The sequence below is a fragment of the Miscanthus floridulus genome, chromosome 18, assembly GCF_019320115.1.
Source record: "Miscanthus floridulus cultivar M001 chromosome 18, ASM1932011v1, whole genome shotgun sequence".
In the NCBI taxonomy this organism is placed as follows: Eukaryota; Viridiplantae; Streptophyta; class Magnoliopsida; order Poales; family Poaceae; genus Miscanthus; species Miscanthus floridulus.
This window is the reverse complement of record NC_089597.1, coordinates 117823414-117895502: the sequence shown is the minus strand read 5'-3', so window position 1 is coordinate 117895502 and position 72089 is coordinate 117823414. Positions and strand designations below refer to the sequence as shown.

The 72089-nt window shown below is 44.1% G+C and overlaps 1 protein-coding gene and 1 long non-coding RNA gene across 8 annotated transcripts; one reads left to right on the top strand and one right to left on the bottom strand.

Annotated features, from left to right (window-relative positions):
• Positions 1 to 35642: 35642 nt before the first annotated feature.
• LOC136520427 (glutamate receptor 3.5-like) lies at positions 35643 to 44615 on the bottom strand. 7 transcript variants are annotated; one of them, XM_066513934.1, is made up of 10 exons: positions 43667 to 44615; positions 40675 to 42020; positions 40322 to 40599; positions 40167 to 40198; positions 39663 to 40069; positions 38887 to 39520; positions 37125 to 37231; positions 36373 to 36532; positions 35973 to 36016; positions 35643 to 35869 (listed from the first exon to the last, which is right to left on the bottom strand). In XM_066513934.1, the coding sequence occupies exons 1-6, from the start codon at positions 43923 to 43925 to the stop codon at positions 38984 to 38986; spliced, it is 2859 nt and encodes a 952-aa protein (XP_066370031.1). In that variant the 5' UTR covers positions 43926 to 44615; the 3' UTR covers positions 35643 to 35869; positions 35973 to 36016; positions 36373 to 36532; positions 37125 to 37231; positions 38887 to 38983. The 7 variants fall into 7 exon arrangements, with proteins under 7 accessions (XP_066370031.1, XP_066370035.1, XP_066370032.1 ...); XM_066513938.1 differs by having other exon boundaries at positions 36459 to 36532; XM_066513935.1 differs by having other exon boundaries at positions 36373 to 36515.
• A 3194-nt stretch (positions 44616 to 47809) lies between these two features.
• On the top strand, positions 47810 to 52036 carry LOC136519486 (uncharacterized). The gene is made up of 3 exons (XR_010774936.1): positions 47810 to 48326; positions 48446 to 48624; positions 51733 to 52036. It is a non-coding gene; the product is annotated as an uncharacterized lncRNA (long non-coding RNA).
• Positions 52037 to 72089: the final 20053 nt, after the last annotated feature.

Below are 72089 nucleotides of genomic sequence, written 5' to 3'. Positions count from 1 at the left end.
GGGGCGCGGGGCAGGCCGACGGTGCCGCACGGCGTACTCGCCGGCGCATGGCGGCCACGCGGCGTGCGTGCTCTGTCGCGGTCGGGCGAGTGCGCGGCGAACGGGCACAACGCATGGGAGCAGGAGCGCGGCGTGGAGGTAGGCCGGGCTGGCCTGTGCGGCTGGGCCGAAAGCGAGGCGGCGGCCCATTCATGGTGAAAATGATTTTTTTCCATTTCTTTTCTCTCCCAAATTCATTCAAATGAATTTTTGAACTTTTTCAAAGCAGTTTCAAACTTTGGCCCAAAAATAAAAGTTGCTTAGAATTTAATTCTCTACAACTTTGCTTTAGGGACCAATTAAAAATTTTGCATATATTTTGAATTGGGAAGTAAAAGCTAAATAGGGAGGATTTTTGACCATTTTCAATAATAATTTCAAAAACATATTTTGTCAAAAGTTTGAATACAAACTTTGCTCCAAAAATTGTGCTAAATAATTCTAGATTATTAACAATTATAGCCAAACATGTTTTATTAGCCTAGCAAGCATAATTAGGGCAAAAATAACTCTAAACAAGTGTATGCAACATTCATGTTTCATGAGCATGTTTCATTTGTTTCAAAGCACTGTTTCAGTTATTATTTACATGATTAGGCATGCATGATTAGGATGCTTGATGATTGCATAATATGCATGATTTGTAGTGCCTAAATGCTTGCATAACACTGGGGTGTTACAGCCCTCCCCCCTTATAAAAATCTTGTCACGAGATTTGGGTTACGAACCATTTGTTGTAAAAATCTTCATAAGCTTTTTGTAGATGTTCTCCCGTTTCCCAAGTTATATCCCCCTCATCATGATGATTCCACTGTATCTTGTATGTTTTCACCACACGATTCTGAGTAGCATGTTCTTTAGTGTCTAAAACACGGACCGGTTGCTCACGATACACCAAATCTGATTTGAGTTTGATGCCCCGAGGTTCTATTCTTTCCTCCAGAACACGCAAACACTTCTTGAGTTGCGATACATGGAAAACTAGGAAGACGGTACTCATTGTCTCAGGTAACTCTAACTTATAAGCTACTGGACCTCTTCTTTCCAAGATCTTGTATGGTCCTATGAATCTAGCGGCAAGCTTTCTTTGGACTCCAAACCGTTTCTTCTTCATTGGCGTGACCTTCAGATAAACATAGTCACCAACTTCAAACACAAGGGGTCTCCTTCTTCTATATGCATAACTTTTTTGACGTGATTGGGCCGCCTTCATATTTTGTTGAATAATATGAACTTTCTTCTCGGCCTCTTCTAAAAAGTCAATACCATAATACCTTCTTTCTCCTGGCTCGACCCAATTCAGTGGTGTTCTATATTTTCTGCCATACAAAGCTTCGAATGGAGCCATCTTGATGCTTTCTTGATAACTGTTATTGTAAGCAAACTTAGCTAAAGGTAACCATGACTCCCATGAACCCCTAGAAGACAACACATAGGCTCTTAACAGATCCTCTAGAATAGCATTAACTCGTTCAGTCTGACCATCTGTCTGAGGATGATAAGCGGTACTACAAATCAAACTAGTTCCCAAGCCTTTGTGCAAATGTTCCCAAAAGTAGCCATGAACTGTGGCCCTCTATCAGATACTATAGTCTTTGGTATACCATGCAACCTCACAATTTCTGCAATATACTTCTCGGCATATTGAGGTGGTCGATAATCTGTCTTGATAGGTAAGAAATGAGCGGTCTTGGTAAGACGATCCACAATCACCCAAATCGAATCATGTCCCTTTTGAGTAATGGGCAAACCCGAGATAAAATCCATACTTATATCATCCGACTTCCAACTAGGTACGGACAAAGGTTGCAACAAACCGGCATGTTTCATATGAATAGCTTCCACTCTACAACACGTGTCACATCTAGCAACATAGGCTGCAACTTCTTTCTTCATCTTGGTCCACCAATAATGAGGTCTCAGTTCTTGATACATCTTACTATTTCCCGGATGGATAGATAGCTTAGAAAGGTGAGCTTCATCCATGAGTTTATTCTTAAGCTCTCGATCCTTAGGAACCACAAGATGGTCGTCAAACCACAACACGCCCTGTTCATCCACTCTAAAGTGCTTAGACGGCTCTTCTTTTATTTTCTCTTTGATGTGAAATATTCCCTTGTCTGTTTTCTGGCCTTCTATTATCTTACTCTCCAAAGAGCAACTAATTTGAATACTATGTAACACAGCAGGATGCATCAGATCAAACCCATCTTCAAGTAATGGCTGCACATTCAAGCAATGTGACTTTCTACTCAAAGCATCTGCCACTACATTGGCCTTTCCAGGATGATACTGCACATTCAAGTTGTAATCTTTGATCAATTCTAACCACCTTCGCTGTCTCATGTTCAGCTTTGGTTGGGTAAAGATGTACTTAAGACTCTTGTGATCTGTGAAAATATTGCACACATTACCAAGTAGATAATGTCTCCAAATTTTTAGGGCATGCACAACTGTAGCAAGTTCAAGATCATGTGTTGGATAGTTGACCTCGTGCTTTCTCAACTGACATGAGGCATAAGTAATGACTCTTCCTTCTTGCAAAAGAACATAGCCCAATCCAGTTTTCGATGCGTCACAAAACACATCAAATGGTTTCTCAATGTCCGGTTGTGCTAGAACAGGAGCAGTGGTCAACAGTTTCCGCAAGGTGTGGAAAGCTGCTTCACATTCCTCTGTCCACACGAACTTGTGATCTTTCTGTAGCAGACTTGTCATTGGCTTGGCAATCTTTGAGAAATCTGGTATGAAACGGCGATAGTAACCAGCTAATCCTAAGAAACTTCTAACCTCCAGAACTGTGGTTGGTGCCTTCCAATCCATAACCTCTTGCACCTTACTTGGATCGACTGAAACTCCATTTTCTGACAGAATGTGACCACGGAAAGGAACTTTCTTCAACCAAAATTCGCACTTGCTAAACTTAGCATACAGCTTATGATCTCTAAGTCTGGTCAAGACAATTCTCAGATGCTCTTCATGATCCTTCTCGTTCTCGGAGTATACCAGAATGTCATCAATGAACACAACCATAAACTTATCCAATTCTGGCATGAAAACTATATTCATCAAAAACATAAAGTATGCAGGAGCATTTGTCAAGCCAAAGGACATGACAAGATACTCATACAACCCATATCTGGTGGAAAATGCGGTTTTCGGTATATCTTGTGGCCTAATCTTGATCTGATGGTAACCGGATCTCAAATCTATCTTGGAGAACACTTTAGCCTTGGCTAACTGGTCAAATAGAACATCAATATGAGGCAAGGGATACTTATTCTTGATGGTTATAGCGTTAAGTGGCCTATAATCCACGCACATTCTCAACGTGCCCTCTTTCTTCTTCTTCACAAACAAGGCGGGATATCCCCATTCAGACTTGCTTGGCTAGATAAACCCCTTTTTTGATAACTCTTCTAGTTGCTTCTTCAACTCAACTAATTCATCCGAAGGCATCCGATAGGGTCTCCTTGAAATCGGAGCTATTCCAGGGATTAACTCAATTCCAAACTCAATATCCCTATCTGGCGGAAGACCAGGTAACTCATCTGGAAATATATCCAAAAACTCACACACTACCAGAATCTGATGAATAGGAATAACTTCAGTAGCACATGTCACACTTATAAGGTCCGTTCTCCGAGGCAATGGTACTTGGAAAGTACCCTCACCCTAGGGATCCTTAAGGGTAAGTACCCGACTTCCTGTATCTATAACTGCTCCCCAATCCTTCATCCAATTCATCCCTATAATGACATCCAGAACTAGTCCAGGCATAACTATCAAGTTTACTCGAAACTTTCTGCTACCTAATTCAAGGGTTGCCCCTCGAACCATCTGATTGGTCAAAACATCAGCCCCCGCTGAACTTATACGGTAACCATAACCCAATTCTGTGCATAGTTGTTCATGTTTCCATGCAAATGCTTGACTCATAAAAGAATGTGATGATCCAGAATCAAATAGAACAACTGCAGGGTGTTGGTTGACAGGAAACTTACCAGCGGTTATGGGCTCTCCCTCAGGAATCTCATGCACAGTCGTACTATGCACCCGAGCAGTATAGGTCTGCTGCTTCTTCTTGGGCGGATAAGGACAGAACCTTGAGAAGTGGCCGGGTTGATCACAATTATAGCAGGGTCCCCTTACTATACCAGCAGATCCCACAACTCCCTTGGAACTACCCTGTACCGCAGTTGCGGCTACCTTGTTGGACTGCACTGCCATCTTGTAAGGCTTCTGTGGTCCCCTAAAATTCTAACCTCTCTGTTGTGGTGGCCTGAACCTAGCGCCAGGTGCAGATGGACGATAGGGAGGACAACCTCCCGTAGGTGCTCTTGCTTGGGACGGACCACCTTCTAGTGCTCTCTTGCGAGTCTTGGCTGCGGTACTGGCGTTGTTGTTCTTTTCCTGCTTCAGACAATCACTGATAAAGTCGTTGAATCTGGCACGGGTGTTGGTACCCACATGCTTCATCATCTTTGGATTGAGTCCTCTCTTGAAACTGGCGATTCTGTTAGCATTGGTGTCAACCATGTCGGGAGCATAACGGCAGAAGTTGTTGAAAGCATGCAAATATTGCGTCACGGTTTTGGTGCCCTGATTCAACGCCAAGAACTCTCCCAACTTCATCTCGGTCAGCCCGGGTGGAATATAAACTCCACGGAAGGCCTCAGTGAACTCTCTCCATGTAATCTGAGCATTTGGAGGGAAGGTGGTGTGATGGTGCTTCCACCACATTCCCGCTGGCCCTTGCAACTGATGTGCATCATACTCAATTTTTAGTACCTCAGTCATCCTCAACACACGGAATTTATCTTCCATAGTGTTGATCCATTCTTCAGCATCGAGTGGTTCTGTTACTTCCTTGAATATTGGCGGCCTGGTGTCTATAAAATCCTTGAAGTTGCTGTACTGATTCACCCCATTGCCACCACCCTGATTGTTACTGCGCTAAACATTATTGGTAATGGTACGCAGAAAATCCCCCATGTTCTTCTGGGATTATTCCGTGTTGCGCTGACTCCCGAGCAACTGTGCGAAGAACACCTCTGGGGTGAGCAGGGGAGGAGGTGGCAAATGCGGTTCATGGGGGGCTCATTGTTGTTGACGTTGTTTCCACCTCTTCCACCTATCCCAGCACCATTACCACCTGTCTCAGCGGCCTCATAAGTGGTACGGCGAGTATTTGTCATCTGCATATTTCAGTAACAAGTAATGATTGAGTGAAGCTGTAATAATTATGAGTGAATGAAAAATTATACCGTACTGAATTTACTGAAGAGAATAAATTCATACAATAAAACAGAGGCACAATAATCGCATCCCAATTAAAACAACATCACTAATTAAATTACTTCAAATGCAAACATCGCGTCCATACAACCGAAGTGCTAGCATACCTACACTGGACTTTTATGCGTTCAGATATCGCATTACTAGCCAAGTTCCAATCACATGCCAAGTCTCATAAGTTCGACACAAGTTACATTAGGTTACATGCCGACAAAAGAAAGGTCATCACGACAGGACCTAAACACTAGCGCAAGGCAATTAGCCTACTCCTTAGGGCCGTCGTCGGGGTCGGAGACGTCACCATCGCCCCCAGGTGAAACTACAGGCTCGTCCTCGTCGCCATCGTCGATGTCCATGCCAGCGATGTCTGGAGGAGCATATGGGCCAACCCCATTGTAGAGCGCGTGAAACTCCTCGTGCAGGTTGACGTTGTACTCCTCTAGCTCATCGACCCTCTGCAGTAGAAGGTCCCTCTCGTTCCAGGCTTCATTCCTTTCCTGAACCAACTGTCCAATCATGCGGTCTGCATTGTTGTTGGCCTGAGTCAACGTATGCACCCGCTGCATAGCTCTATCACCTCTCTCTACCGCCTGGTCCCGCTGTAAGCTCATATCAGCCAACTGCTCCTGCAAACTAGCTATAGCATGCGCCTGCTTCTTCTTCTGCTTTCTTACCTTGAGCTTATCATCACCACGCAAGCCAGTCAAAGTCTAGTAGGTACACTCAAGACCCTGATACGCTCTGATAGTGGCAAACATAGCACTCATAGCATGGTTGTCGCTAGCCTGTCCCTCAGCTGGACCTCTGACCAAAGCACTTCCCTGAGGCTGAACCCAAATAGCATCACGAGGATCATCCCTAGGAAAGATGCTAGCTAGAGCTGCTGCAAGCTCACTAGGAAATCTGCCCATGATGTCCCTGATGACACGAAAAGCTGCTCCCTCTTCACCCTCAACAGGAGTGCGACCCTCAAACTCCAAGTGCCAACCATCCCATTCTGGAGCATCACCAAGAGCAGGAACTATGATCTCTACCACTGCAAGTCCATCCTCTGCTAACTGGCTCTCATTCCAAGAGTACACCGGCTCTTGACCCTCTGGGTACCCCACATCATGGAGCACTCTCCAAAGCAAGGTCGGCATGCCAAACTCGCTCAAGAAGGTGTCCGTGGTGCGGTGCTCCCTCAGGGCCAACTGACGTTGAGGTGCTCTTCCTCCGGTGGACTTACGGGCGGTCTGCTTCGTGCGGGCCATCTGTAGCAAATTTTTTTTATTACCCCGTGAGAACATATTTTAGGTGATACAACTTTTATCAAAATGAGAAAATCAATTTATAAGGGGAGGAATGCATGACATGAATGAAATGCACAAGTAATATGATGTATGTACGTGCCGTACGTTCTCATAAACTTATGAAATAAATAATTTCTAGCGATGAATTCGGTGGCATACAAACGATCTCTCAAACACGTATCTAATATGTTCTACACGATAACGTTGTTATTTACCTGCAGAAGATTCATTTCAGCCTAATTCCCAATGAATGCATAAAAGCAGTAAATTTTATCTACATGCTCTACACGAATCCCCAGATACGCGTACAATGGTAGTAACTACCCGAACCATCGTCCTATTGATGGCATCGCCTCAACGGACGGAATACCCACACATGAGATACCTTTGTAAAACATGCGTAGAACATATAATTACTCCAGCATCATATAAGTATTCACCCTAGATCGGTGGTGTATCCAATCATGCTCTCACAACTCATACTTACCGAGGCGTAGAGGCAAATGATCCATACACTACCACTCAAACAAGTGGCACTCATACAATAGCACGCCATATGAGCAACGAAAGAGAAATATGATGCAAGAACCCCAAGTCAGTACTTAATTAAGCCACCTAGAGTCCTTAACTGGGCATAATGGATATGACCACTGGTACACTTTTTAGTTTGGAACTCATGTTTTTCAAACGCCTTTTTGTTTTAAATACACTTGTGAACAATAACACGCTAAACCATGCTCTGATGCCAGCTGTAATAGAACCGACCAATTATACGAAATTAAGTAAGAAAATCACCCGCCAGAGTAGATGATTTAGCAAACTTAAGCCCGTATAACCCGGTAGTCCGTGGAATCACGAAGGATTTCAAATCAACTCACATACCAGCCAAGATCGTAATAAGTTTAGCGGTCACCATCACATATTACATAAAAGTTTGCATCACAGGTACATCAGAGTTTAAACATAGTTATTACAACCCAAGTTCAAATAGAAGTAGCAGAAGCCAATTGTTCAAAACCACACACACTCACACGGAGTTCAAATACAGTGCCAGCTGATGATCATCTCCAACAAAAGCATTAGACGAGACGTAAGGAATGACCATGCCCATGGTCCTAAGCATCACCCATCGCAGGATAAAGGCAGTTGATATAGTAGCCGTAATACATCTGCCCATCTGCAACAAGTGGGAACAAAACCCTGAGTACGAGAAGGTACTCAGCTAGACTTACCCGATATAACCGAAAATAAAGTGACACTAAGGATTATGAAGGGCTTTATAGTAGGGTAGCTGACTCATTTGCAAAAAGGCATTTTTAGCATTTCAAGAACCTTTCCAAAAGTATTATTGTCAAGTAAATTATTATTAACCTGTCGACTACATTTGCACCTATACTAGAGCAAGCATGTGATTAAGCAAATAATGATAACCAATGATCATTAACAACTTCCATAATGTCATATCCATTATAACTGTCCAAGTGTTCCATCAACATTACTACGATGAAGTAACTCAAGTCAAGTGTTCACTATCCAGTGAACGATGGCGATTCGAATCGATTATTAACCAACTGGTAATTTATTCCTTACACAAACCTCACTCACCCGCTAAAGTGAGGTATCGATCACCGAGTCAACTATCCAGGAAAAATCTCGAGTTTGCCAGGAACCACATGTACCCGGGGGCCGACCGACTGCCTTTCGGTCTTATCATCGCGCCCCCATGTCCTACCACACCTGCTCTAGTACAGTGCACTACGGGCAATCCACTCGGCCCGAATACTCTCCCAGCTTCGCGGTCAAAAGGTACGTTATTCGGCCAGCTAAATGTAAGGCATGCGTTCAACATGACCCGAGGCCCAACAACGGTCGATCCTTAATCGACACAGACGGAAAGCACTACAATCCAAAACCCTGTAAGTCTCCGTCCGGTCTCAACTTCAAATTAACACTTAGTTATACCATGACTACATAGTTATCCGAGCAGATCTAGGTAACCACCTATAGCTCACAGGTGATAGGAAATCACCTGACTTCTACCGGTCTAAGCCAGCTAAGCATTGACTCGACTGCAGATACCAGGGTAATAAGGATATAGTATAACAAAGGTAAACAAGGTATAATGCAGCAACGGTTGCAAACAACTCCTGAACGTAATGCATCAATCAAAGTAAATCATTAATTAATAATCGCAAACCGGGGAGAAAAATGCTCCGGGGCTTGCCTCTCTCGAAGGAGCTTGGGCGATGATCGAGGCACTCTAGAAGTTCCTCAACGTCCTCCTCGTCTACTTTGGTCACTTCTTGTGGCTGCACCTCGAGCTGCTCCTCGGGCTCCTTGGGTATGATGACTGGGCTCTTGGTTTGCGATCCTATATGATGCAGGTGCGTAAGTGCTTATGCAAAAGGTGCATCGGATGAAATGAACACAATGAATATGCTTGCATTCAAGGTAGTCAACATCATCCAAGAACATGTACTACAAGCACATGTCATCTACTGCATTCTCTTCTACTATTAATATGCTAAGTCAACACATCTCATTAAATGCTTCAAAGATACACCAAAGCTTCACTAATTTCTTAATCATGCATAAAGCAACATTTGATTAAACCCTAATTAATAATAGGTTTGAATAGCAACATCTATTTTTATAGCATAGAAAAATCTTAGAAAATTACCATAGCACAGTACTACCCTAAGTAGTCTACCATCAAATTTTTATGGCATTTGTATAAGTGGAATAGCCTACACAAAAATGACAAGCTTAGACCTAAATATGAGCATGAAAATACTTTGTATTATGAAAAGTGTCAAACAACAGATTTAGTATTTTTCCTATGATCTTCATAGCATACAATCACTGTACAAAAATTATCACATGCATGTTTTATACAAATTTTGCTCTCTAGCAAAAATAACAAAAATAAGCCATTAAAGGCACTTGAACTACACCTCATAATTTTTCTACAGGACATGCATAGCATACATTTTTCACAGAAAGTACATCTCAAGAATAGATCAACCAAATTGGAATCATAATTTTCTGATACATATAGGATTTACTAAACCTTTCACAAGATATCAGCAATATCAAGAATTAAATAAAGCCCTAAATTAAAGTATCTCAAAAATGACATGCAATATTTTTACCATGTAGATCTGGTGACAAGAAACACAACAAAATTTGTTTCATCAATTTTGGAGCAATATAACTCGAGATATATATTTTACAAGCTTTTTAAATCAATTTTTGATTAGGCATGTATGATTAGGATGCTTGATGATGCATAATATGCATGATTTGCTGTGCCTAAATGCTTGCATAACACCGGGGTGTTACAGAACCCAACATGAAGGTAAGGACAATTATTAGGACCGTTGAGGCGTTGTATGGAGGATATGCGATAACTTATGGTAAAGCATGGAGGGCTAAGCAGCGAGCGTGGAAGATGATATATGGGGACTAGGAGGATGGGTTTGAGTAACTGCCAGTTCTTTTCAATGCAATCAAAGCGGTGAATCCAGAATGCATTATGAGTACATTCCAAAACCTAATGCATGGAAGGATGGGAGACAGATATTCTTCCATGCCTTCTAGTGCTTCGCTCAGTGTGTCAAGGCCTTTAGGCACTGTCGTCCCATCTTCTCCATTGATGGTACGTTCTTAATTAGCAAATACCAGGGCACACTTCTTATAGCCATATCCTGTGACGCGAATAACAAGTTGGTTGCTTTGGCATTTGCTTTGGTTGAGAAGGAGAACAATGACAGTTGGGGATGGTTCTTGAGGCTAGTCCGGACACATGTGGCTGGGCCTGGTAGGGAGGTTGGCGTCATATCTGATAGGCATCAGGGCATACTTAATGCTGCATGAGAGCAGATAGAGGGGTATGCACCTTTGCACCATCGTTGGTGTACTCGACACCTTGCCGAGAATCTACTCCGGAAGGATGGTGTCAAGGGTAACTTTGATCTATTCTAGGAGGCTACTCGATAGCTTGAGGACAAGTACTTTAAGGAAAAGTTAGAGCAGGTCCGAACCACATCAAATGCAGAAGGCAGACAATGGCTCACAGGTTTGATGAGGGATTTGGAGAAATGGATGAGAGCTCACAACACCGGTGGATGGAGGTACGAGTTTTAGTGTAGCAACATGGCAGAGTCATTCAATAAGTTGCTATTGGGGATACGTGGTATGCCTGTGAATGCAATCGTTCAATTCACCTTCTATAAGCTTGTTGCGGAGTGATGGAGAGATATGGCTCCGAAACCAAAGGCACACCTAGAGAAAGGGCTGGCACACATGAGGTTGCATGCTTTGACCACACCACAAGGACTTATTAGGTCGAGCATAGGGGTGGTACAACGTTCGACGACAAGGTCCGAGAGTCGAGGATACATGTGGTTGTCCTCTAAGATTTCAAGTGCACTTGTGGTAAACCAAGGCAGTATCACTTTCTATGTTCTCATTTGGTGGCAGCAGCTAGGCATCGCAACTATAATATCGAGAGGAGGATACCTCACGAGTTCAGTATCGACATGCTTGTGCACACATGGAGCCCCTGCTTCGTGCCTTTTTGGGACCCTAGAGAGTGGCCTCCATATGATGGGCCGAAGTACATTGCAGATCCACCTTACCGTTGGAATAAGCGTGGATCAAGGCAGAGGACGAGGCACAAGATGGTTATGGATCAGATACCCGGAAGAACGAGGCGTGGGAGAGGAACTCCATTTGTTACTGATCCCGAGCAGTATGAGTGCGGCAAGTGTGGTAGACTTGGCCACAATTCATGAAGTTGCCATTGGCAGATTAGTGAGGTGCGACTATTGGTTCATTTTATTATTTTATATTTGTTGTCTTCATTTAATTAATTATGCATGTCTCTTTTTGTACTTGTATTTGTGTCAAATACTTATACATTTGTAAGTTCATGTTTCATTGTATATTGAAATTCTAATTCATTCACTTTTTTGTAGGATGGAGCAATTCCACCTGCTCGACCCAACGTACGAGGCGACCCACCGAGGACGTCTCATAGTGCTGGGGCAGGTAATAATCTATAAGTTTTGTTCAAAATTTGGTGAACGTACATGTGTTCGTGAAGTAACAGGAGACTATGTTTTATTTGATGCAGGACCTTCTGCTCCTTCGTCCTAGAACCCACAGTGTGTTCTTGGACATGTGGTACAATGACAGGTACACTCCTTTCCTGCAAAGAGCTAGCCTTGATGTCATCTCTTTTCAGGTCCATCGTGGGTTGCCCAAGTTCAACTCAGCGGCCATAACTACACTGGTTGACAGGTATTAAATTGAATCATTGCCTCCATTCATGGCCATTTGTTCATGTGTTTGACTTTTTAACAATTAATATTGCTTTGTCTTAAATATAGGTGGCGACCGGAGACTCACAGCTTCCACCTACCTTTCGGGGAGATGACAGTCACACTCCAAGACTGTCAGAAGATGCTAGGCCTAAGGATTCATGGCAACCCAGTCACCGGGCAGTGCAGGTTAGAGGGCTGGAGTGCACGAAGGCCTTCCTTGGGCATGAGCTTGGCGAGCAAGTGGCTTGCACTTCTGGAGTTCCCATCTCCTGGCTTTTTGACAATTAATATTGCTTTTTCAGATGACTTTATCTTTTTCACATACCACATCTATGTATTTGTTGTTTGGTTTAATTACCTAAGGCATGTTAGGTTTAGTCAAAGGAAACTCTGTACCCAGGTTCGGTACATGTAGTCACATGCCATTTCATGTGTTTTGTGTGTTGATTTATATAATATCGTACGTCGTTAGTTTTTTTTAGCAAGTGTTCACATTTCAATACGTCTGTATCATTAAGCGGAATATTAAGACCATAAATAATGAAAACAACCACATAATGAAAAGTTCAATACTATGCCACATTACACAACATATTAATACTAGAAGTACGTGCCGATAGTAGACATAGGGGCAAATGCACTTTTAAATCCTCAGTCTGAAACGTACTGAGTAAGCAACTCATCATCCGAGTACCAGTCCTCTACCACAACCCTGTTGCTGTGGCTAGGATCACCTGCGTTGCTCTGACCTGCATGTCGCCTATAGTAAGAGGCCTCTGCTTCATCTGCGGCCACTGCGGCCTGAGTGAAGAACGCGTCGTCATCCTCCTCCGCCTGTAAGCCCGCCTCTACTAGAGCGATGAGCTCGCTCAGTCTGCCAGTGTCGTCCTTAGCCTCCTTCGCCTGCATGCTAATCTCTGCTAGAGCGATGAGCTCGCTCAGTCTGCCAGTGTCGTCCTCAGCCTCCTGCGTCTGCATGCCTGCCTCTGCTAGAGCAATGAGCTCACTCAGTCTGCCAGTGTCGTCCTCATGCCCGTCCCCCTCATCAGACAACACAATCGGTGATTGAACGGTGCGACCAGCTCACGATCTATGCTCATCTAACTTCTTCTCCTCATACCTTGCATGAGCCACCTCTACAACATGTTTCTCGCTGCAACCAATCCCTTCATGTATACAATGCAATCAGTTAGCAACGTAATTATATTACATTTAAAATCAGGCAACGAAAAAAAGGCTTTCAAATACTCACTGGCACATAATGTAGCAACATGCTCGTTCAAGACCTGCATCTGTACTCTTGTCTCCTCCCTTGCCTCATTCCTTGCCCTCTCCTCCTCTAACATCATCCGCCTCTCCAATCTCCATTTGTTAAGCCCAACATCGATCGGGTTGCAAATACCGCGTTGTCTAGCAAACTCACGCATCTTTTCTTTGTGATGTTTAACGAATAGGTTGACGTAGTTAGGTCCATATCCCTCTTCCGTGCAATTAGTTGCCTCTTCTTCAGTTCATCCAAGAACTTAGCTTGACCATCATAACATTCCCACCTGCATTTTCTAGTGCTCTGTTCAAAAGAAATATTATATCATATATGTCTTAGCAAAAGAAACAAAATACGATCCCATGTTTACCATAAAAATAATGAACCTCATCATATGCAATCATATGGCCACAATAAAGCCTATTTCAAGCTCCGAAGGGACTAGGCCATAGTTGAATTTAACACCACATTCGCACATGATAGGAGGTGTTTTGTAGATTACCCTTTCTTTCTTCTTTTCCTTAACCCTCCGTGGTTCTTCCGGCCATTGGTTCTTAGGACCATACAACCATTCCTTGAAACGACACTTCGCCATTAAAAACACCTAAATAATGAGACATTAGTACATAAACACATATAGCTCAAGATTTGAACACATACACTTTGCACTTACTTCATGCTTGTTCAACGTATTCTCAGGATTTACCATAGCTCGATCTCTGCAATCGCACAGAGAAGGTTCCTCGAGTCGTCTAACTGCGGCTAGGTGCTTCTCCTTAGCCGTCATTGGTGGAGGGTTAGGGGGGGTGGAACCCACCGCTTGAAGTGCTCACGTGGATATCTCCCTCTAAACCAATCATCGAAAAGGAGGTACCTAGGATCAAACTTGTCTGCACCGTTGATCCACTGAAAGAAAAAGCACCTCTCATAGTTCTACACAACGAGATTCCAACAAAATATTAGTAGCATACTTACACAAATAAAGAAAAAGGATAGTGGAAACAATTTCTTACATTAAAACAACTGCATGTGTAGAAGCAAAGCGCCGCTGTGTCCGGATGTTTCGATTGAAAAACATGGGCCGGGAAACCACAGTCATAGTTAGGGACAGGGAGGTCAGGAGGGACGGGGGCATCTTTGCTAGACACGTTAGGGTATAATTCTCGAGGACGACCCCGTTTTCGCCAAAACTCCTCCCGAAACATTTCTTGCATCTAACAAAACAGATGTAATTTAACAAACATAAATCAAAACATCACAAATAAATGTCAATGAGAACCATAACTACAATACAATCAATTTTGTTCTAAGAAACGAAAGCAGTTAACATTAAACCCTAAACCTAGGGTTTCCCATTTGATGCACAACAATGAACCCATAACATAACTACATACGCCTAGGTTTGCTAGCTTTTTCCACGCCTTGGCATCATCCAACGGTTGTATAATATATATATATATATATATATATATATATATATATATATATATATATATATATATATATATATATATATATATATATATATATATATATATATATATATTGAGGGATACAATGAAACCCTAAGTGATGACGATTCTTAGATTGAAAAATCCGACTAATATATACCGAATCGATGCGAAAAAAACTAGGAGAGGAGCGAGGATACCTTGCTCTCGAAGATCTACGGATCAAATCAAGGTTTTCAAGGTCCAATATGCCGATTCGTGAGGTAGGATGAAGTGGGGAGAGAAAAAACCTGAGAGGGAGGAGAAAAAAGAGGAAGAACGCTCGGGCAGGAAGGTTGGACCAGGGTTAAATGCAGGGAGCTCGGCGTCAGTCACTATGGCGCCGAGCTCAGCGCCGTAGATCTTGGCGCCGAGCTCGGCGCCAGAGTGACTGGTGCCGAGCTCCCTGCCATGTCATCTACCGTGCCCAGGAGCTCAGCGCCAGAGACGCTGGCGCCTACCTCGGCGCTAGCATCAATGCCGCCGAGCTAAGGGTCCATTTTCTAAATTCTTTCCGTCAGGAGTCTGTTTGTGAGAAACTTTCAAAAAGAGCTAAATTGTAAAAAATTCGGTGACTTGGGCTTGGCCTGTTACTTGTTGGATCCACTAGGCGATGGCCCAAGCTGTTATTCGCCGGCTCGCCCAACAGGCCTTAGTGCTCGCTCATATGGACGCCCACTGCCGTGCTCGATCCCCCTCCTCTCTGTCTCGCGGTTCCGCTCGGTCACTCGGCGATGGCAGCAGCAGTGCAAGATGACGGCAACCTGCGCCAACTGGCCCCTGTGGATGTGCAAGAGGGAGGTGGCAACTGCAACTTGCCTCCTGTGGCCATGGAGGAACGGGAAGCGAGGGGCTGCAGGGAATGGAGTTCAATTCGAGGAGCGCCGGTGCCAGCGCTAGCGGCCAGGATGTAGCAAGAGCAACAAAAAGACAGATACGAGAGGTAAAAAATTGGTTCAGTTGTTCATGTTCTGGACATATAGACCTGCTAGACGCCTTGATTGAAGATTTGGAGGAGTGAGGTGATGTTTGGGATTTTTTTTTCTGTACTTTATAATTTGGATATAAATAAATATGGCATATTAGTGCAAAATATTTTTATTATTATTTAGTTTGCTCTCCGTCTCACTTATAATTTTCAGCTGAGTCCGCCATTGCTCATTCTGACTTGGCGTATGTAGTTCAACAGCTAGCAGGATCCTTGGGAGCCCCATTGCACATTGATCAAGCGCATCATTCGCTTTGTGAAGGGCATCCTGTCTACTAGGCTTTATATTGGCAATGGTCCCGTATAGTCTCTAACCAGTAACCACATTCTCTGATACGGACTAGGCAGGCTGTGCCAACTCTCGCCTCTCGGCACTACATGTCTGGTAACTGTGTCTTTGTCGACGATAATCTGCTGCCATGGTGCATGGCCTTTCAAGTGTCAGAGTACAATCTCCTGTTCTAGTGCAGAGGCAGAATAACATGTTGTGGAACATGCCGTTGTGGAGGACAACTCTTTCTGTAGGAACTTCATGTACCGCATGCTTTTCTGACGGTGGTCTACCAGGACAAAGTCAGTGCTATCTATATGACAGGAAACCCCGTTCATCATCGTCACACGAAGCATATCAACATCGACATTTGAACACATCTAGGCCCGAATTTGGTGATTTGAGGTTTTGATGATTGATGAGCATAAGCTTTAGACTAATGTGTGTTTTGCAACAGTATTCATACATTGGAGTTAGTCACAGGTTGAATGGCCACAACCCACAAGTGTCTTAGCCCCAAAGATTCGGATCGTTAATTATTGTATGGCGCAAAGAATACTCATAAAGACTAAAAACACAATAGAGCGAATGTCAGCTTGGTGCTTGAAGAATATCGTTGTAGTGTGTATTAGGGCTCTGTTTTTTCTGTTGGCCGTAGTATTAGGTGGTTGGGGGGTCCAAGGCATCATCTTGAGGGAGTTCAATGCACAAGAGGATACCTCTTGGTCAAGATCGTGGCATTAAGTGGCCCCATTAAAGTGGTTTTAAGCCAAAGATCTCAAAAAAGTTAAATTTTACGAGATTGAACTTAAAACGGACTTGAAAAATTACGCCTGAACGTGCACCAAATGATAGGCTTGAAACCTAGCGGATCATCTGGTGGAACTATGCCCAAGGTAGTTTTACTTAGCCCCAGTGACACACACTGCCTTGACACTTTTGATTAGTACTACTAGCATGTTGGCTATATACAATGTTAAACATAATGGGAAATAATGGATCCTTCATTCGTCGAAGACCTTTCTTCATTTAAAAATAAGGCTCGACCTCATCATTAACATTGACTGCCATGCTCCTATCTGATATAAAACCTTGTGTCCAAGAGATGATCCACTTAGGAGAAAACATTTATTCTACAATATTTGCGGTAAGAAAGGCCATCTCATTTTGTCCTATGTCTTTTTGAAGTCTATTTTAAATATAATCCAATTTTGCTTCTTATGATACTAATTCATGAACTATCTCATGCAAGATTAATGACTCCCTCAAGGATATTGTGCCCTCACATGAAGGCGATTTGAGTTGGAACAACTATATGATCTACAACCAAGTTAATCTAACAGTGACCACTTTAGTAAAAATTTTAAAACTAACATTTAACAAGCATATTGGCATATACTGATGAATTATATTTGCTTCTTAGACTTTCATGTCAGGTCATAGCAGTTTACTATTGATTGATCAGGCAATATGGCAAGAAAGTTCTCATGGACTATACTTAACATCCTAACTTAATCTCACCCATTAGATCATCTCCAACCATCTTTTTTCAACCCACTCTCTAAATCCTCATTTTGAGGGCTATTCTAAGAAAAAACTGCTCTTTAATATTTATATCTCTCCACTCTCCAACTTCTTCTCTAAATCTTGTTTGGCATTTTGGAGAGCCAGCTCCGCCCTCTATCTTTAACGAGCGAGAAACTAGGAATAGAGGATGGTAATATATAGTGATCTAGTTGAAGAAGCTGAAAGACTTTTTTTCATCAAAATCTCTATTCTTATCAATTCGAAAGGAAATAAAGAGACCCTTAAAGTTACTCTTAGATTTAAGTTGTTAGAGGGCACTGTAAAAGAGCTCGTATTGGTTAAAACCCATTCAAAAAGATGTTTGTTAGAGATGCAAATGGAAAAAGGGGCTCTTGCATTTATACCCCTATTTTGTATCAAAATTGTGATTTTGTCCTTGTTATTTTTTACTTTGTGAATTTACCCTTATGTTTTCAAAATGTAACACCCCTAGTGTTACGATCTCGTTTAGCACCGCGTTTTAGGCCTAAGAAAAATTTCGAAACGATTTTCTCGGATCTTGAAATTTGACTTATATTTAAAAGTATCACTCGTGGCGAGTTATATTGAACTAACTAGTTGAGTAGTTCTAGAATGTAGTCCAAAACTAGAAGTTATAATTTTCTAAGTCAGAAGCGATAGACAATGACGCGTTAGCATTTAAATTCTAGATAAATTTCTTAAACACTAACTTGATATTCTTGTATTGCTAGTGGCATCCTGATGAGTACTTTGGCGTGGAGTGGTTCGTAGAATGGTCTGACGTAGCGGGGTTATCTCTAGATTGCTCGAAACTCTTTAGAACGCAGGAAGAACTACGTTCGGTGCTCTGTTCGTGAACCGGCGCGCTGTGCGACGAACCCATCTTGGCCTTCTCATAACTTTTTCCCTAGTCGCTCTTTGGTCGCGCCGAGTGCTTCCCTAGCTAGCTGGTGGCATGGACTTTGGGTTAGTGAAGTTGGCCAAACTTTAACCGCGCTGGTTGGCGGCCTTGGCATTGCTTTAAAAAGCGTGCACGACATAGGTTTCGGCCCTTCGGTCTTTGGCCGCAGTCACCACGCGCTTCTGCGCGATCTGCCGTTTTTGGACGATTCGTTGCCTGGCTACCGGCTGGTCGCCTAGCCGAGCCAGCCGTCGTCGCCACGTGGCCCGTCACCGAGCGTCTGCTCGCGCTCCTGCCGTGCCTTGCCCTGCTGCCGTGCCACGTCCATCGCCTTGCTGCTGCCCGTCGCATCATGGTCGTCCGGTCCGAGTCACAGTGGCAAAGTGACATGTCCCTGCCTCGCTTGCCCCCGCTTGGGTTTTGGCTGCTTTGAGTTCAAGTGCGTCGCGCCATCCGTTCGCTGCGCCTGGCCCCGCGCTGCTGCCGGCCGCGTGGTGCCGTGCTTCCCTGTCCCCTCCCTCGTCGCGCCTATGAAGCTGGGGACGAGCCACGCACGGCACCTAGCTCCTCCTCGCACCCGAGCGTGTCCCGCAGCCCCACGCCACCTCCTCCGAACGTTGTTGCTCCACGGCGACTCGCCGCCGACGCCCTACCTCCGCGCAAGTACCAGCTGTAACACCCCTGGTGTTAGGCTTGCATGATTGCACTTGCATTTCATGAACATGAGCATCATTCATCCATTCATAAGCTTATTTTACATGAAACATGTTATCGAAACATTGCAACATATTGTATATTTCATGAGTGTTGTTTTTGTTTATGAAATGATTAGTGTGCAACACTCAAGTGTAACATGTGCAACTTACTTTAGTGGAACCTAGCTAGTTAGTATGATACAACAAGATCATGAAACATGTGAAACAGGACTATGAAACATAAGTAACATTTCAATTGTTTTCATCGTTTCAATACATTCAGTGCTTGATTTTTTTGTGTGACCAATGTGTGGTATGACTAAATATAATTTTAAACACCTTAGCTATGCTTAGAAAGTCATTAGGAACAATGTTCATGTTGATCATTTTGCCTAATTAAGTTTTTGAGTCATGGTTTGACTAGTTTTGATGCCTAAACTTTTTGATTTGACTGTTTAAAAAGTACAGCTTTGAATGTTTGCATGTCTGAGCAACCTAAAGCAAAGTTGTAGAAAATTTTATAAGGAACAAAAGTTGTTTTATGACCAACTCATGAAAATGTGCACAACATGCTCAAAAGGGTCCCACAAGTCAGAAATTGGGTTGGGTTCAACACTTAGAAATTTTCTAAGTACAAAAACCGAGTTTTCAGTTTTAGGAACTCGACTTTGTCTTGACATAACTTGTGATACTTTGAGAATTAGGTCTTGGTCCTTTAACATGAATTGTAGCTGGTACTTAGGGCTACAACTTGTATCTTGACTGTTTTCACTGATAACCAACGGTTTAGGAGTTATGGATCAACGAAAACACGCTGTCAGACCGGTTGTTTGCTCTGCTGATTGAACTGAATCACTGCTACAGTGCCGACCGTTTTAGTGTTTCACCGCCGCGTGTCCGCCACCCATCGCCGGCCTTCTGCTCGCGCTGGCCATGCGCCACGGGCTTCCTGACGCTGCTGGCCGAGTCTTGAGCACCCCACGCGCCTGCCAGACCAGCTCGCCCGCCCATTTTTCTTTTCCTTTGCCTTCTTCGCTCACCCGCAGCTCCGCAGCAGCAGCCACAGCAACTCCGGTGAGCCCGCGCTTGCTCGCCACTGCAAAAACATGAACTACATCTTCATCACCGCTCCGCCGTGTTCTCCTCTACCTCCTCCACCCCGTGGCTGCACCGATTGGGTCTTGGTAAGGGCATTGGCCGTTTCTTCGCCGCCGCCTCCATGGCTGCGCCTTGTCGGAGCGGAGCTCACCGCGGCCAACCACCACCTATCCCTTCTCGTCATCCGTTCTCTGCTTGGTTAGCACCGTAGTAGCCTCGTGAAGCTCGTACCGAGCTTGGTTGGAGCAATGCGAGCTTCACCGTCACCGGAGTGCTGCAACAACCTCGCCGCCGTCCGCTATTGCCGACGCCGTCGTAGCTAGGGTTTGGTAGCGATTGTGGGAAGGGCATAGATCGACGCGGTTCATCACATAGAGCATGCCGGTGCCGCCGGTTTCGTCAGGGGAGCCACCGTCGGCGAGCTCGACCATCGCCGCGCCGTCGCATGTCGTCTCCCATGTTCTATGTCGATGACAGGCGGGCCCGACTAACACGCGGGTCCCGCACGTCAGTCACCGAGCCGAAGGAGGGAGCCAGACTTGGGCTGCGCTGTGTCGTGGGCCGTCGGATCCCTTCAGGCCGGCCCAGCCGTAGATTTAGGTTTTCCTTTTTGTTTTGTTTATTTGTTTTTCATAGCTTTGTGTATAGATTCAAAAATGTGTAACTCAAGTTTGGTAGATCCAAATGTTATGGTTCCAATTTTGTTGAGTTCCCGGTAATGTCTAGTATTTAATAAAAATATTATATGAGCACATGTTTTAGAAAATTTGGATGAATTAAATAGGACTTTGAAATGTGTTTATAGATGCATGCAAACTTGTTTGAATTTTATCTTGAGTTGCTGTGCTCCAAAAATTATGAAATTTTGTGGGTAATCTATTTTTGCTAAGTACAAGCTCTAGTAAAAATTTGAGAGTCATTGCAAGTATGGTTTTTGAGTTATAGATTTTTCTTTTATCATTGAGTAATGCTTGTGTGAATTTTCATAATTTTTCTATAGATCCAGTAAAGGTAAAATTTGGTGAGTGCTATTCTTATGCTAGAATGATACTAGGAAAAATGTGAAATCTGTTGCTTGACACTTTTAACTAAGGTTTCCTATTTATGCCTTTTTAAGCAATTATGCCTTGTCATTTTTGTGTAGGCTATTTTACTTATCTAAATGCCATGAAAATTCTATGGTAGTCTACTTAGAGTATGACTATGCTACTGTAATTTTCTCAGATTTTTATGAGCACTAGAAATACATGTTGCTATGTAGCCCTAGTTAAAATGAAATAAAATAATCTTCTTTAATGCGAGTTTAGTTGATAATGTTCGCTTTGGTGTATCCTTGAAGCATCTTAAATTGCTATGGCGAATTGGCATGTTAGTACAGTGGTTGTCATAGTAGATAATAGTACATGTTCTTGGATGATGTTGACTACCTTGTAGAAGAGCTTTGCTACGACCTATACATGCTCCTCTACATTTCATGCATCATAATCATTACATGTCATCTCTCCGATGCACCTCTACATTAGCACTTATGTATCTGCATCATACAGGATCGCAGGAGGAATTACAAGTAGCAGTTTAGGAAGAGCAGACCGAGACCGATCCACAAGAAGTCCAAGCACCGGAGTTGCCAGAGGAAGAGGATCAAGGAGAGGACTTGTCGGAGTGTGTGGATCACCAACCTAGTTCGTTCGAACGAGGCAAGCCCCGGAGCATTCTAAGTCTCCTACTTTACGAAAGCAAATTCTTTCTATATATATATATATGAGTTTATATATTGTTGCATTAAGTTGTAGGAGTTGATTGAAACCGTTGATGCATTCCTTACTATCCTTGCCCACCTTATTACCCTTTCCCTGTTAGGTCAGGATCGAATAACTGCATAGCCTTGCTTAGACCGGTAGCGATCGGTGATACCCGATCACCTACATTATAGGTGGTTACTGGAGGAAATTGGCTATGGAAAGAATGATATCCTGGAATTAACCATCTGTGATGGAAAACTAGAGACTGGACGGAAAAAGTTGGAGGCAACCAGACAGAGTTCTAGGGTGCTGTTAGTTTCCGTCTGTGTCGATTAAGGACCGATCGTTGCTCGTCTCTCTTGTCATGTTGAATGCATGCCTCACATTTAGCTGGCTGAATAAAGTACCTTTCGACCGCGAAGCTAGTGGCACATTTCGGGCCGGGATCTACACGAGTGCGCGTATTGGTGCTGATGGGGGTATGACAGGGGCGCGAAGAGTGAGCCCAAGGGCAGGTGCGACCTGATTCCTGGCAGTCAGGCGGTCCCTGGGTACTGCGGCTCTAGATTGTCCTGCGGCTACCTGGAAAGTGTCATTGGTGATCTGTAGCTCACTTGATCGGTGAGTGTGGTTTGTGTGAGGAATAAATCACCAGCTGGTTAGGAATCGATTCGAATCACCATCGCTTCTAGATAGTGAGCACTTGACTCGAGCTACGGCATCGTAGTAATTATTATGGAACAATGATGGTTATCTAGATGGTATGGACAGGCTAAAGCTAATTTGGTAACTGGATGTTAATGGCTAATCATGTGATTGCTATAGTACAAGTGTTTACCTAGATGAATAGGTTATTATAAAGAGGATGCAAAGTATTTAAAATGATGTTTTCAGGATAGCTTATGCTTTTTGCAAACAGGTCAGCTAGCCCACTAAAGAAAGCCTTGCATAATCCTTAGTGTCGCTTTATTTTGGTTTAAGACGGGTAAGTCTGGCTGAGTACCTTCTCGTACTCAGGGCGTTGTTCCCATTGTTGTTGCAGATGGTCAAATGTACTACGGCTATTGCATTAACTGCCTGTACCCGGCGATGGGTGACAACTAGGACCAAGGGCAAATGGTCACTCCGTATCTCTCATCTTATGCTTTTGTTGGAGATGACTACCTACTGGCACTGTGTCTGAACTAAAAGTGTGTGTATGGCTTTAAAACTATTTACTTCCGCTATTTTAGTTGAACTCGGTTTGTAATAACTTTATGTTCTAAACTCTGATGTATCTCCTGTCGTTGTGAACTTTATGTAACGTGTGATGGTATTTGCTAAACTTGTATGATCTTGGTTTGTATGTCGATTGGTTTGAAATCCTTCGTGGTTTCACGGACTACCAGGTTATACGGGCTTAAGTTTGCTAAATTATCTGCTTCGGCGGAAGAATTTCTTATTTAATCTCATATAATTGGTCGGTTCTGTTATAAGCGCCTCCTTGCTCCTCCTCGCTCCTCCACGCTGTCGTGGCTGTTTCCACCACCGCCACAGCGTGCCCAAGCCACAACCCCGCTGCATGGTCCTGTGCCGCACCCGCGCCTCGCCGGTCCATCCGTGCCGGGCCGACTTCTCTAACGCCACTGCAGGGCTCTGTCCCCACGTTGCCCCACACCGCGTTTCTGTCCGCACTGAGTCTGACGTGCTCTGCCTTGGCGTCTGCGCCACCATCGCACCGCACGTGGGACCCATAGTGTTGCTCTCCCTGCTCCTCCGCATGCGCACACGCCGCTCCTAACTCACCCTGTTCTCGATGTTGTCATGTTCCCACCGCTGTTGCTCTTGACCGCGCGCATGCACATCTTCTTGGCGCTGTCCGTGCTAACCGACGCACCATGCTAGCCGCACTGTGCTGCGTGCGTCCCTACCCCCATGCCTTGATTACTCGACCAGTTAGCTCGCCTACCCGCCCAACTTAGAGCTTTTTAATCGTTTCGTTGTCGCTAGCCACCATGACCGCCCTCCCTCTCCTCCTAAATTCGTCGTGCATGAAGTGCCTCCCTTCAATTCCTTGCACTCGCTGGTGACCAAGGTCCATAGCTTGCCACTGCAGCCAACCGTGGTGGGAATCATCCACTAGAGTGAATGTGCGTAGCATCACCGTTGCCGCTGGTCTGTCTGCCGCTGTTACAGAGCAGGTTTGGGGGTATGGCCCAAAGCATCAGTAGCAGTTTGATCGAAGGCGATTTCTAACTCGCCTTAACCTGCTTTACCTGATGCTCGTCTTGGCTTGGTCAGGACCTTCACCGACGACGTGCTGACACGGCCGTGCCACGCTCAGAGCATCGCCGCCCTTCACCGCGCACGTGGCCAGCCCCTTCTGTGGCTTCACCGCACCAACCAACCGTTGCAATGGGACCTAGGTGAGGCCTGGTATCTTCGCTACCCCTTCGCTCTCCCTGTTTCGTAGCCATATCACCGGAACACGCGCGCCTTAGTCGCCATTCGCGTCGGCACGTGGGTAGACATGCCCTTGCACGCCGTTGCCCTAACCATGGGCCGTTGCGGTCCTGCGTGGCCACGCGGACCCTGTGCTGGCTCTGCTTCGCTCACAGCTGGCGTCCCACTGCCTTGGAGCCTCTCCCGGTCGGGTCTGGCCACCGGTCGCCTAGCTCTGTGCCGTGCTCTGTTCCAGGGGTGGTCGGGGACCATGGTAATGCCAAGACGAGTAACTTCGGGGTCCTAAATGCAAAACGTGTGACTGAAGTCAATAGTGTCAACAGTCGTAAGGAAAAATTAGAAAGACTACGAGGTCTCTTCTGCTAAACAGACGTCCCGCCCTAGGCTTTTCCAGCTGGACCGGCCTATCGACGCCGTGCCTGGGCCATTCATGCTGCGTGGGCCGCTGGACTCACTGGTCCACTGCCCTGCTGCCATCGCGCGTCGGTCCGGCCTGTCCGGGCCGCTCGCTTCCGCGCGGTGGGCCTGTTGGTTGTCGACGCGTTGGGCCGCGCCTGCCCCGCCTGGGCTGCCGTGGCTGCTGGTCCAGGCAAGCTGGGCTGCTTCGGGCCCAGGGGTCTTTTCTTATTTCTTTGGTATTTTGTTAATATTAATAACCGGCGACATGCTTGGAAATTCAAAATAAATAGTAGAAAAATCATAAAAATGCCAAACCAGTTTTGTTTAGTTCCAAAAATCATGATCTACCTGTTAGTATATTTGGTTCACATAGTTTGATAATATTCTGGGAAGCTCTATAATTAAGTTAAGGTGCTTAATATTGTAAAATATAAACTTGTAGGAATTTCCATGATAAATTGGTAATCTTGTTGGATCTAAAAATTATATAGTAGGCTCCTAGCAATATTAAGTAACCGCTGTAATTATCACTTGGAAATATATTATGACAGGATCGTGTAGAATGGCTTATATTTAAAATCATGATCTACAATAGGCTCTTTATCCTATGAGTCTTACTAGTATGACAGGATCATGTAGAATGCCTTATATTTAAAATCATGATCTACAATAGGCTCTTTACCCTATGAGTCTTACTAGTATGATAGGATCATGATATGCTATAATCCTGATCACATGTTTATATTCCGCTGTTACAATAAATTGTTCGTAACTCTGATAATATGATTATATTCCGCTATTATATTAATAAATATTATACTCTGATGTTGTATTAAAAGTGATGTAAGAAATGGTTCAGAATGATGTAAGCTTTATTCTCTCATTTGTGATCCTGATGGCAAAAATGTGGATTTTCGGGTTCTCCCCTAGGATGTGCTCGACGGACCCGAGTAATTTAATGTTCTCCCCTGAGTGCTTAGTGTCTAATGGAAGACAAGCACTCCTGGGAGGCATTAGATTAGACGGTTCTGCCACAGGTGGTATCAGAGCGTAAATGAGGAAATAAGGCTTCGAAAACCTTTTCTAAATTAAAATTTGACAACAAATTCTTTTTAAAAAAATTAGGACGTTTATATGTGAAGTATATAAGTAGCCCTATTACTATGGTTATGTATCCAAGATAGTTGGCACTCTGCTGACTTAGGTAGGCTTAATCAAGTTTTCTATAGGTACACTGACTCGAGCATAGTCTGATAGTATCGACTAGTTATAGGGAGAGAACGATATGCCAAAAATCTGAGAACGGTTGCCCTATATGTTGGCAACAGTGAAATGACGTATAGGACGTGCATTCATGCATATCCTATTTATGCATTGTAGCGCTAGTACTGCTTGTAGATACGCTACCCGTAGGTGTCATGTGTGTCAGATTGATGTTGGATTGTGCACGACTGCTTTGTTCCTATTCTAGAGTTAGGTCTGCGCTGTGGCTTCGTGCTCCACGTTCGCTCATGGTTCACGCCTGTCGTGATCCACGTCTCCCCGTACCCCTTTTCTACGCTCTTATCGAACCCTTGCCCTGTAGTCGTACTAGTCAGTAATGGCATCACACGTCGCCCGCCTTGAACGTGTGGAATTTGGTCGATTCATCGTAGTGATCCCACGCGGGAACCCTGGTGAACCGCGCCAAGACCACTGAATGCTCCGCCTTTATATGTAAAGCCTGGCTTAGCTATTAGTATCACCCCTCAGCGCACTTTAGCTCGCCTAGCATTTCCTTTGAGCCCACATTTCTTTTCGCTCAGCCTTCCTTGCAACCACCGCCAGAGATGGCAGGAGCCTAGGTTAGTACCTACTGCCTAAACGTTGAGGGTTTTCCCAGAATCCTGCATGCCACCCTGCAAAAGCTCGGAGTCAAAGATCATCCCGAGTATGAGGGCCGTGAGTATGAGGAGCATAGCACCAAGCGGTGTGAGGTTACCATCTACATCGGGAAGAGTGAGCAGTTCCCCGACCTCACCGAAGCCTAGAGTGTGACCGCAACCGGGTTTTGCTTCGTCAACACCTACCAGGTTGTGGCCTACAAAGCCTTGCGGTACCTTTGCCAGATCTATGAGGAGCCTATTGCCCGTACCCCCATGTGGTTCTTTCCACCTTTGGATAAGAATCGGCGGGCATGGAGGGCTCGCATGGAGGCTTTGCAGGGGGGGATGCGCAAGAGGACAGTCCCACTGTGGTGCACTTGACCACGTTCTTGCTCGCTCTAGATGAGCAGTATGACCATCAAGCCTTGGAGCTGAGGGCGTGCCTTCGGCGTGCTGATGAAGCCGAGATCTTCAACCGGATGCTCTAGGTGTAGCTCGCCGAAGCGCATGCCAGCGCTACAGCTACTGAGAGCTGGGAGGCTACCATGGAGGAAGCTCTAAAGAAGGCTGATGATCAGCATGTCCATCAGCTGGGTGAGGCCTATCTATTCACTATGGCCAGGCAGAGGACATTGGCTATTGATAGGTAGGATGCCCCGATCTTGGAGGGGCTCCCTATCCACCTGCCTGAAAGAAGGTGAACCAGTGATGCAGAACCTCCAGCACCTCCACCGTCGGAAGTGTTAGAAGCAGAACCCTTGGTTCCTCTCACTCAGCCATTGCCACGAGAAGATGTAGAGTAGTTGCCTTGTAATGCTGTACCCGTAGTAGTAGTGCATTTCGTCGCTGTCCTCGGTATGGTACTCTTGACGTTGTTGTCACCCGTAGTTGTTGAGATCATCCGACCGTAGGTGAATGCTATGTCGTGAATGGGAGCCTGAATGCCTATACGTTGTACCCATGTAAGATCGCTGGAATATGCATTTTGTTTATTTCGCTGTGTTTATTGCATTTATCTACCTTAAGTTCGTTAGATGTGCTTAAGTTTTCTAGGGTCATATTAAGCGGGTTACAAGAGAATTTGACATTCAGATGGTAGCAGATCAGCCGTAATTGGATGTTATTGGACACTGTATCAACTAATTGTGGGTGTCCCAGCAGAACACTTGAATATCTTTAAATCAAATCTGCCGTTGGATTTGAATCCCTTGTCCCTTGTTGTGAAGGGAACCTTTGTTGTGGAATCTTCCTTTGCAATACCCCCTTACTCTGTGGTCTATGACCCCACTGCCTTCATAGCATGTAAGTTGGTAGTAGTGCCTGGTTAATAGCTTATGGTGCCGCGACGACATCAAGGGCTCCCTGTGGAACAGTTGCCACATGGTGACGCTGCTCGGCACACACTGGTATCGAGGTTGTGGACCAAGTACCTTTACCAAGTCACACCGCCATACTATTTTATTATAAAATTTTCTCCTTGGAAATATTCGGGTGTTCAAACAAGAAATCCACAACGGGTTGATGTAGAAGTGTTCTCTCAAGGTAAACAAGAGATGGTTTTGAAGAAAGAAAGTATGACATGGTTTGGTTTATGGGAAAGATGAATGTGGTCGAGTAAAGGAAAGCAAAAGGAGACTAGTAAGGAAAGTTAGCAATGGATAGTCAGGAGTAATTAAAAAGTCTGAGTGGATGTCATGTCTCAAGCCTGTGTTTAGTTGACCGCGCTACGCATGCTGGGTCATTTCACCGTGTGCCCTACGAACGCTATCTGTATCGGGCTCCTAGCTCCCCATTTTCGCGTGGCCGCGGCATCGTGCAGTGCTCGCCGTCTTTGTGCACTATGCGTTTCTCCTTTTTCCCAGCATCCGGTCGGCTCTCGACTCTCACGCCTCGTCCCTCGTACTAGACCCCCCTCTCCTATCCCTTATCATCTGTCGCTCGCGCAGTGAGCGCATCGTGACTGATCTTATCTCCCCAGCATGACCCGTCTGTGTATTCCATCCATGCCGTCTTTAGTTCCGGTGTGTTGCGACTCACCACTGTTCGCCCCTATAAATACCCTTGGTCCTTGTTCTTCTTCTTCATCCCCATTTCCTCTCACATTCACAGCAGAGATATGAAATCTATTCAACGTTGTGAAGCTAGGTTCGTCAGTCTGAGGTGATGGTGTAATCTAAGGAGAAGAAAGGATCCGATTCGTCGTAGAAGTTCAAGTTCCCTTTTGGGTAGTTAATCTTAGGGTTCACGATGTTCTACTTCTCAGTCAACTATTTTTTGATCTGTTGGTGCTATGTCATATTTTGGATAATCATCTTCTTGTTGTTTCTCCATTGTCCTCGTCTATCTTGACTGCTGGAGTAGGTCTCGGTTGTACCAAGTTGCTCTTAACCATGTATCCCTAGATCCCCATGTGGTTTAGTATTCGAAGTCATGTAAACTTTCGTGTAATCCCTGATCTACGAAATGTAATCATGTTTCCCCTCTTCCGGTTCTTGCTTCAAATCTTGGGACAAGATTCTTTTTAAGGGGGGTTGGTTGTAATACCCCTGGTGTTACGATCTCGTTTAGCACCGCGTTTTAGGCCTAAGAAAAATTTTGAAATGATTTTCTCGGATCTTGAAATTTGACTTATATTTAAAAGTATCACTCGTGGCGAGTTATATTGAACTAACTAGTTGAGTAGTTCTGGAATGTAGTCCAAAACTAGAAGTTATAATTTTCTAAGTCGGAAGCGATAGATAATGACGCGTTAGCATCTAAATTCTAGCTAAATTTCTTAAACACTAACTTGATATTCTTGTATCGCTAGTGGCATCCTGATGAGTACTTTGGCGTGGAGTGGTTCGTAGAATGGTCTGACATAGCGGGGTTATCTCTAGATTGCTCGAAATTCTTTAGAACGCACGAAGAACTACGTTCGGTGCTCTGTTCGTGAACCGGCGCGCTGTGCGATGAACCCATCTTAGCCTTCTCGTATCTTTTTTCCTAGTCACTCTTTGGTCGCGCCAAGTGCTTCCCTAGCTAGCTGGTGGCATGGACTTTGGGTTAGTGAAGTTGGCAAAACTTTAACCGCGCTGGTTGGCGGCCTTGGCATCGCTTTAAAAAGCGTGCACGGCATAGGTTTCGGCCGTTCGGTCTTTGGCCACGGTCACCACACGCTTCTACATGATCTGCCATTTTTGGATGCGTCGTTGCCTGGCTACCGGCTGGTCGCCTGGCCGAGCCAGCCGTCGTCGCCACGCGACTTGTCACCGAGCGTCTGCTCGTGCTCTTGCCGCGCCTTGCCCTGCTACCGTGCCGCGTCCGTCGCCTTGCTGCTGCCCATCGCATCATGGTCGTCCGGTCCCAGTCGCAGTGATGAAGCGACGCATCCCTGCCTCGCTTGCCCCCGCTCAGGTTTTGGCTGCTTTGAGTTCAAGTGCGTCGTGACATCCGTTCGCTACGCCTGGCCCCGCGCTACTGCCGGCCGTGTGGTGCCGTGCTTCCCTGTCCCCTCCCTCATCGCGCCTATGAAGCTGGGGACGAGCCATGCATGACACCTAGCTCATCCTTGCACCCGAGCCCATCCTGTAGCCCCACGCCACCTCCTCTGCACGCTGTTGCTCCACGGCGACTCGCCGCCGATGCCCTGCCTCCGCGTAAGTACTAGCGCCTCCTTGCTCCTCCTCGATTCTCCGCGCTGTCATCGCTGTTTCCACTGCCACCGTGGTGCGCACGTCCGCACGGTAGCCATAGCGCGCCTAAGCCGTAGCCCCGTTGTGTGGTCCTGTGCTGCACCAGCGCCTCGCTGGTCTATCTGTGTCAGGCCGACTGCTCTGACGCTACTGTAGGGCTCCATCCCCATGCTGCCCCGCACCGCGTTTTCGTCCGCACCGTGCCTGATGTGATCTGCCTCGGTGTCCGTGCCACCATCGCACCATGCTCGGGACCCGCAGTGTTGCTCTCCCTACTCCTCCGCATGTGCACGCGCCGCTGCTAACTTGCCCTGTTCTTGATGTCGCTGTGTTCCCGCCGCTGTTGCTCTTGACCGCGCGCATGCACATCTTCTTGGCGCTGTCCGCGCTAATCGACACGCCATGCCAGCCACACTATGCCACGTGCGTCCCTACCCCCATGCCTTGATTACTCGACCAGTCAGCTCGCCTACCCGCCCAGCTCAGAGCTTTTTAATCGTTTCGTTGTTGCTAGCCACCATGATCGCCCTCCCTCTCCTCCTAAATTCCTTGTGCACGAAGGCGCCTCCCTCCAATTCCTTGCACTCGCTGGTGACCAAGGTCCATAGCTTGCCACTATAGCCAACCGTGGTGGGAATCATCCACCAGAGTAAGCGCGCGTAGCATCACCGTCATCGCCGGTCTGTCCGTCGCTGTTACAGAGCAGGTTTGGGGGTAAGGCCCAAAGCATTGGTAGTAGTTTGATCAAAGGCGATTTCTAACTCGCCTTAACCTACTTTACCTGATGCTCATCTCGGCTTGGTCAGGACCTTCACCAGCGACATGCTGACACGGCCGCGCCACGCCCAGAGCGCCACCGCCCTTCACCGTGCATGTGGCCAGCCCCCTCCACGGCTTCATCGCACCAACCAACCGTTGCAGCAGGACCTAAGTGAGGCCTGGTATCTTCGCTACCCCTCCACTCTCCCTGTTTCGTAGTCATATCGCCGAAACACGCGCGCCTTGGTCACCATTCATGTTGGCACGTGGGCAGACATGCCCCTACACGCCGCTGCCCTAACCATGGGCTGTTGCAGTCCTATGTGGCCACGCGGACCCCACGCTGGCTCTACATCGCTCACAGCTAGCGTCCCGCTACCTTGGAGCCTCTCCTGGCTGGGTCTGGCCACCGGTCGGCCAGCTCTGTGCCGTGCTCTGTTCCAGGGGCAGTCGGGGACCATGGTAATGCCAAGACGAGTAACTTCAGGGTCCTAAATGCAAAACATGTGACTGAAGTCAATAGTGTCAACAGTCGTAAGGAAAAATTAGAAAGACTATGAGGTCTCTTTTGCTAAACAGACGTCCCACCCTAGGCTTTCCCAGCTGGACCGCCCTACCGACACCGTTCCTAGGCCGTCCGCACTGCGTGGGCCGTCGGACTCACTAGTCCACCGGCCTACTACCGTCGCGCGCCGGTCCGGCCTATCCGGGCCGCTCGCTTCCGCGCGGTGGGCCGATTGGTTGTCGACACGTTGGGCCACGCCTAGGCTACCGTGGTCGCTGGTCCAGGCAAGCTAGGCCGCTTCGGGCCCAGGGGTCTTTTCTTATTTCTTCGGTATTTTGTTAATATTAATAACCGGCCGCATGCTTGGAAATTCAAAATAAATAGTAGAAAAATCATAAAAATGCCAAACCAGTTTTGTTTAGTTCCAAAAATCATGATCTACCTGTTAGTATATTTGGTTTACATAGTTTGATAATATTATGGAAAGCTCTATAATTAAGTTAAGGTGCTTAATATTGTAAAATATAAACTTGTAGGAATTTCCATGATAAATTGGTAATCTTGTTGGATCTAAAAATTATACAGTAGGCTCCTAGCAATATTAAGTAACCGTTGTAATTCTTGTAGCTCTAGAGTAATTAGGTTGCTAGATAGATAATGATGCTCTATTTCGAATAATGAGTAAATCAGTAGAATGAAATAAAGAAACAACCTTGGTTTATATAACTAAAATAATTGTTGGAAAATAACATCTTATTCGATAGCGTGGATAGGTAGCCTAAGTACGGTCGTTGTTAGAGCTAGCCCATTAACTCGAGAGGCGTACGTCGTATTTTATGAGTCACGATTGCAGTTGATTAATTGCACCTTTGCATTGCATCGCATGCATATCATATAGGTACGATGATGAATCAATGGATCGATTGAAGGATGATTGGGAATCCGCAGATAGTGTAATGTTATTGTCTCCAGGAGATGATGCAATGGGCTTTCTATCCAGTTGATGGTGGATGATCTAAAGATGCAGATACTAACTTTTTAATATATATCTTACCCAGACAAGCCCCGGTGCATAACCCCTACTATTCTACAGTTTAAATTATATTTGTGTATTAAGTTTTAAGGAATTGAATGAAACCCACTTGCATATATATCTTTACCCTATGAGTCTTACTAGTATGACATGATCGTATAGAATGCTATGCTACAGGACTCCGGTAGAAGTCGAGTGATGGCTGTCACTCGCGAGAGATAGAAAATATATTACTGTATTATTATCACTTGGAAAAATATAAATGGTGGAAAGGAAAAATGGTGACCGGGTAGGGATATGGTTTGGGTATTGGTGGGTGTAAGAGGATGTGTCGCCGTGGACTTAGGGCATAGCTTGGTTACACTGTTTTCCCTATCTGGTCGGTTAAGGACCGATCATTGCATAAGCCATCGAGGCAAGTCACATATTTTATTATCCCGAGCACATACTTATGTATGGGTGCTTGGAAGACTTGTTGCTCTCTTGTCGTGGATTCGGCTCTTTTTGGACCGACTATCAGGGTTTTATTTTGGTGGAGAAGGTTCTTGCACCGCACTGAGTCCGGGACTTAGAGGCGGAGGCTTAGAGTCCCAGTTTGGACGGGGATCTGGACACCTGGGACAGGAGAGTGATGGGTTGGTCCTGCTTGTACCTTGGGTACAAGCGAGGCGTGTGTTTTTGGGTACCCAGCTGGGGACATTGGTTCGCGAATCGCTGCCGAGTCGGTACGGCTTGTCTTGTGTGTAGTACCGTAGTAAGAACTAAAAGATGGAAGATAGAAAGAAAAGGAAATCTGATTGCTTGCCATCTGCTTGAAAGTAGTACATGTGCTTACATAGAATGGTTAGTTAATGAACCAATGCGGCTATTAATAAAAATCAAATATAAGGACGCACACTTAGTAATGCTTTCTACAAATGCAATAAACCCGCAAGCCAGATAGCCTTGCATATCCTTGGAGGCTTTTCTTTCCTCCTGTCGGGTAAGTCTTGCTGAGTACAATTGAGTACTCAGGATTTTATTCCCCCCTGTTGCAGGTGACAGGTGGATGTTTAAGCTGACCCTTGTGTATGGATACCTCCTGGTAGGCTCAGCGAGGATTCCTTTACGCTGCGATCATAGTTTTTATTTACAACTCTCATCAAATGTTTTTATAAATGAAAGTTTATAATCTGTTGGCATAGTTGTTATATATCAATACTTCATCATGTCATGAATAGATATTTATTTTTGCTGTAATCCTGATCATATGTTTATATTCCGCTGTTACAATAAATTATTCGTAACTCTGATAATATAATTATATTCCACCGTTATATTAATAAATATTCTACTCTGATGTTGTATTAAAAGTGATGTAAGAAATGGTTCAGAATGATGTAAGCTTTATTCTCTCATTTGTGATCCTGATGGCAAAAATGTGGATTTTCGGGTTCTTCCCTGGGGTGTGCCCGATGGACCCGAGTAATTTAGTATTCTCCCCTGAGTGCTTAGTGTCTAATGGAAGACAAGCACTCCTGGGAGGCATTAGATTAGACAGTTCTGCCACACAAAACGTACCACTTTGCCCCTATTCCGTCATCCTCCCCTAACGGTGTTAACTTTTGTATAATTGGACAAAAATGCCCATGTGATTTTGCCCTTGGTTCTTATGAGTATTTGTGATTTTACCCCTGGTTTGGATAATACATTTATATTGTGTTTTGACAAAAAAATGTTACATTTTGTCAAATATATTTGGCATAATTTATAGTTATTTCAAATTATAGTTAATATTAAAAAATATTCAAAATTTTGACAGCACCTTAGCAACAAATCTGCACCATACCAACATGGGCACACAATTTGGATTGGGTACGAGCTTTGGGTTGGGTTATGTGGTGGGACCCACCAAATAAAAAAAACGCTATATAAAGGTCTTTCTTCTCTTCCTTGTGACCTCGCTGCGCTCCGTCACCCAATCCTGAACACAGACGGCGCCTGCAGCAACTCCTTGCTGACGGCTCCAGCCTCTATCCCCCATAGGCGGCGGATGAGGGCACCCTTAATGATATAAGTTAGCACCTCTAAGTCAACTTCTTCAATAGTGCTACTCTCTCTATTTAGAACATGTCTAGGTTTAAAACTAGAATTATGTTTTAGTAGTTCTTAGCAATATTTCACAGTAAGATTAGGTTCACATAACACTCTCACGTGATCTGAAAATATATGTACGAGCCTAGCTCTTTATTAAGACATAGCTTTTCTCTATCTTCTGTTAAAAAATATGTAAACAATGCTAAGAGTTGGCTTATGATTCGGCTATTGCGACAGGCGTCGGCGGGTGCGATGCTTCAGTTGCTCCTGCCGGCGCATGCGAGGAGTCGGACAGGCCGCGGCGGGTGACGCTCCTCCTCCTCCGCAGACCACGTGGGAGGCGGAGGGCGGCGGGGAAGCGGTGGCCGGCATCCGTCGCGGCTGTGTGACAACGGAGGACAGCGGCGACGTCCCTACACTGCTGGCTGAGCACCGCGGCCGAGCGCCACCGTTGTCCCGCATGGGCCTAGCTCCACGGTCGGGAGCAGCCGCCGCCCCGTGCGGGCCTAGACCTAGGGCGGGAGTCGCCGCCACCCCGCGTGGGCCTAGCCCTGAGGCCAGGAGCAGCCGCCGCCGGATGCGCCCGATGCCCCTGCTCGATGTACCAGTCTGTTCGGCTGGTATTAAAGCCGACTGATAAACCGACTGAAGCTGTTTTGCTGTGAGAGAAAAATACTATAGATTCTAGTTGATAAGTTCAAGCGAACAAGCAAATAGCCGCGACGCAGCACTCGCGTTTTCCTAGTTGGATGAGGGAGAGGATGAAGATAAGGATAAGGGGCATTTTTGTCTTTTTCGCGTTCATTTTTACAGATTTTGAATTTTTTAATTTATTTATTCCATGTCTATCTAACGGCATCCTAAAATACTAGTTTCATGTCCATGTGTTGCTACAAGACAACTAAATTTTTTTACTAAGAACACACGGATCGCACGTTAAGATAACAATACTGTAAAATTAAATACCGATGTTAAAGTGACATTTAATCCAAAAGGCAAATGTCACGGAGAGCGCAGCGTCGCAGACTCACAAATTGTGCTGTATAGATCTTTCCATGACGCGACTAAAATAATATTTTATATCGGCCGAAAAAAATCTCTAATATCTTTTTTTTTGCGCAAAATAAATCCACGAATAAGTTTCGCCACATCTCCATACCATCCTGTGTAGTATATATGTAAATATTAGTGTCTATCACATGAGTAATACTGCGTGTCTTAAAAAATCTCTCACAAAATATTAAACACAAAGTATGTTATACTCACCGTATAAATATATGTGGCTTAGGTCTATTCCACGCAGGCATATGCTGTAAAATAAGGTATCCAATTAAGTGTCTGTGACAAAATTCACCATCAACAATATATAGATAGTTAAATCATAGGTATTATTATTGCAAGCAATGATGACTCTGAGTTAGTAATAGTTAAATATAGCAATGTTTTTTTTTACTGATGAATTTCAATTTGAAGACATCCTCGTTGCATTCAGAAATATTATTGCAAGCGACAGTGAACATATTTTTAACATGTTAATGACAACATCAACTGAACAAAGTTAGTCTCATGTCATTTGGAGGCATATTTATTTTCTATATGAATTTCACAAGATCTAGAAAAATATATGCACTATCTTATTTTCAGATTGATAGCTTCTTCATTGTACCTCACGTCTCTTTCATAAAGCTTTTAGCCCTTCAGCATCTTATTTTCAGAAGATACGAAGTGAAGATGGTCGTCCTTGGTCCTCACCTCATGGACACAGCAACGAAGTGATGCTTGAAGGAGGTTGGCAGTGTTCCCCTAACGCTGAAAGTGCATGAAGCCTGCATGTCAGAAAACACACAAAAAATCAAGAATTTTTAAAATGCAACAACCAAGATTAAATTTTGGCACCAGGGGAATCAAGCTCTCGATCAATATGCCACCCTCCAACCTCGAACTTAGTGCTGAGAGTAAGGCCCCGTTTAGTTCCAAAAATTTTTTACATAGTAACCGTCACATCAAATCTTGCGGCACATGCATGGAGTACTAAATGTAGACGAAAAAAAAACTAATTACACAGTTGGTCAAGAAATCGCGAGACGAAACTTTTGAACCTAATTAGTCCATAATTAAACACTAATTACCAAATACAAACGAAATGCTATAGTGAGCCAAAATCCAAAAATTTTTGGATCTAAACGCACCCTAAGAACAAATAGCTGGCCCTCAACAAAAAGGATAGTACCAAGATTTACTGCTATATATGAACATTCAGTGCATGAATCTAGGCAACAGCAATGGAGAGCGATCAGATGTGGCTACCGACACCAACGCCCAAAACAGAGTAGAGTGAAAAGATCATTGTGCAAACACAACCACCGCCACTCCAAACTCTAGCTGGACAACAAATTACTAGATTAGCTTTTGAATTACCTAAATACTCCTGGACGCACCTGGAGTATCTCTGAGCACCTGGACGCACTTATTGACCATATGAGCGCGAGGCTGCTGAGCACAGCTGAGCGCTGTAGGAATTTGTTCTGCACAATTGCGGAGTAGAATCAGACAAAAGCCCACAACGAAATCTGAACAAAAGGTATTTAAACTGCAATTATTTTAACCAGAAGAATCTAGCTAAGTCCAATACGATGGATGAATAACAGAGATAATGACCACGACTTTTACACGAATCATTCGGTCAATCGGCCTCTGTCACCACTGTTCGACATGACTATGATTTTTACATGAAATATTTTTATGCATCGATGAGTACGGGCGGGGTGACGGCGGGGCTAGGCAGGGGCTTCGCACCTGGGTCTCCCGCATCCAGGTCACCGCCCACATCGCGCAGGGGCTAGAGTAGGTCCATCACCACGCAGGCGCCGTCCACGGCTGCATCTCGATCTCTGCCGCTATCGTATCCTACCCGGGCCTTTGTGCGCAACCGAACTCGCGGTCCCCACCAACGCCTATGAGGTCGGCGACTCCCCTACACGGCCTCGGGCTCCAGCGAGCCGTCGCGGATCTCGATCAGGCCGCTCTCCTCCGCACGGGCCTTGGTCGTTTGACGGCTGTGGCAGGCGACGGGGTAAGTGCGGCGGCAGGGGAGTGACGGGACGGGGGCTTAGGGACCAGCAGCGGTGGGGGTGGGGTGCGGGCGCCGCGGGGGGGAAGGCGGAAAAGATGGGGAGGTGCGCGACGTGTGCTTGGACGGAAGGGGAAGGGGAAGGGGAAGCGAGGTGACGGCGGCGCCGATCGAGGAACCCGCGAGCAACCCGTCAGCGTTGCGGTGCGGGGGCGTGGGAGAGGGAGAGGGCTTCAGCGGCTTGGCGTGCGAGGAGGCGGATGACGACGGGGACGGCCGCCGCCTGCCGTCCGTGACGGGGATCACGCACTGTCTTACCAGAGCCGATCTGCGCGCAGGCCATGTGAGGTCCCGGACCGCCAGCGAGATGGGGAGGGAGAGGGAGACGCGCTGGGGTCGCAGGGGCGACGGGGAGGGAGAGGAGGCTGCGGCGTGGGATCGCACGGGCTGCAGGTCGACGAGGCGATTTTTTTTTGTCACCTCTACTCGTCCTGCCGGGTAGACACCTATCGTCCTGCTGGGTAGACGTTGAGGTTAGAAATTTTTTAGCTGTAGATAGATAAGAGAAAAAGATCGTAAAGTTAAAATCATAAAGTTAAAAAATAAGAATAAAATCATAATTGAACTCTTGAACAGGGACAAAGAACACAGTTTTCCCAAAAAAATAACACTTTGCACAGCTTAAAAAGAATTCAATTGCCATGGACAATTGTTTAGTATAGAAACCGTGTATGTTTGAGACGAAATTCTAATGACCCTGATAAAAAATGGTTTCTTAGATCACCCTACTGCAACAACAAATCCTTTTAGTTTGAAGCTAGTAGGTCCTGTTTGGTTTCCATAAGTCAGGTGACTGAAAATCAGTGACTTATAAGTCATGCCTGTTTGGTTGTAGATGACTTATAAGCTCATGCCTGTTAAGTGAAAGGTGTGGACCCTACGCGAAAAAGGGTGGCTTATAAGTTTTAAGTAAGGGTGAACCAGCTTATTTCTTATAAGCAGGGGTGACTTATAAGTTGGTGGTGTTTGGCAAAATCAGTCACTTATTTCACTTTCAACTTATAAGTAGGTAACTTATTTGGAACCAAACGGGCCCTTAGATTATCATACCATATACGTTTTGAGGAGCGAGAACCTAATTCAGTATGTTATCTGTATATGTGCTTCATTGCTTTGCCTTCTGAAGGACTGAAGTTGGAAATATGTTCTATGCTGAAGGCACTGAATGAGCATCTGAGGATCCTGCAGCTTGGTTATCTTTATCTGAGGATCCTGCAGCTTGGTTATCTTTCTCGCTTAATCTTCGTTTCATCGTTCTCTTAATTTCCTCCTCCTTCTTGTCGACAAACTGTATAATCTCTTTGAAGCTGCCAAGGCGTGATGGCCTCCGCTGTCTTTCCACAGCATCAGTGGCAGCAGCAGCATCATCATCATCTGCTGCAGCTGCAGCTGTTGCTGCTGCACTGGGCTCACCAGCAGCTTCAGAATTGGAGTACTTGTTATACTGCCAGCATATTCGTATGAAAAACACCACCAGAGCCAAGAGACATATCAGGGCACACACGAGGAAAAGGCCCCAAAAGCTTCCGAGGCCAAGCCTGGTTGCTCCCACTTCGCTGTCATCAGAGGAGCAACTAGGCCGTGTGAACCACTCGTCGTGAATTCTCTGAAGCTGGCCACTCTCTGAGAGTTGAAGGATGGCTGTCGATAAGTCTGCAGCAAGGGGGGAGTCTCTCTTGAATGCCTGTAAAGAACAATGGAGAAGAATAAATTATTTCAATTGCAGTACCAAACAGGGATGTATGCTTCCATGAGATGCAATGGGAGCAGTTATCAAAACAAGGTGAACAAATACAGAAAAGGTAGAGAAAGAAAGACGAACATACAAAGCCCCATCCCTCCTTGGTGAACTCCTGTCCCACTATTCTGAAATTGCAGTGGTACGACAGGAAGACCTCAACATATGGCATCTCATCAACAATTGCAGCAACACCGCCATCTTTTGGTCCACGTTTAAGGGCATCAGCATACTCCTGGATCGTATTTAGTGGTACCAATCGATACTCAGGAATATTGAGCTCTTCAATCAGGTAATTTCTGGTAAATTTTCCATCCTGATATCCAATAGGTAAACCACTTGAAATCAAACTGTCGATCCCAGTTATTCCTGATGCGAGCTGTTGGACTGTGAGGATTGACGTCAAGCTAGCAGTATAACTTGAATTGATGATCAGGACAACGAACAACCATATGATCAACACAAATCGCCCAAGCGTGCTTACAGTGTTCTGTCCTGCAGTGAGTTTCTTGTCAAGATGTTTCCATCCAGACAGGGAAAGGATCATGGACGAATTAAGCATAATATCATGTGATGGATCTAGTGGACTTACTGTGTGAAAAGAACATTGTTGAGAAGCTAAACCTGAAATATAATAATGAAATGTCAGTCAATTAGAAAAAATTACCAACAAAATAATGAATTTCGACCAAGCCAGACTTGGTAACCCAGGATAAAATACATTCCTAAGTAGTGACAGAAGCATACCAAAATATTGTTATAAGTTGTCGTCGTGGAGAGCCTCGAAACTCCTCATTACTCCGATGCTCAAGAATCCAAACAACTATCCCCACAAAAATAAAAAGAGCACCTGTTACACACCACATCTCCAATGTGAACGGTTTAAGGAAAGCCCAGGCACTTGAAGTTGCTTGTTTCACTGGTGCTACTATCACAAGCCCTGACTCAATATAAGGCTGTGTGAATTCTGCAATCTTTGTTCTGTTTCTCACAATAGCAAAGTCACCTACAGCTGCATCTAGGGACTAAATGAAATGAAAACAAATCAGAGGACTGACAACAAAATGGTAACATACAACGAAAAAAGAATGAGAACATACATTGGCAGCAACCATATTAATAATGTCATCATAGTTAGGATTCTTTCTGCCATCCCCAATTGTTATGAATTGGCATGGAACTGGGTAAGGAAGCAGTTTAATTGCTGCATTGAATATATCAATGCAATAACCAGTCACATTATCAGGGCCCTTTCCACCTGCCACTAATTCCTTAAAGCTTGGTTTCATTGGGACACCAACCCTCAGAGGCTGGCCATTGTTCGGGAAAACCCACCCCTTTGGAGTAGTGGTGGAATCACCTGGCCAAACCACATTGTGGAGCCGCTGGGCAAGTGAAGAAGTATTTGGCGGCTTCTGATACAAAATTTCAGGAGCAGCAACAGAGAGGCCTGAGTAATTGGACCAATAGCCAATCAACCGGGAGCCAGAACCACCGATGTTAAGGATGTCATAAGCTGGGTGTACCAAATTGCGATCTGAATTAAATTGGACTGGACCAGTTAGGCCTGTAAAATTTGTGAGCAGAAGTTGCTGTAGCATCTGCTCGCCACCATCAAATATCTTGAGAGTTGATAGATGCAGAGTGCTGCCATTAGAATCATGCAACATTGGATCTGTAGAAAAGTTGATCTGCTGCCCATTATTGAGAAATTGATCGATACCACGAGCAACAACCCAAACTGAGTCATAAGCATAAAAACCATATGAGTTCAAGCCAGAAGTAATACTTCTATTACGAGCCGCATTATTCCATTTAGATGTGAACTTGTTCTTGGCATCAGATTCAGGAATGTGCGAGCGAAGAACAATCAGTCCCTGAAGATGACTCATATCTTTACGATCTCTAGACGTCGAGGAATCCAGGACAGCAGCTAGCCAGTCAGTTACTATCCAGACATAGCCACTGGCCATCATCTGGAGCTTGTTAGCAACAGAAAATATTCTCATCCCTGTGTCAGGATTGACATGCACAACCATGACCCTTGATTCCATCATATTTGCTTTAAACAGTACATCATTGATCACTTCTGTATTTGAATTCGGAGGAATAGCTGCTTTATATGAAATCCTCGCCCTCTTTGCTGCAAGCGCATCACCAAGGGCAGACACACCACCTCGCCCATAATCATCGTCAACGAATATAGCAGTCACCTCTTTCCACTGATAGTAATCAACAATGCTAGCAACGGCATTCATTTGGAAGTAGTCACTTATGGTTGTCCTGATGAAGTACGGATACTCTGATGCAGAAAGAGTAGGATCTGTAGCCGCAAATGATAGAAGAGGTACATGTAACTCATTAACAACATGGGAGATGACATGGCCTATCCCGGAGGATTGTGGGCCAATAACAGCAACCACATTTCTTTCCATTAGCTGCAATGCTGAAACAAAGTAATTTTTTAATAAATCAGTTCATGGACCATCCAAGCGAGCAGCAGGTACAGCTGATTAATCAAAGTTTTCACTTTTGTAAGTTTTCATTCTGCTTATATGGTCTAACTTCCTAAAACTTGACTCATGCTAATCAACAGCCTGTTCGGCTGGTGCTAATACGATCGTGGATTACTACTGCTGGCTGGTTTAGTGTGAGAAAAATACTGTTCTGGCTGGAAATTTACGATCGTTTACGACCAGGCGAACAGGCTGCAAACTTTCTTATATGTGACAAAAACAGGAAAACTAGTGTTGCTTCACACAAAGAGGAGCAGTCTTCAATGTATGACACAAGAAAGGAAAAATGAATATTGCATGAGAAGAAAGTGAAGGCTCGGATGCCCCTTAATAGTTAAGACATGTTTCTTGCACCATACAGAATACCACAAGCGATTTCATATGTTGTGCCATTCGTGGTACCACTGTACCGGTATGCTTTTCGTCTGTTTCTCTTCTATTACCAGGACAGTCTGGTTAGCAAAACTCTCAAGAAAGGACAAGGTCATCATCATAATTTCAAGTAGCAGTTGCTTTCTTCATTTCCAGTTTAAACATTACCAAATCATCTCATGAGACACGAGGCAGGCAATTATTGCATTTAGACTAATGAGGGAGGACTGACAAGTATAAATAATGAGCAAGAGGGCACCTTGACCTTAGTTCAGACAGATAAAGACACTCAAGAAATAATACATTGAAACGAATATCACTTGGCAGTCAACATTTAGGTCCTATAAATATGGGTTACCTAACCCAAGAGGGACTCTGAAACAGGGAAAAAACAGTCCAACAATGGTAACTCAATGAAACCGCAAATTGAATGAATTTCCAGAAACAAAAACGGATGAAGAGAACATACTTTCTTCCTCCATGTGCCAAAAGACTCGATACTGCAAAAGAGGACGGGGAAGGAACAAAGCAAGGCTACTAATAAGTATTACTGTAATTACTGATTACTAACTCTCAACGTGCAAGTTCTGGCATTCTGAATCAAGCAGTGGCGCCCACTTTGTTTCTTTAAGGGCGTGCAGATTGCAGATCAATATTTTACAAGGACCGCCATACCTATAGAACAGATGCACAAGTCAGATTGTGCTGGCATCTTCTCCACCACTATCATCTACTCCCGTTGTAAGTTGCTAAAAAAAAAAACTCCCTTTATATATATCAAGAAGGCCTATGTTTAAACTGTCGGAGGGTAGAGGTCTTAACAAACATCTAAAGAAGTCCAGAAATGAGCACTCACACGTTACTCTGTTTGGTTACCCTCATTTTGCTCGCTGCTGCTAGTGCTAAAGCTGGAATTTTTCTTCGTGGTCACCACTTCACTTTTGTGAATAGTTGGAACTGTAGACCGAATCATTCCAATTAAAAGAAAACAGTTCGCTCGAATTAGCAAACAAACATTTAGTCTGCAAGGCTGACCTCGAATCAAAACCATTGTTTTTTTTCAAACAAAAAGAAAAGGCAAAATTAGGAATAAGAAAACAAAATCGGTATTCTAAGTTCAATCTTCTTTGCACTCGAAATCTCTAGTACTACTAAGATGAGCAACAAAGAAGACTAGAGACGGGAAGAGCAGAGAGGAGCCAACCTTCGATGGTCCCAAGAAAGCCGCTGCAGTTGGTGTCCTGGGCGAGCAAGTTGAGGTGGGTGCCCGCGAGGACGGTGCGGTCGGCGTTGACGTCGTCGACGGCGAGCTCGATGGCGAGGCTCGCGGCGCGGCCAATGGTTGAGTCGTAGGTGAAGAGCGCGCCCACGGCCACCTCGCTGGGCCGCGCCGCCGCCGTGACCGTGACCGCGGCCACGGCGAGCAGCGCCAAGCGGAGGAGCATCACCCGGAGCAGGGCCATTGGCCTAATAACACGGCCAACGACGAGCCTCACTTCATTCAGGCCCGCATCTCCGCCGCCGGATGAGTCGGCGCTACAGCAAGAGCACCCGGCGCCGTCGCGGGCCGGAACCTTGGGGCGGGTCGCATCGGATGGGTGGGTCCTTGGAGCAATGGGCGGCGGAAGGAACTGGCCGGGGGAGGGGAGGCGCGCGGCAGGGTGTTTGGTTTCGTTTCTCACGGCCGGCCGGCCAAAGTTGGACGCTGATGGGAGCCTGGGAGGACCGAGGACCTGGCGGAGGAGCTCTAATAGAGTAGAGTACCGTCGGAAGGGAAGGGAAGGGAAGGGAAAATCAATATGCTGGTTCGTTCTGTGACTGTGAGAGGTGGCCTGGCCAGGTGGGCACCAAGAGGATGACAAGCCGGACTCTCTGCTCTCCCCTCTCTCTGTAAACAGGATTACAGGACAGCTCGACGGGCGACTGCTGTATCAGGATTCCGATTGAGAACAGCCAGCTACGTACGTACGACTCGTCCAAGCTCCGAGGCTCCGTTGCGTGTCCCGCGACAGCAACGCGGGGTACGTATCGGTTGGCCAGGGACAGTGAGCGTTGGCGCGAGCGCGACCCGGAGGAGAGGGCAGAGCCCAGAGCAGAGCATGATGTCGCGTGGCATTCGCAGTCACGGGCTCAGCGAGTCAGCGCTGGAGGAAGGAGAAGGAAGGCGAGAGGGAGATATTTTTGCAAGGAATGGTATATATACGTACGTACGTCGGCGATTTGCAGCCATGGAACGAATAGGATGATGATGATGGATCATGCATTGCCGAGGATGGATTTATTCGAGTGGTACGCGACAAGGAAAGGCGAAAGGGGTGACGATGAGGCACAGCAGGGGCCGGCCGTCGCGTGTCCAAATCGTGCCCCTTTATTCCGTTTCAGCACTATTCAGGATCTGGTCACTGGTACACAAGTACTAGGAGTCACACAGACACCGCTACCATGGATATGGATGGACTCTGAACTTTTGATATGCTGATGAGTACAGCCATGCAGCTGGAAGCCTGGGATTTTGGTAGATCATCAGGATTCCTTGCTCCACCTCCGAGGGACCAGCTTTTCAAACATCAACCCAAACTAGCAATAAGTACTTGCTCTGATAACAGACATATGAGCCCGTTCGGCTCGACTTGTTTCGCTTGTTTCTTGTTTCAGTTTATTCTCTTTCACAGAGCATTATTGAATCAGTTGAAACCAGCTAGAACTAGTTGATACATAGGGGCAGTTCGCTGGTCTGGTCTGAACCAGCCAGCCGGCTAATCCCCTCTCATTTCACTGTTTACAAAACTAGTCAATAGTGTTTTTCTCTCACAATAATTCAGCCGAAACAGTGTTTTTCAGTCAAGTTTCAGACCAACGAACGGGGCTATAGTAGTTTTGTGTACCAACCGAACGGGCTAATAACCCTTTTCTAATGTGTTCCACACTCACCAGCAAATTTATTAGGACTCATCATTCATGAAATTTGACAAGTATAAGGTACCTCTTCAACGCGGGATACATTGCCCCTCGATTAGCCATGCCACGTAAGCCTTTTTTTTTTACTATTACCGCACATCCCCTCCGAGTCCCAGGCCATTAGGCACCGTTCGGTGCTACTGTTAAGCATGGTTTAGTTCCTTCTCTAGAGTTTTGTCGATATCCCATCGGATGTTTGAATACATGTATGGAGTATTAAATATAGACTAAAAAATAACTAATTGTACAGATTACGACTAATTTACGAGACGATTTTTTAATCCTAATTAGTCCATGATTTGACAATATGGTGATACACTAAAGCTACCGTAATATGTACTGATGATGGATTAATTAGGCTTAATAAATTCGTCTCGTGGAGTACCGATGATTTTTGTAATTTGTTTTATTATTACTATCCAAACACTTCCACGTGATACCCCTAAACTTTAGCCTTGGATTTAAACAAGGCCAAAAATTGAAGGACGGAGTCGGCCTCTGGGACTGTTCATGTGGGGCCCTCGATGCTCTAGCTGTTGCCATGGATTCATCGTCGTCCGCATCGCACCAATATCTATACCTAATAATAAGGGTCTATCTCGTCGTCAGCCCTTCAACCTCGCGCTCGCGCCGCTCATCGCATCTTCTTCAACCTCGCGCTCGTCCTTGCTTACCTGCTGCTCCAGAGCTCCTGCTCAACTCCCTCATGGCGAGCACCTCTTCCTACAGGTGACGCTTGCCGTCGTCATCGACGCGCTGGCTCCAGATCTAGGGTCGGCCTCGGCCATTAACTCACGGCTCCGGGCGACACTGGGACGGACGACGAGCTCGAAGCTCCAGGCGGCGCAGGTGTGTCCGGCGAGCTCCGGGCTGCCGGGCAAGAGGCAGTGGCGGTGGCAGCGGGCGACCTCGCAATGGATAGGAGGCGTTGCTCACCTGTGCAACGGGAGGGAGTGATGCAGGGCACGAAAGGTTGACAAACGATGGTGCATGGGGCAACTTGGTGGGCGGCGGTAGCGCATGGTGCGCGAGGCGACGGTGGCGCGGCGGCAATGCGTGCCGCGTGCGGTGGACATCGGTGGGGTGTGCTGCTAACAAACGGAAGGGGAGGGAAGATGCAGGTGACTGATAGATAAGCAAAAAACCAAGCGACTGAGAAGGATTAAATCTGTAATAATAAAGAGCCAAAATTTCTGCCACAATTTTTTTCGTCCAACTCCGATCTCTACTCGGATTCTGATTTCTTGTCTGGTAATCCTCTTTTCAAAGTGTCGTTCAGTTTGGATCAAATCTTTAATAATTTTTCTTTCCATAATTTTCCTTTCCTTGATTTGTGTCGCCGCCTCCAACGTGATGGACTCCCCGTACGAATCCGATAGGAGAAATCAAATACAATACAACAACTCAATAAATAAAACGGATGCAATAGGAGAGACCGAATACAATACAATGACTCAATAAATAAACTGAATACAAATTGGGTTAAATTGAACACCAATTAATCCAAATATGCAAGGCACCATATCAGCGCACGCGAGGCGGCGCGAAAAGATGCTGATCGGAACGACAATGGCGTGAGGCGTGGAGACGACAGCTCGGGCAACGGAGGGGCAACCTGATGAGACGGCGATGTGAGCAAGACTGAGGCGAGGAATGGGCGACGACGACGACGTAGGGCGAGGTCAAGGAGAGAGGAGACGGCGACGCTGGCGCGGCTGCCAAGTCGTTGGGGCGTGCGGCCACTAGGGCTTCGTCGCATGTACCTGCTAGGCTGTGGGGACGCCATCACGTGGAACTACTGGGGCATGGTCGTGTCGGGGCTCCGTGTCTGCCAGGGTGATGTGATTGTCAGCCCATCAGGGCTCCATGGAGTTGGAGGCCTCAGAGTACGAGTGGATGAGACCACGTGACTCCCACTCCAAGCTAGCAGATAAAGGATGAGAAAGAAGAGAAGAAGAAAGAAAAAAAAGAAAGAAGAGAATAAAATAAAAAAAAGAAAGAAAAAAAAGATACGGTATTGTGTTTCCCATTGATTAATTATGTGTTATTGGTCTCAACTTTAACAAATTTTGCACGATAAAATGTTTATACACTATAAGCGGTATGCTTCATTATATTTGTTGATTCTTTAATGATATAATTGGAAGTGAAAGTGAAAACGTGTGCCTTTGGCCCTTTATATTCACCTACGCTATGGCATAGATGCAATTGATTACTTAAGTGGAAGAAAATATATTGAGTCAAAAACTATAGCTTTCTAGACAACACAACGTACATATCAAAACTTTGAATGACGCTATATCTTTCCTCCCGTTACAATGCACGAGCACTTTTCTAGTAATACTCCCTCCGTTCCTTAATATAAGCCATATAGTTTTTAGCACCAATATTAACGCACGGTTTGGGGAAGGATGGGAGACCAAGAAAAAAAAGAAAAATCAGGTCATTTTCTCTCTCCTAATCAGATTGCTTCCTAAATCTAAGGGATTAGTAGGGGCATGTACTATGTACGGTGAAAAGGTTTTCAAACTAATCAGCGTGGGAGCTGATACGTACCTATATTTTGAAATTTTCTTTAGAAATCTATAATATGGCTTGTATTAAGCAACGGATGGAGTAATAAAAAACCAGCGTCGCACCTCGCCGTCTCCGCCCCTACTCCGTCGCTTCTTTTCCTCTCCCCCGTTTGATCCGGCAGCCGGCCTTTCCGGCGGCGTCAGCGGCGCCCGGCCCATCCTGCGGAGGCGCGCGGATGCGGATGCGGCCGCCGTCCCTTCCGGCGGCGGCGGCGCACGGAGGCGGCAGCCAGTCCTGCCGGGAGCTGCGCTCGCGACCCTCATCTTCATCTCTGCCTCCAAGCCTGGCGCTTCCCCAGGTCTACCTCGCCGCCGTCCTGATATAACGAGGTTGGCGTCCTCCTCTTCTCAGTCTCAACCTGGGGTCCGATGGGGTTGTTGCGGCCTTCTCGATGTGGAGGTCAGTTTGGTTACATCTTGGCTAAAATTTCTATTCGTTTTTTCCTGAGGTCCTACACCTACCGCTGGACAGGAGTGGAGACTCCAGGATGCACCACCCCTCCCCCTCCGCTCCAGAGATGCAAAGAGGGCATGACGGTACAGCTGAAACATTTTGAGGTGTCATTTGGGACGGACCGGCTTCAGTGGTCGCCACCCCATGCATGCCAACAAGCATGGTAGCAGCCAGGTGCCGAGCCTCACTCCTCCCTTTTAATCTCTTCTATGTGCCGTCTACGAAACACTGTTTATGGTTTCTTCTTTTCTGAATTTTTTTAACAAATGTTTTGTTCAATTGTCACCTGCGTAGGATCTGTATACCTGTGTTCCAACCTAAAAGTGATTTTCCCTGCTTTAGTATGTACATTTGCCATGTTCGCTCGGCCGACAAGCCATGACTTAAAGTACGGTTCACTCATTCATTACGAACGAAAAATACTGTTCATTGACTGGAAAAGTACGGCTCATAAATCTGCTGATGAATTCGTGTGGTAAATATTTCTACAATCAGCTCGCTCTTACGAGTATAACTTAACAAATGGATGAGTCTATGTTGATAGATGTTCCTGCAGATTTATGATGACCTCATGTACATGTCTCAGGTATGATTCATGTGCCTTCGTATTTAATGTCATGTCATAGACTGGCAATCATATTAGAATGTTTCCACATTTCATGGGCTTGCTTTTTGTTAGTTGTTGAAAAGTAAGTCATATCACTTCATCATAGTCTTCTTTGATTAGGTTCATGGATTCTCTGAAATGTTAGTTTCGGCCGTTAGGACATCTTAGGTTATCAATGAGCATATAAAAATTGACTTCATTCAACTCCGCTTCCTCATGTTACATTAAAGGGTCATTTTGCAATACAATCATTAATTCTTCTCCATGTTTTACGCTTGTGGTCTCCATGTTCTATGCATTGTTGCTATGTTAATTATGCATCTCCATATTGGGAAGCATGATGCTGGTGGAGGCAATCACGGTTATGTCAGGTGGAATGTCCATCTCGTGGAGAGGTTTTTACACAGTAACAAAATTAATTTTTATTCATTCGACCATTAATTTCTATGCAACGTCGGTGTCAAAAACTTTTCTACGCATCTTGACCGGTGATTCTATGTATCGAATCGGCCATCACATGTCATGATTCAAATTTCAAATCTTGGAAAAAGACGAGAACGTCTACATGTTTCTATGCTCTCGCTCATAAGTTCTATGCGTAGACGAAAGCATGATCTGGTGGAGGCAATCACGAATGTACCAGGTAGAATATTCATGTCGCGGAGAGGTTTTTACGCGGTAACAAAATTATTTTTTATTCATCAAACCACTAATTACTATGCAATGTCAGCGCCAAAAACTTTTCTACTCATCTTGACCATTGATTCTATGCATCCAATCGGCCATCATGTGCCATGATTCAAATTTCAAATTTATGAATTTTAATTTTTTTCAAAAACATATTCATAGTGGATCTTGAATCGTGCACAAAAATATCTAGAGTTCAATGGTGAAAATTATTTTTGAATCGGATGCTTCGTTGAGGAATTATAATGAAAAAACGAAAGCGATTAGATTGGATGCGTGCATGTATGCATGCGTCAGCTCTATCAGGTTGTGTCAGGTGGAACGTCCAGCTCGCGAGGAGGTTTATATGTGGTAACGAATTAATTTTTATTCATCCAACTACTAATTTCTATGTAACATCACGATAAAAACGTTTCTACGCAGCTTGAACTGAGCTTTTATGCATTCGATCTGCTAGGTCTACACTAGTCTCCTACCTACGCGCGCAGCCGTGTGGACCTAAATAGTTGGGCTAGCTGGGACTCTTTATTAGCTATTTGGAGCCCTGGGCTCCACACACACACATATATATATATTTATTTAGTCAAAGCGTCACACCTACTACGTGTTCGTTTGGGCTTGTTTGGCTGATAAGCTATGGCTGAAAGTACTGTTGACTGATTTGGTGTGAGAGAAAAATATTATTTATTAACTAAAAAGTACGATTTATAAGCCAAATAAGCCTAAACAAGTTATTTATTTACCATGCTCCGTGTGCTATTGTCTACCATGCTCTGTCACTACACTTATACTTACACGTCTGTAATATGCCGGCGCAGCAATAGCGCCCCTAACGTGCTAGTATTATAACATACACACACATACACATACTATAAAAGAAGAGGGAAGCCCTTTAATTTGTACAACATGAGGAAAGAATGGTCTTGTGGGTTTATTGGGCAACAGACAACAGCAAAGCTTCCATCACTTTCAGAATAGTCGATGTCAGTCCAGCGTCGCCCTAGACCTGCCTAATAAAAGGTGTAAAGCCACGTCGCTCTCGATCAGGCAAGTTGGAACCGCCCGGTAGAAATCTCTCTGTTTTTTAGATAATGGAAATCTATGTATAATTTGAATCAAAAAGAAAAATCACTGTATAATTTCCATAGAAAACCAAAGGAGTTGTAATTTTAGTCCATTAACCGACGTAGGAGTACATTTCATTGTACGGTAATGCTCCCTATAGGGCGTCTGTCCATCCCGACGGACCCTGTTCACATCGCTCACACGCTCTGCGCGCTGCGCGCCCCTGCTTGTGGGATGGGCTCTGCCCTTGCCCGCGTCGCCCGCTCGCTTTGTACGCTGTGCGCCCCTACTTGCTGGATGAACTCGGCTCCCGCTCGCGCCGCGTGCCGCCCCACCCCCTGCGCGCCATGGCGCGTGCCCCCGCTCGGACTCGCGCCTCCCGTTGCGACCGTGCTCCATCCACCTACCGTGGCCCATGCCGAGGTTCGTGCTGCCGCTGAGCTCCACGCTGGCGACCTCCGTGCCACTCCGTGGCATCGAGCTCCACGTCGGCGTCGAGCTCCTCGACGATGAGCCTCTATTTTCGTCCAAGCCGCAAGTAGATGTTGCGCTTGAAAGCACATGTTGCAAGCGTCTGTTTCAACTGCTTCAGATCTTTAAGAATTATGTTACAAGTGTTTTATATGGATGTTGCATATGTTGCAATGGCTATACACGTATGTTGCAAGCGTTTGTTTCAAATGTTTCATTTGTTTTTTTTTTCAGACGTATACTGCAAGTGTTTTATTTAGATGTTGCATATGTTTCATACATATATTACAAGTGTTTTTATTTAAATGTTGTGTATGTTTTTGCAATGGATTTTTATGTGTTTCACATGCACGTTTCAATGGTATTATCTGTCTTCACACGCATGTTGCAAGTATTTTATCTGGATGTTTCGAACTAGTGTTGCACGGGTTTATAATATGACTCACCTACAGCTGCAGCTGTTGATGCGCCGTGCATGACTGTGGGAAGCGGAGGGATAGGAGGCATGGGGCGCGGGAAGCGGAGAGGGACGCGCGGAGAGCGGCGCGGACGATCCCCACCTGAACCTGCGCGGGCGAACGTGGTTGTCCGTTCCAACTTCCGGCCGCTAGTAAAATCGGCGTCTTCAACGTACATTCGCAGCACAATACTCCTAGTAGTATTTGTACAGTTACCGTTGGGGTCGCACACAGCTGGCAGCTGGGAAACAAACAAATGCTCGCGTCCAAATCACTTCGCTTGGACACGATCAGTCGATCACGGTCATGACACTAGAAATAAAGTAGTATAAAATTATAAAGACAAAAGATAAACATTCGCTTCAATCTTTATATTATTTCCTAGGTTTGTCGGGTGATGTTCTCTCATGTGACTATCCATGATGAAGTCATGATACAGTCGGACTACATGAAAGCTTAGCGGGATTTGTGTATACAGTACCCGGGTGAAAATCTTTGCCTCATACTCATGAATTTTTTTTATTTTTTTCTTCTTCTCGTAAATACTATTTTCAGAGCCGCATTAAAAAAAACTTGACATTTTAGTTTTCATCTAATCAAATTATCTTAAATTTAACCGAATTTTCATAAAAATACTAATATTTGTATTATCAAATAAGAATAGTTAGATAACTAGGGAATAATAATAATAATAATAATAATAATAATAATAATAATAATAATAATAATAACAATAACAATAACAAAAACAATAACAATAATAATAATAATAATAATAATAATAATAATAATAATAATAACAACAATAATAATAATAATAACAACAACAACAACAACAAGAACAACAACAATAACAACAACAACAATAATAACAACAATAATAATAACAACAACAATAATAATAATAATTTCTTTTGCATTTCATCAAATTTAAGATTGTTTGACTATCAAGTTTATTGGACGGAGAGCTTGATTAAGACTAAGCAGGACCATGGACACCGCTAAAATTAAAATCAACACTGTTTGGTGACACCCTCTCCTATTTCTGTGGTCAAGCCCCGCCTCTAGTAGCATGCATGGAAGAGAATAAAACTAAGATTCAGGTGAAAACTACACCATAATTTTAGTTATCGTTAACTTATGCTAAATTTACACTCCAATTTATTATATTTTAGTGTAATATCTAGATGTAATTTATGTAACTACAGATTCGTGTGAAAATCTTCTCTCCTCCGTCTTACTTTTAGTGACTATCAACTTATATTGGATTTACAGTCATACTGTACTAGATTTATGGTGAGGTCATCGAGATGCCTTCAGCGACCCTTGTTTAGACAACAGACCATACGTTGCTACAGATGGTCACCTCTATTGGGGATGTCGTTCTTGTGAAGGATGCATCTGATGAGGAGGAAATTAGATGCACAAGTGATAGTGAAGGACCCATCTTTCACATTACCATCAAAAAGACAATCCTTCCCACTTTATGTCTGAGGTTAAGTAAAATGAGCCCCAACTGACAGTAGATCCAACTACATCATCTTCTTTGTTTGCCATGGAAGGATGAGGACCAGGCATCCCGTCCTGTTTTCCCCCTTCCGCCACCGACCATGACAACAAAACGCCAGCATAAGTCCTATGAGGCATCGTTACTTCGTCGAAATGCCCGTCTCGCTCAATGCAATATTCTAAAAGATTTGGGTGTTATTGGAAATGATGGAAAGTTGAACGAGAACACAGTCCATGCCTATATAGACTGTTGAAAGGTCCCTAGTTTGGTTTTAGTAATTGATTGACAACCTATGTGGACTAATGTGTTTAAATGTGAGACACGCAGGTGATTAGTTCATAGGTACACTTGTGTGAGCAACTCATGCCATGACGGTGAAGATGGCTTGGATTTGTTGCATGGCTCACACATGTGATGAAGAAGCTCATTGCATATGGGACATGACATTGAGTCATGTGACTAAGGTGGAGATCAAGATAAGAGCTGGCTTGATGGACCGGTTGCAAATGTGAAGGGCAAGTTGGAGGCTTTGGAGCGATGGACCGCGTGGCGGTGAAGCTTGAGCAAGACTTGGCGCCGATGGACGAAGGCAACGTTGAAGAACAAGTGAAGTCAAGATCGATGAACCAATAATGTCACATGATGATATGAAGTGGATCATATTATTTGTGATATGGTTGGTGCATGTGTTGCATCAACGATAGAGGAGATGAAATGGAATACGCAAGGCAAATGTATAACCTATAGGGCATTTCATTTCACCGATCATAGGTGTGTAGAGAAGTTTATGACCGGGTTTATGATAGATGGTCGTACTATCAAAAGGGGCAAATTGTTTGCATATTGGTCATCTAGTGCCACTCGAGTGATCTAACTTTGCATCGTTGCTAGGATCAAGTGGTGGCGTGGTGATTTGAGTGACTAATCCTTTAGAAAATGATTGTGAAAGTGCTAGCACATTTGCACATGATGTTTTACACTTGGTGGTGTTCGCACATTTGCAAAGGAGAAGTTGTTGGAGTTGATTTGGATCAACTTGGTGAAGCTGGAAATCAAGTTTGAGCTGAAGGTGGCACCGCCATGGTCACCGGACTGTCCGATGTCTAGGATCGCCGTATTTTTCCAGAGAGCATCGGGTTTGGGTTTTGGTTGGAAGGTGGCACCGCTACCCATAGGGCAGTGCACCACCCCCTATGTCCAGCGCCCACTTGTCCAATAGCTAGTTTGAAATATCCATTGCAATTCGACCGTTGGGGCACCACCACCCCTTGTCCGGTGCCCGCACGTTGCTGTCCGGTGACCGCACAGAAATGTGCTACTTGGCTCCAACGGCTCTATTTGGCTTGGGGGCTATGAATAGAGGTGGAGCTCAGCCTTGGGATAGTTGCTAAGCACCCTTAAGCCTTGGTGGCTTGTGTAGGTGTGCTTGGGAGCCCTCTAACTCACATACGCTTGATATTGATCATCTGATTGAGTGTGAGTGTGATTCTAGTGCAATTGCATCATGAGGTTGCATTGGGTGGCACTAGGTGATCGAGTTGCAAGCCGGTGGTGCTTGTTACTCTTGGAGGTTGCCACCTCCTAGATGGCTTGGTGGTGGTCTCTGTCGAAGCACGCAAGAAGCTTGTGCGGTGCTCTGAAGAAGAGATTGTGAGGGGTACCATGCTCATCCCGCGGGAGCCATGAAGAGCAACACTAGTAGAGCATGTCATTGAGCTACCCTCACTTGGTTCGTGAGGTTCTTGCAGTGCCCAATGTGTGGGCTTGGTGTGGTACCAATTAGCCACCGAACCACCAAGTGAACGGTCGACACAACGGGGACTAGCGTGTTGGGAAGCACGTGAACCTCGAGATAAAAATCACCGTGTCATCCTTGTCTTCCCATTGATTTGCATCCCCTTTACACAATCATGTATTTACTTTCTTATACATTGTGCTTGTTTAGTTGCTCTTGTAATTAGTTGGCTTGTGTAACTTGCTAGTTACCTTCTTGCTTATGTAGCATAGAAGTAGCTCCTTTGCGTGACTAATTTGGTTTGTGTAACTTTGTTAGTCACATTGCTTAGTTTGTGTAGCTAAGTGAGTTGCACTCTCTAATTTGGCTTGTGTAGCCTTGTTATTGAGTATTGCTAGTGGGCTTAGGAGCTTTGTGCTTTTACATCACTAGCATTTGTAGGAGCTCCCTGGTTGCCAAAGTACTAGTGCATAGGTTTGTGTGACCTTACTTTAGAATTGATTAGATGAGCTTTAGCTAGCCCGACACCTTTGTTGCCTTATTAGGATCTTTATAAGGTGCTTGTGAACTTAGATAGAGGGGTGTAGTCTTGCCTTGACCGATTGAAATGTCCTAATGGCTAGAGGGGGGGGGGGGTGAATAGCCTATTAAAAATTTCTACAACAACACTTAACAAACCGGTTAGACAATTATAAGGCAAAGCGAGTGTTGCGCTAGCCTACTAAAAACGCAAGCCACCTATCACAATTCTAGTTTAGATAATATCTATCCACACAATAGCGATGATACTACCCTAAGTTAGTGTGCTCTCAAAAGCTAACTAAAGAGCCACACCAATCAAGCAATTAAGCTCTCACAACTAGGTACACTAAAGAGCTTGACAACTAGTTTGCGGTAAGGTAAAAAGAGTAAGCAAGATAGTTATACCGCCGTGTAGATGAATGAGCCAATCAATCACAAGGATGAATAACAATGAAGACCAATCACCTCAGAATCAATGATGAACACAATGATTTTTTACCAAGGTTCACTTGCTTGCCGACAAGCTAGTCCTCGTTGTGGCGATTCACTCACTTGGAGGTTCACGCGCTAATTGGCTTCACACGCCAAACCCTCAATAGAGTGCCACACAACCAACACAAAATGAGGATCACACAAGCCATGAGCAATCCACTAGAGTATCTTTTGGCTCTCCGCCGGGAAAGGTCAAGAACCTCTCACAATCACCATGATCGGAGCTAGAGACAATCACCACCCTCCGCTCGACGATCCTCGCTGCTCCAAGCCATCTAGGTGGCGGCAACCACCAAGAGTAATAAGCGAATCCCGCAGCAAAACACGAACATCAAGTGCCTCTAGATGCAATCACTCAAGCAATACATTTGGATTCTCTCCCAATCTCACAAAGATGATGAATCAATGATGGAGATGAGTGGGAGGGCTTTGGCTAAGCTCACAAGGTTGCTATGCCAATGCAAATGGCCAAGAGAGTGAGCTTGAGCCAGCCATGGGGCTTAAATAGAAGCCCCCACAAAATAGAGTCATTGTATCCCTTCACTGGGCACAACACGGGGTGACCGGACGCTCCGGTCATATTGACCGGACGCTGGACCTCAACGTCCGGTCACGTGATACACGCCATGAGTCCCCTCTCTTTGAATACTATTCGCCTAATCTCAACGGTCAACAGTCGACCGGACGCTGCGGCATAAGTGACCAAACGCTGAACCTCTAGCCTCCGGTCATTTCCAGTAAGGTTTTAGAAACAAATTTCTTTGACCGGACGCGTCCGGTCAAGCTTAACCGGACACAGCCAGCGTCCGGTCACACGGTGACTTTCTTCTGTGCTGTCCAACAACACGACATGACGCAGCCTTTCAGCGTCTGGTCGCTAAGCGACCCAGTGTCCGGTCAGTTGACCGATGCCAGCGTCCACGCTGCTACAACTGACCGAACGCGCCGGTCCCTCTGAGACCAGCGTCCGGTCACCTTGTAACCAGCGAGACTAACTCCTTTTCACCTCTAACTTCTTCACCCTTGCTCAAATGTACCAACCACCAAGTGTATCACCTTGTGCACATGTGTTAGCATGTTTTCACAAACATTTTCAAGGGTGATAGCATTCCACTAGATCCTAAATGCATATGCAATGAGTTAGAGCATCTAGTGGCACTTTGATAGCCGCATTTCAATACGAGTTTCACCCCTCTTAATAGTTCAGCTATCAAACCTAAATGTGATCACACTCTCTAAGTGTCTTGATCACCAAAACAAAATAGCTCCTACCATTTATACCTTTGCCTTGAGCCTTTTGTTTTTCTTTCTTCTTTTCAAGTCCAAGCACTTGATCATCACCATGGCATCACCATCATCATGTCATGATCTTCATTTGCTTCACCACTTGGAATGTGCTACCTATCTCATGATCACTTGATAAACTAGGTTAGCACTTAGGGTTTCATCAATTCACCAAAACCAAACTAGAGCTTTCACCGATAGTTTTAATTCCGCATTTGTTACGGTTAGCCAGCGCATTTAATTTTTGGAAAGGACTATTCACCCCCTCTAGTCCGTCATCTTGATCCTATAAGTGGCATCAGAGCTAGGTTTCTCATTTGTGGTCTTCACTGACTCGAGAGGATGGAGACTTATGGGCTAGATGTTGAGTGTCCATACATTTTTGATGGCACACACTTTGCTTGGTGGAAAAATTAGATGACATGCAATTTTAAGTTTATTTCCCCTCAAATGTGGTGGATCATAGATGTGGGCTTTTCTCATGCGTTGGATGAAAAGAATGCAACTCAAGGTCAAAAGAAATGCTTACATCTCGACTACCAAGCTACTAACATTTTCTATCAGTCTATGAGTGATAATATATTTGGGGAGATCATGTACATGAAGACCGCCCATGATATTTGGTTGTACCTCAATTTGATATATGGGAGGGTCTCCGATGATGATGATTAGCCTAAGGATGAGGCGCATGAATGTGTCAAGCATGACCACACTTTGGTGATTGTGGACGATTGCTCCACCTCATGGTCAAGTGATGATGATGATGAAAGATCTACCACAAGCTCACTTGACAAGGATGATGGTGATGCCTCAAGTGATGCAAATAATGATGCTACTCCATGCACACTTGATGGTGGTGATGAGGGATCATGTTCGGATGACATTCCTACTACAAGCTCTCCAACTACATCAAATTGCTTCATGTCACAAGGTGACACCAAGGTATCTAATGCAAATGTGATTGGTCTTGATTCATATGAGGAGCTTCTAGATAGATATGGTAGCATGATCAAAGCTTTAGAAAATGAGATGGCTAAAACAAAGAAATTGAAAAATAAAAACTCATTTCTAAAGAACACATGTGAATAACAAAAGCATCTACTCTATTGTACTACTTGTTCACATGAGGAGCTAAAATTGGCTTATGAGGAACTTAGTGTTGCTCATGATAACTTGGTACAAGACCATGCTTTTCTCACTAAAGAGCTTTCCAATGAGAAAATTAAAACTAGTGAGAGCTCATCACATGGGTCAATCACATAATGTTGCTAACCCTTGTGATGTAGGCAAGAAGAATGTATCCACCCCTTATGATGATTTATTAGCAATGCCATACTCTTCACATTTATATGCTTGTTCTACTTCTATGTCTTGTGAGACTAACCTTTTGAAGGAGAACAATGAGCTCAAAAGTGAAGTGAAGAAATTGAGCAACAAGTTAGAGAGGTGTTACAACTCAAAAGTTACCTTTGAGCACATATTGAAGACTCAAAGAAACTATGGTAACAAGTATGGCCTTGGCTTCAACAAGAAGATGACAAAGGGTGAAAGAAAAAGAGAAAGAAAGATGAAGAAGCAAGAAAAAGAGAAGCTTTCTCATTTCATGTGCTATCGGTGCCATGAAGGGGGACATCTTACAAATAGTTGCCCAAACAATGAGAAGCTCAAGTTAAAAAAAGAAGAGAGGCTAAAGCATGTCAAATGCTTCAAGTGTCGCACATGGGGTCATCTCACCTCTATGTGCCCAACCAAGCAATTGGTGAAGCTACAAGAAGAGCCTCAACCAAAGCCACAAGTTGAGCAAGAAAAGAAGCCCCAAGTGCAAGACAAAACCAACCATGAAGATGGTGGTGATTTGGGGATAAAGAAGAAGAAGATAAGAAGAGGTGGAAGAGCAAGGCATTATTGACGGTAGTTAATGTTAATCACAAACCATCAATATACCTTACATAAATGACCAAAATGGATCACCAACATAGACTTAGGGGTTTAAACTGACAATTTCTATGAGTTTTAGTGAATCTGTGTTTTCAGCAGGATTTAATCAGAAAGCTGCCAAGGAGGACCTATTCGTCAAAGGAAATCACGTTTATCCATGATGGTATCTACGTGGGAAGTCTCCAGAAGGCTCGAGAAGGCAAATCACCATAGCAGGCCATGTGTCCATGACATGTGGGGCCAGCCAGCCCCACTGTTTGGTCGGCCGACCTATGGGCCCCTCCTGTCGGTCTTTCTTTGCTATGTTGGTTCTCCACCGCCTTAGGGTTTGCATCTACGCCATCCTTTTAAGTCGGTTTAATTCGAGGGTCCAGGATGCTTGAAGGCCCTGATATATACCTACCTGTACCCCCCTCTCTAGGGGAGGCATTGATCCTGAGAGCCTAAAGGCTAGAAACCTTAATTCATATTTCCACTAGGATCAGAGCTAGTAATCAAGAGAAGATTAGTCTTCAATAGGATCTAGTCTTGTATTAGAAATAGAGAGATAGAGTGTGAGGGAAGAGTTTGGAGGAAGTGCTGGCCTATTGATGCTCTCTCTCTACAGCTTGTACCCTGGCAGAATCAAGTTCTTCTTGAGCTTGCTTCTGAGATTTCTCTAGTAATCAACTTCTAATTCAAGTAAACATCTTGTTCATATTATTCTTTAGATTTGCGACTCTTTTTGAGTGCTTTAATCTTTGTAGCTCCTGGGTTAAAGTAGTATTCATATTGTAAGCGTGGTGCTTAGACTCTGTTACTCATGGATGTACCCTACTTTCTGGATCGGTTGTAGCTCACGAGGGTGACACTTATAGCCTCGTTGAATCCTTTGTAGTCCACCTCCCGTTTGTAGGCCTAGCAGGACCTTATTACTATAGGAAACATACTCTGCCTGTGTTTTCTTTAGTAATATCCTCAGAATTATACAATAAAAGACATAGCTTACTGAAGTTAGAACTAGAAGACCTTTGCGATCTCCTTTATACTCTTGTTATCTAAGCCTTGTTGCGAAGTTGGGTTAAGTTAGATTTAGTTATTCTCTCACACATTTCCTTGAGTTCAATATAAAACTGGGATACTCTCGGTGAAGTGCTACATCGGTATAATATCCATGCGCTTGCAGAATATTCTGTGTACGTTAATATATACCAACAAGCATTTCTAGCGCCGTTGCTAGGGAAACAGTTGCTGAGTTAACTTCGAACCTAGCTGAGCCTTGTATTATTATTCTTTTTATCTTTTACTTTTCTTTTTTCACTATGGATTTAGAATCCATCCCTATCCATCAATACGCTGCACCTATGAGCACATGCCTAGAGCCACCAGAATCTTCAAAACCTATCCTTACAATTGGCTATAAGCTGCACCCATGGTTTAATTAACATGGTCCGGGATCAACCTTTTTCGAGCGAAGGTGATGAAAATCCTTACATCCACCTAAATGAGTTTGAGCAAACCTGTGCATGCCTACACATTGCAGGCATGTCAGATGAAACTTTACGATGGAAGCTTTTTTCCTTTCTCTATGAAGAGAAGAGCTAAACATTGGTATAAGCAAACCATAGGGAGTAGACAAGGAGATTGAGAAGCTTTATGCTCTAGCTTTTGCTTACATTTCTTTCCCATCTCTAGAGTAGTCAACCTTCGTTCAGAGGTTCTAACTTTTAAACAAGAGGAAAAAGAATCTCTAGGCACGTCATGGGATCGTTTTAATGCTCTCATTAATACTGGCCCTGACCTTGCCATTCAAGACCCTATTCTTCTTCAACACTTTTATATGAGTCTTTATAGGAAAAACTTGAAGTATCTTCATACAGCTTCAGAAGGATCATTCTTGCATGTCTCCACTAATTCGGGGAGAAGTATTCTTACTAAAATCCTAAAGAACACCCCTGAAGAAGTAGAAAAGAAGCTATTAGAGGAGGAACCCTAGATAGCTGAACCAGAACTTTTGCCTAACCCATTACCAACTTCAGCTGTCCCAAAATCCTGAACCACCAGAAAAGGAGGAAACTCCAATTTTGGATTTTATGCTTGAGTTTGAGGATGAACTTTTTGATGAATACGGAAATACCTCGAATTATCATACTATGAGGAGACCATAGAAGCCTAGGAAATCATCATCTTTTAAAGAAATCATAGACCCTTCTAAGGAAGCTTTTCTTAAAAAGACTATGAAAGAGCTAGTGTCCATTATAAGCAATGAGTGGTTAGAAGAATCAGAGCTTTCCTCTGATGTGATTCGTCTAGATTCACATTCTATATCCATTCATTGCCAAATTAACAATGCTCCTTTCCATGCTCTTTATAATCCAGTTGTGGGTGTTCATATCATGTCTACATCTTTTGCTCATGATTTATTGAAAGACATGTCATTAACCCCAAAAAGTCTTTTAGGACACATTCTACCATGTTTGAGAATACTTTATGTTCTTCCTATCCCGGTAAAAGAAACCATGGTTCATTTGAGTTTTTATATCTTCGATATCGTGGAGTTTGACCTGTTGATAGGACAACCAATAGAAAGACTTATTCAAGACGGACAAATAGGGAAATTAAAAATTAGCCTTGGGAAAAACTTCAAACTTTCTGTACCTATCACTCACTCTAAATGCTAAGACTGAGCCAATTCCCGAGCAAGACCCAATGGACGAGGTTAAGGTTGCATCTCTTGATGATTTGATCAAACCCAACCTTGAAGATGATGCCCAGTTTTTCATCGAGGAGGAAGATGAAAATTCCATAGAGCATGAACCTCTAGATGAACTACTAGAACCACCTAAGCTCTCCATTGAGCTTAAACCCCTGCCTTCTGGCCATAGACATGCTTTTCTTAATAATGATCAGAATTCTCCTGTGATAAGTGATAAATTTTTTCAGGAAGAAACCCTCCACTTGATAACTGTCTTAGAAAATCATCGTTCTGCTTTTGGCTACTCGATCCAAGACCTTAAGGGAATCAGCCCTGCTCTTTGCACCCATCACATCCCTATAGACCCAGATTATATCCCTTCTAGGGAGCCACAACGTAGGCTTAATAATGCGATGAGAGAGGTTGTTAAGAAAGAGGTTTTGAAACTCCTGCACACTAGGATCATATATCCTGTTCCGTATAGCGAGTGGGTAAGCCCTGTTCAAGTTGTGCCTAAAAAGGGAGGCATGATTGTTGTTAAAAATGAAAAGAATGAATTAATCCCCCCAAAGAACCATCACAGGATGGCAAATGTGTATTGATTATCGAAAACTTAACAATGCAACAAAGAAAGATCACTTTCTGTTGCTCTTTATTGATGAAATATTGGAGCGACTAGCAAATCACTCTTTCTTCTACTTCCTTGATGGGTATTCAGGTTATCACCAGATACCGATCCATCCTGATGACCAAAGCGAAACCACCTTTACATGTCCATACGGAACCTATGCTTATTGTAGAATGTCTTTTGGATTATGTAATACTCCAGCTTCTTTGCAAAGATGCATGATGTCTATATTTTCTAATATGATTGAAGAAATCATGGAAGTTTTCATGGATGATTTTTCTATTTATGAAAAAACTTTCAATGATTGTCTTGAAAATTTAGACAAGGTTTTGCAAAGATGTGAAGTAAAGCACTTAGTCCTTAATTGGGAAAAATTTCATTTCATGGTTAGAGAAGGCATAATACTTGGACACTTAGTGTCCGAATGAGGGATTGTGGTAGATAGTGCTAAAATTGAAGTAATTGAACAATTACCTCCTCTCGTAAATATCAGAGGGATCCGCAGTTTTCTTGGTCATACGGGGTTTTACCACTGCTTTATAAAAGATTTTTCACATATTGCTAGACCACTCACAAATCTTTTGGCCAAGGATGTTCTCTTTGAATTTGATGATGCATGTCTAAAATCTTTTGAAATTCTTAAGAAAGCACTCATGTCTGCACTAATCATTCAACCCCCTCACTACCTTTTAAAATTATATGTGATGCTAGTGATTATGCTGTGGGGGCAGTTTTGGGTCAAACAAAAGATAAGAAGCATCATGCAATTGCTTATGCTAGCAAAACTTTGATAGGACCTTAACTTATTTATGTAACAACTGAAAAAGAACTCTTGGCTGTTGTTTTTGCTATATACAAGTTTAGATCTTACTTAGTAGGAGCTAAGGTGATTGTTTACACTGATCATGCTGCTTTGAAATACCTGCTCACTAAGAAAGATGCTAAACCATGACTTATAAGATAGATTTTGCTACTCCAAGAATTTGATTTAGAAATAAAAGATAAAAAGGGAATAGAAAATTCTGTTGCCGATCACTTGTCTAGAATGCAGTTTGAAAATCCACTGGAATTTCCCATCAATGATTCGCTGCGGGACAACATGCTCTTTAAGATCACAAAATCCGACCCCTGGTACGCAAATATTATTAATTTCATGGTTGCAGGATATGTACCACTAGGGGAGAACAAAAGGAAGCTCATCTATGAAAGTCGTCTCCACATATGGGATGAACCGTACTTCTTCAGAGTCTGCTCTAATGGACTACTCAGAAGGTGTGTACTGGCAGAAGAAGGCATCAAAATCATCGAGCGATGCCACTCATCATCATATGGAGGACATTATGGTGCATTTCGCACTCATTCGAAGATGTAGCAAAGTGGATTCTTTTGGCCAACCATGTATGAAAACACAAGGGACTTTGTCCAGAGGTGTGGATCATGTCAGAGGCACGAGAACATAAATTCAAGAGATGCCATGCCACTGACCAACAACCTCTAGATTGAGCTTTTCGATGTCTGGGGTATCGATTACATGGGACCGTTTCTAAGTCAAAGAATTGTGAGTACATCTTGGTGGCAGTTGACTATGTCTCGAAGTGGGTTGAAGCCATGCCATTTAGAGCTGCTAATGCAAAGAACTCTAAGAAGATGTTTGAAAAGACAATATTTTCACGTTTCGGAATTCCTAGAATGGTGATTAGTGATGGAGGCACTCACTTCACTGACAAGAACTTTCACAAGTACTTGTTAAGACATGAAATCTATCAGAACGTCACTATGCCATATCACCCTCAGACAAGTGGCCAAGCAGAAACATCGAACAAACAAATCAAGAATATTCTATAGAAGACGGTCAACAAGATGTGGACTGCATGGAAGGACAGACTACTCGATGCACTATGGGCTTACAGAACAGCCTATAAAACACCACTTGGAATGTCACCGTATCAACTCATCTATGGGAAGACCTATCATCTACCTATTGAGCTAGAATTCATGGCTCACTGGGCCATCAAATGATGGAACATGGACTTTGAAGCTACAGGAATCAGGAGGAAGATGCAACTCTCTGAGCTCGATGAATGGTGTGAAAAAGCATATCACAATGCCAAGACATACAAGGAGAAAACCAAGAGATGGCATGATAAGAAAATCATGAAGAAGGAGTTCGCCCTGAGAGATAAGGTATTACTTTTTAATTCCTGGGTTAAATTATTCGGGCACGGAAAACTTCGAAGCAAATGGGAAGGACCATTCGAGGTTATAAGCACTTTGTCGCATGGGGCAATAACACTTCAAAATAATGAAGGTACGTTATTCAAGGTAAATCATCACCGTCTCAAGATCTTTCTAGAACCTGAAAACCCACCTAAGGATTTGGATGACATAGATTTTATTATTTTGCCATAGAATTACATCTCTGGCCCTCTTGATTACGATTCATATCACGGTAGTATATTCCTTGGAACTAGATAAACATTAGAAACCGTCGTGCAAAAATCTACAAGAGGTGCCACCTTGTGGGGCCAGCCGACCCCACCTATAGGCCAGCCAGCCCATCTGTCTGTCTCCTCACCCCTACTCGATTTGCTCGTGAACCTTCTAGAGTATTCCCGTGAGAATATCTAATTTTTTAGCCATTCGTTTTTTCCTCGTTACGAGACTCCTAATGGATAGATCTTGATCCCTGATGCCCATCTATCCCCCCTATATAAACAAGACCCTGCCTGCCTCCATAGCCATTCCAACAAAGCCTTCCATCTCCAGCAGCACCCAAGCTCTCCTCCTCTCAAGTTCCAATGGCCGGTAGAGAGATCATCCCCTACAGAGTTGAAGCCATACCGCTAAGCATCATCCCCTCGTGAGAAGTAGCTCATGTTCCCTCCAACCTATCCTACTTTGCCCAAGCCATCCATTGTCCGGTGATCGCTTCGCCGCCACCGCGTCTACTTCTTCAAGACAAGCCATGCTAGTCGGAGGTGCCGAAGATCAAGGTCTCAAAGGAGATCAACCTCCTTTCTCCAAGACCAAATGAGACGCTGACCGGGGTGAAGACCAACAAGTTTGGAGACGTCACATGCGCCAAATACAAGTCGATCATGCCTCGCTTGACCATAGATGGTGTTCGTGCTGCTCCTGAGCATGTCAAAGTCATGTCGCGAAAGGAGAAGAAGAAGAGGGCACCACCCTCTACCCTTGAGAATGAGGAGAAATGCCAATGACCAACCATTGCTATGCAGCATAGGATCGATAAAGAGCACATCCATCATAGGAACATAAAATATGAGCTTACTATCTTAAGTCGCTACGTTGTCCATCAAGACAAGTTTAAGAATTAAGAGTTAGGTTGTGGATCGATAGGGCACAAATTAGGTCAATGTTTAGGTTGTTTGCTTAGCTCAGAGGGTTAGGTAGGTTGAAGTTTGTGCTGGCCAATTGAAAGTTTGTGTTTAGGTTGAATTGTGTAATAAAGTGCCTTATCAATAGAATTTTGTTAATTCTACCTGCTCTCTATTTCTTTGTATATGTTTGTCTCCACATGTTGTGCATGAAGGAAAACAAGAAACCAGCTGTGGGGGAAGCACACCATGATAATGAAATGAGATCCGAACGCAAAAATCACTGAAATTTAGAAAGCAATGGACCAAATACCACGCTTGCCAAAGTTGGACCGAAATAGGGCCTGAGAGTGGGCCACCCGACCTCCTACATATGCCGGTCGGCCTAGCCCAGTGCCGCCTTGCCTCATGTTTCATCCACTGGTCAGGTTTGAGTCCTATATGATCTATTCTCACATGTTTTCGCTTTCCTTTCGAATCATAATGAAAATCCTTTGATAAAACAACTTTAAAACTTGAGGAAAGATTATTTCAGTCATGACTTAAGGATAGACTCATATAATACTTTTCCTAGAAGTCTTGCTACTATTGAGAACTTATTATTAGGGACCCCATGTTACTTAAGTTGTTGTGGAATGAGATATAGTAGAATAATGAGAACTTGATTCTTGATGTCTCGTTATTGGAGAATTTTATTTCAAAAAGTAAAATGAATAGCTACACCTCTCCTTTGTGGTAAAGCAATAGTCCTATCAGAGCCAAATATGATAGACTAGAAAACCTTCTACATATACTACTTGCTATTGTGTTGAGTTTGGTCAAACCTTGTGACCCTTGTTGAGAAATTTATCATGCTCCCTAAGATCAAGATTACGTACATTTATGTGCTGCTCCTACATTGGGGGTACGCAAAAATATGTCTTCCATCCACCCAAAAATGATCTACTCCTACACCGGGAGTAGACACAAAAATATGTTTGTTAGGATAAATGCTCCAAGTCCTTGCAAATGTCTCTCTTGAAAAGTTTTAATTGCAGAAAAAGAGGCATGGGCTATGCAAGAGTTTTTCATGAAAGAAAGAAAAATGGAAAAAGAATTGAAAAAATGGACAAGTGTCCAAGATATTTAAAACAATGTATACTTTGATGCCCGCCTGAAAAAAAGAAAAGAAAGAAAGATGAATAAGATAGCCCATGTTTTCTCGTAAAAGTTTCAAAGTTTCAACAAGAGAGATGTGTTTCAAGGAGGATAGTAAAATTAGGTTAGCCACCATATATATACATTCCGCACACATGCATCATCTTGATCTAAGAGTATAACATTTTTCTCCTTGGATCCTTATTTTGACTTTACAATATATGCAATGCAAGTATGTTCTCATATTTATCCCTACCTGAGCTCCACATAAGCTTTTAAGAAGTAGGTAAAAAGAAGGCAAGAACATCAACGCCTTGGTAAGGATCCAAAAATGCTGCATATATTAAGTGATTTGAGAGTACTACGAAAGGAGAAGGTAAGTTATGTTTTGTTTTCACAAATCTTAAAAAGTTTCTCCAATTGACTTGACTAAAGGAAGATGGTGATCTGTTTCTATCGGCACGAAAATATGTCGATCGTGCCGGGCACATGAGCAAGCCGAAAGGGTTTACTCGATGGAGCTAGAGATGATCGATCCTGCATACTCCTCCCAAGACATGCCAGTCAATTTGACTCTGTAATTGACAATGAGAGAAAGTTTATCTGTAATTTAAGGTGGAACATGCAGGTCTGTGCCTAGACAGTTCCAAGTATGCCACTTCAGAAGCGGCCAGATAGGAAGAGCGACTGAATAGCCGATCCGCACAGAAATCGGCTGTTATGGACTATAAAGCTCGTTGGTAGCGATTGATTTTATGTTGACAGGTATAGTGCACGCATATGTAAATGAGATCATCAGCTAGTTGGATATTATTAGTATGAATCATTGAGCCAATGAATCTAACAAGAGAGATATAACATGCGAACAAATTCAACTATCTAATACGAACGGAATCTATAGACGCTCTGAATCTAATATGTTACCACCAACATAGTAGGTTCGACCAGATCGATGGCAGCTATGATGATAGTAACAAACTAAAGCCGAAGAATCGCAAAGACATCTGTACTTCGACAGGACTTTTCGAAAGACATGCTATACGTGAAGGCTTCGGATGAATCGGCTAAAATAGCCGATTTAGGTGAAAAGAACTACAGCGTATGAACAATCGACTATTTCACTGTGAACAAACCTATGGACTCCTCAGACTCAACCCGCTATCTCTAACAGTGGGGATTCGACCAGATCGATGCAGCCTATGAAAAAGACAACGAATCAAACCCTTAAAGTAACATAGATCTACTCACACTTAACGAAATCATGTAAACATGCTATAGGCGTTAACGCATAGGCGATCGGCTATTTAGCCGAATGCAGGCATAGCAAACAGGTTAGGATCACGCCTAACCAGGAACAAATATACTAACTAGCATCCTCCAATCTACATTGCCATCATTGGGGATCAACCGGATCGTTATAGCCATAATGGTGAACCATAAACTAGATTCAACTAGCCAGCAGACCTCTTCAAGGTTGTACATGCCTTAACCGTGTACTATGCACGATCAAGATCAAAGTGAAATAGCCAATGAAACATAAACCGTCATTCAAGGTAGATAATATCGTGTTGTAACAAACAAACGATGGATCTAAAGGATATGAGGCCAATCTAATTCGATCTCGACCGGGCGAATTGATGTTGCTGTAAACTAATAACAATGAAAAAACATCAGCAAGATTGGTAACTTAATGAATCTACCCGAAGGATGCCACCCTTAGATAGAGCCGATAACTTGACCTTAATCTATTTCGAGCAGTGGAGGTCGACCGGATCGATGCAGCCGTACTTAAACTAGACAAGAGTCAATAACTAGCTTATACCAGAGTCACAGTAGAGGTCGACCGGATCGATGTAGCCGTATGAACAGAAGTATAAGCCATGACGGTACTTACAGACAAGCCGAAGGTCGGCCGAACCGATGCAGCCCTACTCGCTGAAGAACTCACCGAGATCTACTCTACTCCTACTCCTAAGGGTTGGCCGGAGCCGAAAAAGTAAGTAACTTGTATTTGATTAATTATGTGTCCTTTACAATAGCCAGGGTCCAATATTTATACCCGGAACCTATGCATGAATCCTATTTAAGCATGACTCATTACAATCTTTGACACAAGAGAAAACATTCCTAATTTAAGATAACTTGGACCCTAATCTTTCCCTTTTTGTGGAGGATAGTTTGGCTGAGGCCGAGGCCAGAATTACAGGTGAGCTGTCTACCACAACTCTCTATCTCTTCTTAATTTTATCTTCAAGATCCTGATCATCTCCCCTTTGAATCTTTTTAGATCTATCGGCTCAGCTAGAAAGCCTGCAATCAGGTGCGAAGTACATGGCGGGATTCATCAATGCCAGAGTTGCCATCCCAGCAGTTCGCCTATATGACATCCTGAACCGTGTCAGGGAGGTTGCCCTACATGGCATCTATCATGGTGTTGCCATGGCGTTGGTGGCTACGCAAGCCCATTCTGGTCATGAGCTTCGGCTTCTTCCCCATGGTTTTCTAGCTGTAGCACACCCTGGGGATCATGAGCACTTGGTCGAGGATTTCTTTGATACCGCCAACTCTATAGCCCTTACTTCCTAGTCTGATGATATAGTAAACAAAGTGTTTTTAGCCTGTAGTTTGTAATAGGTGATATTAGCAAACAATTTCTTCGTCTTAAGTGATTTCTTTTGCTTCGTACTTCATATTCCATGCATCAATCTATCCATGTTTGCTTTGTTCTTATAGGTGATACATATCATACCGGCTTCTATGCTTTCGGGTTTATTTTTTATACTAGAGGCGATACCCTTCTGGTGTCAGCTATTAGAGCCAACGACTGAATAAATCGGTTGTCAAGTATTAATCCAAACGCTAGGATAATATTTCTTCAGATATTTCCCATTGATTGCTCTGCCAAATTCTTCCTCTCCTCTTAGTGTCTCCAAAATATAAGCATTACCATGCACACAACGTTTAATTCGATAAGGTCCTTCCCAATTAGGTGTCCATTTGCCGAACTTGCTATCTTTTGACCCGATCGGTAATTTCACTTTCTAGACCAAGTCTCCTTCAGAAAATTGCTTGCTCTTGACTTTTTATTATAATATTTTGCAACCCTTAGTTTATTGGCTTCGATATTCTCAAGAGGACGCAGCCGGTAGCAACTCAAGTCCTCTATGTCGTCTATCATAAGATTCTTGTAGACTTCAGCTGACAAATTATTTTGCAACGTAACACGCCTCGATCCAGTTTGAACTTCCCAAGCAAGGACTGCATTATGGCCATACACAAGTTCATAAGGTGACATTTTAATCGATCCATTATAGGCCATTCTATATGCCCATAATGCCTCATTAAGCGTCGAATGCCACTTCCTTGGCTGCTCCTCAATCTTTTCCTTGATCAGCTTAATCATAATATGATTGGTCGCCTCTGCCTAGCCATTAGCCTGACCATAGTAAGGAGAAGAATTTAATAGCTTAATTCCCATACTGGCAGCAAAATCTCCAAACTCCTCTGATGTGAATATTGTCCCTTGATCGGTAGTGATAGTTTGAGGAATCCCAAAACGATACACAATATGCTCCTTGACAAAATCAGCCATGTTCTTTGAGGTTACCATCTTCAAAGGAATTGCCTTAACCCACTTAGTGAAGTAATCTGTTGCTACCAATATGAACTTATGTCTTTTACTTGAGGGCGGAAAAATCTAGCCAATTAAATCAATTCCCCAGCCTCGAAATGACCATGGTTTGATTATTTGATTCATAACTGATGTAGACGATTTCTGGACATTACCAAAACATTGATAGTCCTGGCACCCCTTATAATATTCAAAATAGTCTTCCAATATTGTTGGCCAAAAATATCCAGTTCTGCGAATAATCCATTTCATCTTATAAGTCGATTGATGAGCCCCACATATCCCTTCATGCACTTCATCTATCAACACCTTAGCTTCCTCTTGATTTAAGCATTTGAGCAACACCCCATCGACTGTTTTATAATATGGCTGATCATCCAATAAAACATACTTAGTCGATTTATATCTTAGCTTTCTGGCAACTTTCTATGACAGATTCCTAAGGTAATCGGCTATTTCAACTCTCCAATCATCGTTCGAGGTTTCACTACTCAAGACTTCTTAAAACATTCGATAACCTAACACACTTTGAGCTAAATGATTAGGCTCTTGATTCTGTGCTCTCGAAATATGTTGAAAAGAGACATGAAGAAATTCCCTGAGCAACCTTTGGCACTCATCATAGTATCCTCTCAGAGTATCTTCTTTACACTCATATAGAACGATCAACTGATTAATAATTAACTATGAATCTCCAAATATTTCAATTGCTTCGGCCTTTACTTCATGAAGAAGTTGAAGTCCCTTAAGAATAGCTTCATATTCCGCTTGGTTGTTGGTAATCATTGGTTCAGTCGGAAGAGCAAACTCGAAACTTGCCCCTTGAGGTGAAGTAATAACAATGTCAATGCCATCACCTTGCTTGCATGATGACCTATCAAAGAACAACGTCCATGGTACCGGCTCCACATAGCCAACAATTGGCTTATGATGCTGGGTGACAAAATCGGCCATTACTTATCCTTTGACTGCTTTAGCCGATTTGTACCTCAAGTCAAATTCTAACAACGCAAGAATCCACTTTCCAACTCTCCCATTAAGTATTGGCATTGATAACATGTGCTTGATCACATCAGCCTTGGAAACAACCGTACACTCGGCCGATAATAAGTAGTGTCGCAACTTAGTGCAAGAGAAATATAAGCATAAACATAACTTTTCGGTGGGAGAATATCTTGTTTCTAGATCCAGAAGTCTTCTACTCAGATAGAAAATAACTCGCTCTTTTCCTTTAAACTCTTGCATCAAGGCCGATCCAATTATTTTGTCATCGGCCGATATGTACAACTTAAAAGGCTTATCTTACCGAGGAGGGACCAATATAGGTGGACATTTTATATATTCTTTTATGTCCTCAAATGCCTTTTGTTGTATGTCACCCCACTTAAATTCTTGATCATTTTTTCAACTTCAACAAGGGAGAAAATGACAGAACTCTTTCTGATAAATTTAAAATGAATCT

Coding starts and splice junctions, on each gene's coding strand:
- LOC136520427 (XM_066513934.1), bottom strand. CDS start 43,925: ATGGCCCTGCTCCGGGTGATGCTCCTCCGCTTGGCGCTGCTCGCCGTG. Junction 42,021..43,666: donor CTTTCTTGGGACCATCGAAG/GTTGGCTCCTCT, acceptor ACTTTGTTTCAG/CATTGCAGCTAATGGAAAGA. Junction 39,521..39,662: donor CCAAGGAGGGATGGGGCTTT/GTATGTTCGTCT, acceptor TGTTCTTTACAG/GCATTCAAGAGAGACTCCCC.